Raw genomic sequence first — 72089 nt, forward strand, 5'->3', positions numbered from 1 at the left:
ACAAGGAAAAGAAAGAAACAAAAGAACACAACTTCGAAAAACATATTCGAAATACTAGAACGTAAGCCTCTTGTATTTGGTATTATTTCCATAAATAACTAGCATGATGCGGAAATAGAAATTACTAGTTATACCTTGTAGAAAAAACCTCTTGATCTTCTACCGTATTCCTCTTCTAACCTCGGACGTTGTGTGGGCAACGATCTTCCAAGATGAGAAACCACCAACCACCTTCTTCTCCTCCAAGCAAGGTTCGCCACAAAAGAAAAGCTTTACCAAGGAGAAAACCAAAATACTACCCAAGCTCCAAGAGATGCTAGCTTTCTAGCCTTCTTCTTCTTCTTCGTATCCGAGTAGTATCCGGCCACCACAAGAACTCCAAGGGAGAGGGAGAGGTTCGGCCACCACAAGAGGAAGAGAAGGAGATGATGGCCGGCCACACCAAGGAACAAAAGAGGGAGAGGAATAATAGATGTTGTGTCTTGTGAAGGCACCCTCACCCCTTCTTTTATATTCCTTGGCCTAGGTAAATTAGGAAATTTAATTACAATAAATTTTCCTTAATTTCCTTGACATGATTTAATTGAGAAAAATAAAATAATATTTCCCCAATTAAACAATGATGGTCGGCCAAATCAATAGGAAGCAAATTGGACAAGTTTCAATCAACAATTAAAACTTTCCTTATTTGTTTCCGGAAATTTTAAAAAATAAAATTTCTCTTTAAAATCTCTTCATGGTTAATAAAAGGAAATATCTATAATTTTAATTTTATTAACATGTGAATAATTTTAAAGAGAAAATAAAACATCTCTCCAATCTACAAATAAGGAAAGAGATCTAATCTCTTTCTTTAATCTTTGTAAATCTTTTACAAGAGATATTTTAATTTTAATTCTCTTTTAAATTAATTCTTCCACATAATAATAAACATTAAAATTAAATTTTCTTTTTAATTAATTATGGCGGCCCTACTAGCTTGGGTTCAAGCTAGGGCCAACCATGCTTAGGTTGGCCCTAGCTTGGTTCCCAAGCTAGCTTGGCCGGCCCCTTTAGGTGGGTATAGAAGGTGGGTATATGTGGGTATAGTACTCTATAAATAAGAGGCTACGATAGGGACCGAGAGGAGGAATTGGTTTTGGTCTCCGATAAAATTAAGCATCCCATGTCCCCCAACACACAACTTAATTTTATCAATGATAATTCATTCCACTAGAGAACTATCATTGAACTACCGCACCAATCCCAAATTACATTTTGGGCTCCTTCTTATTATGAGTGTGTTAGTCTCCTTGTGTTTAAGATATCAAATGTCCACTAATTAAGTGAGTTACGACAACTCATTTAATTAATATCTAAGTCCAAGAGTAGTACCACTCAACCTTATTATCATGTCGGACTAAGTCCACTGCGAGGTTTAACATGACAATCTTTATGAGCTCCTCTTGAGGACATTATCAACCTAGTATCACTAGGACACGGTTTCCTTCTATAATCAACCACACACACTATGAGTGATACCATTTCCCAATTTATCGGGTTTATTGATTCATCGAACTAAATCTCACCCATTGATAAATTAAAGAAATAAATATCAAACATATGTGCTTGTTATTATATTAGGATTAAGAGCACACACTTCCATAATAACCGAGGTCTTTGTTCCTTTATAAAGTCAAGACAAAAGGAACGACCTCAAATGGTCCTACTCAATACACTCTGAGTGTACTAGTGTAATTATATAGTCAAGATAAACTAATACCTAATTACACTACGACCTTCTAATGGTTTGTTCCTTTCCATTCCGGTCGTGAGCTACTGTTTATAATTTATAAGGTACGATAACATTATCTTCCGTATGTGACACCACATACTATGTTATCTACAATATAAATTAAATGAACAACTACAAACAAATGTAGATAATTAGACCAAATGTGATTCTTTATTCATAATGAATGTTTACAAAGCTTAGGCTTTCAGTATACACTCAACAATCTCACTTATACTAATGACTAAGTCGCCATATCTTATACCATACATCCGATTCCCATTCCCTCCACATGCCGATCGAAAGCTTTAGCTGGAAGGGCCTTAGTGAAAGGATCTGCCAGGTTATCCGCTGATGCAATCTTGGCGATGACAACTTCTCCTCGCTTCACGATATCTCGGATCAGGTGGTACTTGCGCTCTATATGTTTACTCGCCTTATGAGCTCGTGGTTCCTTCGAGTTTGCAATCATCGCTATTATCACAATAAATTGTGATGATCTTGGGCAAACCAGAATCACATCTAAGTCCATTAGAAAGTTCCTGAGCCATACGCTTCTTTAGCTGCCGCACATACTCAGCTTCCATGGTTGAGTCCGAAACGTTTTGCCTAACACTCCTCCATGAAATGGCTCCACCTCCTAAAGTAAACACATAGCCGATGTAGACTTACTATTGTCCCTATCTGATTGAAAATCGAATTGTAACAGGAGCAAATCATGCTTGGTAAACTAGCATATAATCCCTAGTCCTTCTCGTGTACTTTAATATATGCTTTACCGGAGTCCAATGTCCTTGTCCAGGTTACTCGATATCTGCTGTGCCCATGGCAAAGCAGATATCCGGTCTCGTATAAGCATTGCATACATTAGGCTTCCTACCAAGCATAAGGAACCGCTTTCATGTCCTCTATCTCTTTTGTTGTCTTTGGAGACATCTCTTTAGATAGAGCTACTCCATGTCTAAAAGGTAAGAAACCTTTCTTGGAGTCTTGCATGCTAAACGAGCAAGGATTGTATCTATATATGAAGCTTGGGATAGACACAACATTCTTTTCTTGCGATCCCTTATAACTTTGATCCCAAGAATGTGTGCACATTCTCCTAAGTCCTTCATATCAAATTGTTTGGACAACCATACCCTTACGTCCGATAATACCTTGACATTGTTGCCAATTAACAAAATATCATCTACGATAGTACAAGAAATACCACCACGCTTCCGTTACACTTTTATATACACAAGACTCATCCGGACTTTGAATAAATCCATATGACCGATTACTTCATTAAACCGGATGTTCCAAGACCTTGAAGCTTGCTTTCCATAAATGGACCGATTGAGCTTGCATACTAGATACTCTTTGCCTTTTTCAATAAATCTCCGTTGCTTCATATGGATGTTCTCTTCAAGACTTCCATTAAGGAAAGCATCTTGACATCCATTTGCCAAATCTCATAATCCATATGAGCGAATGGATAAGAGTATCCGGATAGACTTAAGCATGGCTACCGGTGAAAAGGTTTCCTCGTAATCGATTCCCTCTTTGAGTGTACCCTTTCGCAACAAGCCTAGCTTTGAAGGTTTCTACCTTCCCGTCTGCCTCTTTTCCTTTTGTAGATCCACTTGCATCCAACGGCTTTTACACCATCGGTGGTTCTACAAGCTCCCGACCTTATTAGAGTACATGGACTCTATTTTAATTCATTGCCTTTTGCCAAGATGCGATCTATATCTTGGAGTGCTTCATAGTACAGGGATCGGGTTCATGTTTACCCGGATCAAGTCCAAGACTCTCCCAAAACATGAATCTTTCAGTGCCTCACAACCCTCCCACTACGACGAGGCACTATCTCGTGGTTGTGTATCGTGTGTGACACGTGTTGCAGTCTCTTGTGGTACTTCATCTTGCATTGTATGAAGTAGACATGTCCTCTCTAAGTTCTTCTAAAACAACTTTACTATCGGGCTTGTGATCCATTATATAGTCTTCTTCTAAAAGCGGGCATTGGTGCTAACAATGACCTTCGGTCTTTAGGACTATAAAATAAACCACCTTTCGTTCCTTTGGGATATCCTACAAACACGCGAACTTCAGTACAAGATTCTAACTTATCAAGATCTGGTTTCAGACATGTGCTGGACTACCCCAAATCCGAATATGTCTTAGACTGGGTTTTCGCCCATTCCACAATTCTATGGGAGTAGAAGAACTGATTTAGAAGGTACACTGCTGTTTCCAGAGCATATCCCCAAAACGAATTTGGTAATTCTCAATAACTCATCATCGATCTAACCATTTCCATAAGAGTCCTATTCCTTCGTTCTGCCACACCATTCCCAGGTGCTGACAATTGGGATTGAATCCCGACCTTCGATAAGTAATTCCTAAACTCTCCTAAGAGGTATTCGCCACCACGATCGATCGTAGTGTCTTGATACTTTTACCTAATCGTTTCTCCACATCACCTTGTATTCTTTGAACTTGTCAAAGCACTCGGACTTCGGCACATTAGGTAAATGTATCCATATCTTGAATAATCGTCTATGAAAGAGACAAAATATTCAAACCTCCTCTTGCCCGGACAGACATAGGACCACACAAATCCGAGTGAACCAACTCTAACACTTCTTTGGCTCTATACCCTTGGCCTTGAAACGGCCTCTTGGTCATTTTACCTTCTAAGCAAGATTCACAAGTTGGAAAATTTTCCAACTCTAATGAACTCAAAGTCCATCGGCTATAAGCCTCTGAATCCTACTTAAATTAATATGACCAAGTCTTAGATGCCAAAGATATGCTTGGTTTATTTCAAGGTTCTTTTCTCTTATTAGAATTAGAAGATGAGTTATAAATTTCCATGTTTTGCTTTGTGGAAGAAATTGGATTTAAAATATACAAATTGCCAACTAATGTACCGAACGGATAATCACTTTATTTCTTTTAATAACTACATCGCATCGAAAGAAACCGAATATCCATCTCAAAGCAGAAACTGAAATTAAATTCTTTCTAAAACGGGTACATAAAGACAATTTCTTAAAACCAATTCTATTTCTACTAAAAGATAAGTAGACGTCTCCCACTGCATAGTTGCCACCTTAGTAGCATTGCCCATGTAGCGGTAATTTCTTCTTCAGATAGTCGTCGGGTTTCCTGGAACCCCTGCAAGGAATTGCAGACATGATCATGGCTCCCGTATCTACACACCAGTGCTGGTAGATAACACCGCTAAACATGTTTCAACAACTAGAGTATGAGATATACCTTTGTTTTGGTTCCTACGAGGACGATCCGCCTTCCAATGTCCTGCCTGCTTACAGATGAAGCACTTGCCCTTGACTTCTTCATTCCAGCTTTAAATCCCTTCACTTTCTTTGCTGAACCAACTTGTTTCTTCTTCTTCTTTCCTTTCGGTTTAGAAGTAGAACCATTTTCGACATAGTGAATTTGAGCATTGTGACGAAATAATCCTTCTTGAAGTTCATCAGTAGTTCCGCTAATGAATAAACCCTCTTATTCATATTATAGTTCAAAGAACCGCTCAAAACTTCTAGGTAGCATTTGGAGGATCATATCGATCCGGGTTTCCCATCAATTTCTCCTCCAAGGATCAGTATCTCATTCGGATAAGCCATCATCTTTAGGATATGATCCCTTACGGGTCTCTTGCATGGTGGCTGTCATTATCTTTCTCATGGCTTCTTGCCTAGAAGCCCTATCTTGATGACCAAAGAGTTCCTTGAGATTGTTCATAATATCATAGTCGTTGGTATTGATGTTGATGTTGCAATACATTTGACATTGAAGCCAAAATGTAACACCGCCATCTCATCTGCTTACCCATTTCCTATGATATTCAATCTCCTCTTGGGTAGATTCACCAAGAGGTGCATCAGATCGCCAATCGACATATTTATATCTTCAGATAAGAACAATGTCCGTGTTTCTTTTCCAATCTATGTAGTTTGGTCCAATAAGTCTATTCTGTTGAAGATGGATAGTGGGTTGAAAGACATCCTAAGAATCACAAATAACTTTTGGTCAGAACTCTAAATTTAGAATAATATTGATTCCTCAAACAATACTATTTTAAATTAACCAACACCTCATAACACCGTGAATTTTGTATGCCACGTTAGTGTGGACGTATACAAATTCAACATTTGTAAAAGGAGGGTTTTAACCCATTAATTTTATTATCTTGTCAACCTAACTTTTTGACAAATAAAAATAATAGTTGGTATCATTTGGTCACACAAATAATAGCAGTGACTCCGTTGGGGAGGATACTATTAGATGTGTCTAAGTGTATACCATTACTTGACACTAAGTCCATTAATAAGATTATGCCCCTTCCGTTGGGGAAGATCACACGCTCTTAATTAACTTCCTATAGTCATCCAAAAATAGAAGTCTGTTCTAGTGATCCGCAAACAAGCTCATCCGTTATGGAGGAAGGCACTCAGAGCCAACGCGCAAGCTTGTTTGCATCACTTACAAACCAGTAATGGAGACCATGGGATTTAAAAATCCCTCTCCCACTTAGTTATTTATAAATGAGGAATTTTAACTATGCTAGCCTACTTAAACTTGTAAACTAACATGCACACAGTACAATATAAAAGCAATAAATAGAAAATTTAATTTTCAACTATTATGGCTTTTATCTCTAATTGTCCTCCGTGTGTTGTCATCCCAAGCTGCTGCCATATTTGGCCACCGCCTCCGGGTCTAGCTGTCGCATCCATCTTGCTCCTAGTTCCGCTGCGCCTCTGGTCCTTAGAAGGTTCCACGCTTTGCAAGATTCGATCCGCGACATAAATAGAATTTTACATTTTGATCCTATATTTCATAAAAGGAATGTACATGTATCTAGATCAAAAATAAAATCCTAATAAAACTAAATACAGCTCCTGATGTATTTTAATACAATCATGCACACACAGATAAATGCCCTTGACATGTCCAAGGGTCCAATCACACATAATAACTAAAAGCCATAATAGTTGGATCCTGCATCCACAAAGTTAGCACATCCTACTATTATCCTGCCTAAATTATGTATGACATGTGCATAATTAAACTAATACCAAATACACAGAGGCAAAACCCTAGCTCTGATACCAATTGTTGGTTGCTACTCGGAAAACCTATAGGTTCCACTGTATAAAAATTTTGTACAAAGGTCTGAACCTTTTCCTAGCTACCATGTGTTCTTTTAAATTAAATTTTGGATCGCCTGCGGAACTTAACACGTTTGATCCAAAACTTAATCTATTTGTTCTTTTAGGTTTTGACTTGGATCTCCTGAGAACTTAACACGCTCGACCCAAGTCTCCTTAAGTTATTAATTCCATTAAATATTAATTTCCATAAAAGGTTCGACGTGGCGAGGCACATGACCTTCTTGGATATGGGAGCAACCACCACCGACTAGACAAAACCTTTAATAGAAAGCTAATATTTAATTTCCTAAAATAACTTTAGGTTAACCAAAGAGAACAATCAAATCACAAGGAAAAGAAAGAAACAAAAGAACACAACTTCGAAAAAACATATTCGAAATACTAGAACGTAAGCCTCTTGTATTTGATATTATTTCCATAAATAACTAGCATGATGCGGAAATAGAAATTACTAGTTATACCTTGTAGAAAAAAAACCTCTTGATCTTCTACCGTATTCCTCTTCTAACCTCGGACGTTGTGTGGGCAACGATCTTCCAAGATGAGAAACCACCAACCACCTTCTTCTCCTCCAAGCAAGGTTCGGCCACAAAAGAAAAGCTTTACCAAGGAGAAAAACCAAAATACTAACCAAGCTCCAAGAGATGCTAGCTTTCTCTCCTTCTTCTTCTTCTTCTCCGAGTAGTATCCGGCCACCACAAGAACTCCAAAGGAGAGGGAGAGGTTCGGCCACCACAAGAGGAAGAGAATGAGATGATGGCCGGCCACACCAAGGAACAAAAGAGGGAGAGGAATAATAGATGTTGTGTCTTGTGAAGGCACCCTCACCCCTTCTTTTATATTCCTTGGCCTAGGTAAATTAGGAAATTTAATTACAATAAATTTTCCTTAATTTCCTTGACATGATTTAATTGAGAAAAATAAAATAATATTTCCCCAATTAAACAATGATGGCCGGCCAAATCAATAGGAAGCAAATTGGACAAGTTTCAATTAACAATTAAAACTTTCCTTATTTGTTTCTAGAAATTTTAAAAAATAAAATTTCTCTTTAAAATCTCTTCATGGTTAATAAAAGGAAATATCTATAATTTTAATTTTATTAACATGTGAATAATTTTAAAGAGAAAATAAAACATCTCTCCAATCTACAAATAAGGAAAGAGATCTAATCTCTTTCTTTAATCTTTTGTAAATCTTTTACAAGAGAGATATTTTAATTTTAATTCTCTTTTAAATTAATTCTTCCACATAATAATAAACATTAAAATTAAATTTTCTTTTTAATTAATTATGGCCGGCCCTACTAGCTTGGGTTCAAGCTAGGGCCGTTTAAACCTAGGCGGCCCTAGCTTGGTTCCCAAGCTAGCTTGGCCCCTTTAGGTGGGTATAGAAGGTGGGTATATGTGGATATAGTACTCTATAAATAAGAGGCTACGATAGGGACCGAGAGGAGGAATTGGTTTTGGTCTCCCGATAAAATTAAGCATCCCATGTTCGCCAACACACAACTTAATTTTATCAATGATAATTCATTCCACTAGAGAACTATCATTGAACTACCGCACCAATCCCAAATTACATTTTGGGCTCCTTCTTATTATGAGTGTGTTAGTCTCCTTGTGTTTAAGATATCAAATGTCCACTAATTAAGTGAGTTACTGACAACTCATTTAATTAATATCTAAGTCCAAGAGTAGTACCACTCAACCTTATTATCATGTCGGACTAAGTCCACTGCGGGGTTTAACATGACAATCTTTATGAGCTCCTCTTGAGGACATTATCAACCTAGTATCACTAGGACACGCTTTTCTTCTATAATCAACAACACACACTATGAGTGATATCATTTCCCAATTTATCGGGCTTATTGATTCATCGAACTAAATCTCACCCATTGATAAATTAAAGAAATAAATATCAAATATATGTGCTTGTTATTATATTAGGATTAAGAGCACACACTTCCATAATAACCGAGGTCTATGTTCCTTTATAAAGTCAGTATAAAAGAAACGACCTCAAATGGTCCTACTCAATACACTCTGAGTGTACTAGTGTAATTATATAGTCAAGATAAACTAATACCTAATTACACTACGACCTTCTAATGGTTTGTTCCTTTCCATTCTGGTCGTGAGCTACTATTTATAATTTATAAGGTACTGATAACATTATCTTCTGTATGTGACACCACATACTATGTTATCTACAATATAAATTAAATGAACAACTACAAACAAATGTAGATAATTAGACCAAATGTGATTCTTTATTCATAATGAATGTTTACAAAGCTTAGGCTTTCAGTATACACTCCAACAAAGACTACCCTTCGATTCTCGTCGGAGGAATATTTATTGTCTGCCGATCGGCCATCAAGCCCCGTTCATGAAATAACCTTGACGGGTCCGCTCGCCAAACTTTTCGAGGACGCCTAGATTCGGGTGGCCCTCATGACGCCCAAGCAGCTCGGCGATAACCACATGCAGCAGGCCACTCAGGTAGGTTCATTTTTCTTCCTGTGTCATGCTACTGTTCGGTTCCTGATTTTATTATTTCCCTTACAGCATTGGGTTGAGCAAATCGCCACTAGCCATCGGCTGGCTGAGCTGGAGGATCTTATGGAAAAGTTCCAAGTCTCGCGGGGTCCATCGGCCGAGGGGGAGAAACACGCCCGCGAGGCCGAACAGAAGAAGGCCGCCGACCTGGCTACAGAGGTGGTTCAACTTGAAGGCTTGGTGAAGAAACGCGACGAAGACGTGAAGCGCGCTAGTAGCCGGAAGAAGCGGGCGATCGCTGATCTGGACAAGATGAAAGTTGAAGTCCGAGCCATAGATCAGCGATCTAAGGAGCTGGAAGCCCAACTAACTACCGAACGGGATGGGCGCTCAGCTGAACGCACTAAAGCGGAGGTGGACCAGAAAGTTCTTCAAGATTCACTAATTGCCTCCCGGGCGGCGCTCAGAAAGTACAAGGAAGGGGAGCCGAGTCGTCTGGCTGCTGCACGTCAAGATTACCTCCGCTCGGAGAGGTTCGGCACGAAATTTGGCGGCAGCGTCTCTTCAACCTTTGCCGAGGCCGTTAAGGTCACTATGGCCTACTTGAAGAAGGGTGGCCACCTGCGGGAATGCACATTCCCGCGGGAATGCACATTCCCGCCTCCGATCTAGCGGCCATGACAGACGACATTCCGGACGATTTCTTCAACTTCAAAGACCCCGAGTGAAGAGTGTTCCTCGTCTCTATCTTGTTTTTGCATTTCTAACGCCCAGCGCAACTTTTTGTACTTGCCGTCCAGCATGCTTTCCCTTTAATGTAATTATGTCTTTGCTTGCGTCTTCCTGATCATCATCCATAATATTCTTCTGTTTGCTTAACGTTTATGCTTAGAGTCAGTCATGCTCTAAGTGTTCTCCGTCACGCGGCCGATCAGCTTAACCCATTAAACAAAGTCCGAGCGGGAGGGCCTACTCGCTCTGCACGTATCTAGCTTGTGTGAAGTCAACAAACGCCAAGTATCGAAGGACCAACGCCCGAGCGGGCCTAAATGTTTTAACACTTGTGGTTTCCGCGGTTTCTTATTCTCTGATATTCGTTCGTCCGCCCGGGGTATTTATAGTCGCCGGACCGACTCTCGATTTTTAACGATGGTGCTCGCCGATTTTTCGCGCGGATATTTATAGCCGGTCGGCGGGGCTCTCGATTTTTAACGACGGAGCTCGTCGGCGCGGATATTTATAGCCGGTCGGCGCGACTCTCGATCTTTAACGACAGAGCTCGTCGGCGCGGATATTTATAGCCGGTCGGCGCGGCTCTCGATCTTTAACGACGGAGCTCGTCGGCGCGGATATTTATAGCCGGTCGGTGCGGCTCTCGATCTTTAACGACGGAGCTCGTCGGCGCGGATATTTATAGCCGGTCGGCGCGGCTCTCGATCTTTAACGACGGAGCTCGTCGGCGCGGATATAAACGAGCTCCGTCGTTAAAGATCGAGAGCCGCGCCGACCGGCTATAAATATCCGCGTCGACGAGCAAGCCGCTACCGACCGGCTATAAATATCCGCGCCGACGAGCTCCGTCGTTAAAGATCGAGCCGCCGACCGGCTATAATATCCGGCTCCGTCGTTAAAATCGAGCCGCCGACCTATAAATATCCGCGTCGACGAGCTCCGTCGTTAAAGATCGAGAGCCGCGCCGGCTGACTATAAATATCCGCGCCGACGAGCTCCGTCGTTAAAGATCGAGAGCCGCGCTGACCGGCTATAAATATCCGCGCCGACGAGCTCCGTCGTTAAAGATCGAGAGCCGCGCCGACCGGCTATAAATATCCGCGCCGACGAGCTCCGTCGTTAAAGATCGAGAGCCGCGCCCGGAGAGATTCTCTTGGTTCTTGTTTGATGGTGAACAGGCTGACGCTTGTCCTTTGATAACGTCGGCTGCTCGCAAAGTGATGCAGAAATGCCTTTCGGAACTCGTGGAAACTAGTGATAGAGCCGTCCGGCAGCGTCTGAAACCACCTATGTGCAGATTCCGATAGAGTGGTGAGAAATACCCGGCACTTTACGCCATCGGAGTACTGATGCAAGGTGGCGATTCTGTCGAACTTCCCCAAGTGGTCGCCGGGGTCGGTCGTCCCATTGTAAGCTCCGATCGGCGGTGGTGTATAGTATTTTGGTAACGGATCCCGATGTATGGCTTCAGAGAACTGTCGGTGAACCTGCTCGGGTGGTGCGTTCGCTCGGGGAGCTTTGCCCTTCCTATGATCCCGAACGGGAGGCTCATCGGATGAAGATCCATGCTCCGTGGGGGAGTGCGGAAGAGTGCCTGAGGGAACCCTCCTGTTGAAACATATTCCGGGCGGTCTGCTTGCGCCGCCCGGCCTGCTGAAGCCGAGGTTGTTTGCTGTTGCGCTCGCTCAGCCTGTGCTTTCTCCTTTTGCTGCGCCACTGTCTTGGCTGCCCTCGCCTCGACTATAGCGTCAAACTCTTCTTGTGAGAGTGCCACGGTATGTAGTCTTCCAGCCTCGTCCATTGCCTCTGCTCGGATGCAGGTGCGTTCCCACAGACGGCGCCAAATTGATCCTGTCCGAACCGGGATCAATGGACGCTGGGGATGTGGCGCTCCCTGCTGTATCCTCGAGTGCTCCGGCGAACCTGCAACAAAACCGAGCCGGGGGGAGTGTCCCGGCGACGGCCCTCCGACGCTCAAGTTAGGCAAAGGAATAAGAAAGTGGCTTCGAAAATGTAGACTTGTGTACTTCCGGTTGAAGAAATGGAGGCCTTATATAGACCTCTCGAAGGAGCCTGGGCACACCAATCGAAGCGATCACCTGCTTTCGACCATGCCTAGGTGTGGGCCTGTCAGAAGGGCATCCATAAGACCATACTGCTACTGTATCAACCTGTCCGTGACGTGATGGTGGGACCTTTAATAGTGCCATCTTGCGTACAGTCTAATCATCATGCCTTTGCTGACATATCATATCCCGAGCCGATCGAATAGGCCGCTCGGCTAACCACTGTTCCCTCGCCACGATTCCGGCCGAGCGGACACCTCCGCTCGGCCATTCGGCTCCGGTTCTTTTGCTTTGGCGTCGGAAACCCAAACCTTTGGCTGGGTAATCTCTGGTTCCGCTCGGACGGGACCCCATCTGTGGGTCCCCCATTCTTACCGCCGGATCAATTGCATTTCCTCTTACTGCAGATAAAGGAAGGCGACAAGGAGGTGCGGATGATGTGTGATGCCAGGACTATGGAAGTCTTGGGACTAGAAAGGAGTTCCTTTAGTCTTCTTTCCTTATTCTTTTTTTAGTTTCCGCATTTTAGTTATTGTAAACATTTAAGACTGTACTTTACACTCCGTGTCATTCGAGTTTATTCTTGTTCTAGGTTGCATGTAGGATGAGTTCAGTTTAGTAAGTAAATATTTATGTGTTTGATACTTATTTAACTGCGTGGGTGATTGATAAATGTTCCAGCCGCCTGTGGCTGATGTATACTATGTTTGTATCTCGGTTTATGGTCACCGGTACAGGGGAGATTTTGCCGAAATTTTTCGGTAGAGACTCTTCATGGTTTCGATCATACCGGTTAAGTAGAGTTAGTAGTTAAGTAACGGTCACCTTAGAGAGTAGTATAGTATAGCAAGAATGATGGTCGTTACAAAGAAGGTTGGCAAGAGACAAGTTCAACTGGACCCAAGGTTGACTAGGCACTTAGTGATCGAAAGTCTAACAGGAAGGTTGGTATGAGGAAAGTCTAAGTGGGTTAAAAGTTGATTTTAGGTAAAATTAATTGATGTACCAAACGAACTCGAATTGACATGAAATTAGTTCCTATGTGTTCGGCTATCTCTCTTGATTATATCCATGCCCTTAAACGTCAATTTGATGTTTAGGTAAGATTAGTTGATGGCTCAATCAGACCATAGCTCTTGTGCACAATCGGTGATTAAACCTTATGGCAGTCCGGACTCTTATACCAATTGTAGGACCCCGGTTGGTCGGCTAGAAGGGGGTTGAATAACCCTACACAAGATAAAAGAGATACCCTTTTCGGATTTTAAAATAACACTTGCATAAATAATTAAAGAAATAAACTAAAGGACGAGGCTCACAGTTTTTACTTGGTTACAACCGGGGAAGTTGTTAATTCAAGGAAGTTAATGCACTAACGATCTCCTTTAGGTAGAGAAGCCTCTTACTCAGTGACAGTGCAGAAAATGAGAAGTTAAACTAACAATGAAGAGCGCACAAGTGTTATATTATAAAAATGCATGTTGTTGTAAAGCTTCTGGACCAAGAATGTATTTATAGCCTTGGTCGAGGCACCTAAAAGAGTTCCATGCACCTGAAGTGAGATAAAATCTTATCCCCGACGCAACGGCCAACATCCACGTCGAGTGGATAAAAACTCGATTTTGGGCCCCCGGACTCTGGGTGCCCGGAATGGGTCCAGGCGCCCGGACCCTTAAAGTCAACCTCGTTGACTTTTTCGATCTAAGTCCTCTGCTCTAGTTCAGCTCGCCTCGGTCCGGGTCTTCCGCTTTGGCTCCGCTTGCTTGGATGATTTCGGCCAACCTAAATAAGGCTCACCCGAACCCAATTTCATCCTTCTCCTCGAGCAGGCTTCCGCTCCGGCTTCTCGTCCCTCAAACGTCGTGCACGTTCTTCTCGTCCACCAGTGTACTCTTCTGCAACTCTTCTGCCCCTAAGATGCACCGAGCCCGTCAGCTCTCTTCCCGTGTCATCCTTCTCGCTAGCCGCGTCTTCCGCTCGATTTCTTGTGTTTCTAAGCTCCTGCACACTTAGACACAGGAATCAAAAATACCACAAGATTTAACTTAACTTAATTGATCACATCAAAATGACCTGGGGTTCCAACAATCTCTCCCTTTTTTATGTGAGCAACCCAAGTTAAACTAGGGTAAACCAACAAAAATCAAGAGTAATAAAATTTCCATGAAAGTGAAAAAATTTGATCTACCTCTCCCTAGACTTAATATTTTCCTTCTCTCCTTTTGATCACATAAAAATTGGGGTATCACAACAAGTCTAAGAGTAATAACTTTGAAAATTTTGAACATTATTTTTGATATCACCAAAAAGAATTTGTAATAATTTTAGAAACTTTAAACTTTGAAAATTTCTATGTAAAATTCAAGTAGAAAGAAAATTTCTAAGTTTAAAACTTTGCAAAAGAAATTTCTAAGTTTAGAGAACTTTGCAAAAAAAAAATTGAGTAATTTCCAAAAAAAAATATTTAAAAAGACTTTTTTTAAGCGTTATCTAATTTCAATTTAATGCTTTATCAGTTAGTCAATTAAATATTTTATTTCAATATTTGGCTTCTAGGCTGTGGTGAGACACTAGGCCTTCTTGCTTATTGGATCATCAACCACTTCTAGACAAAGTTGTTGGAATCCCAAGATTGTTTTGGTGTGATCAACAAGTTAAGTGAGGTCCTGTGTTATTTTAACTTTGTGTCTAAGTGTGTAGGAGCTTAGGAGCACAGGTTGTCGAGCGAAAGACGCAGCTAACGAGAAGGACGGCACGCGGTGCGTCTGAGGGATGAGGCGCTGCGGAAGAGTACGCCGGCGGACGAGAAGGAAGCGTGCGGTGGTTCCGAGAGACGAGAAGCCAGAGTAGAAGACTGCTCGAGGAGCAAGAGACGCAGCTAGTGAGAAGGTCGGCACGGGGTGCGACCGAGGGACGAAGACTGCGGATGAGTACGCTGGCGGACGAGAAGGAAGCACACAACGATTCTGAGGGACGAGAAGCCGGAGTGGAAGCATGCTCGAGAAGATCGGAAGTTGGGTTTGGGTGAGCCCTATTCCGGATGGCAGAGATCACCCAAGTGAGCGGAAGACTCGGTCTGAGGTGAACGAAGTCGGAGCAGAAAACCGGGGCTGGAAAAAGTCAACGGGGTTGACTTTTCTAGCTGGGGCGCCCGGAGCTGTTCGAGGAGCCCGAAACAGTCTGAGGCCCCCTGAACCCTCCGGGGCGCCTAGAACCCTCCGGGGCGCCAAGAACCCTTCCGAGCGTCCAGAGTTGACTTTTTGACTGGATCGAGTTTTGACTCGATTTGAACGTTGGGGGATAAAGTCCCCCCCCCTAGGGTGCCCGGAACCCTCAGGGCGCCCCGATCAAGACTATAAATATAGCTTTAGTCCAGAAGCTTTTTCAACAACTCAAGAATTGTAATTACAATGCTTGTGTGCTTTAAGTTTAGAGTTGAGCTTCTGTTTCTGTGCTTAAATGTTATAAGAGGCTTCTCCGCTTGACGGAGATATTATAGTGCACTTCATCTTCCTTGGATTAACAACATCCCCGGTTGTAACCAAGTAAATCTCTTTTGTCTCTTACTTTTAGTTTATTTGTTTAATTTATTTATACAAGTGTTCTGTTGAGAGTTCAAGAAGGGTTGGTTTTTGTTTTTGTATTTTCAGGCTATTCAACCCCCCTTCAAGCCGGCCCGCAACGGTCCAACAAGTAGTATCAGAGCCGAGGCGCCTCAGAAGGACTAACCGCCGACTGAAGCAACAAAATGATGGCCGAAGCTAGCATCTACCCACCAACATTCGAGGGGGAGTTTGCTTTATGTAAGCAACGCATGAAGATATATCTAAACACATATTTTGGTATTTCATTAATTATGAAATTTGGTTATGAAGCACCAAACACAATGAATGGAGAAGAAATCAAGAAATATCTTTGAAACGAGAAGCAACGTAACGAATCGATGGAAAACGCTCGAGCTGAATTTCATCTTTTAAGCGTAATACCAGATGAAGATATCGACAGAGTCGAAGAATACAAAAGCGCAAAAGAACTTTGGGAAAAGTTCTTAAAGATCTACGAAGAACTAGCTGAAGTCGAATCCAACTCTTCAATGGACACCAAGTCACCATCAGAGCAGTCCGAGAATGAGGAAACTGCCAAGACAGCCGAACTCTATCCCGAGGACACAGAAAGCTCATCCTAGATGAGCATCGATGAAAGGGAAGAGACTTCGGAAGAAAGCAACACAACAGGGGGAGAATCAACAACTAACAAGGTAAGTCAGGTATGGTCTCTACCTTCTGAACAATTGGTTAAATCAATTGAAAAGTTGCCTGAAGATTTTTGCAAATTCGAAATTGAATCGACGAAAGAGTTTTTCGGATTAGAAAATCTTTTGTTGAAAGAATTTAGCAAATTAGAAGCATTGCCAAAAGATTCTTGTGAGTTACAAAATACTTTGCCGAACGAATCTTGCAAATTAGAAACATTGCCGAAAGATTTTTTACCAATTATGTTGTCGAAAGAATTTTTTTCATGCTTAATATTGTTTGTTTTAAATCTAGAAAATTATGATTTGAGAAATTATGATAGACTAAAATGGAAATTTATATATCATAATGATATTAAAGAAATGATAATAACTTGAGAACGAATTTTGTTTAAATAAACATAAATAAATAAATATTTTTACCTAAGTTAAAAGTTTTTCTAAAATTGGAAATTTCTACTTAAATTTTTTACTTAGAATTTTCAAAAATATTTTTACAAAATTACCTAAGTCAGAATTATTTTTACTTAAAGCGATACTTAGAATTTTTTTTTTGAGACTGCTTCTGTGAAAATTATTACAAAAATTTTCAAAGTTCTCTAAGTCTTAACCCTTAGATTTTTTTCTTGCAACCCCATTTTTTTATGTGATCAAAGGGGGAGAGGAAAAGTATAAGTTTAGGGGGAGGTAGACCAAAAATAATTTTTCTATCTGTTTACACTTAATTGCAAAAATTAGTTAGTTTATTTTAATGTCTATTTTTACTCTAGCTTAATTTCGGTTGATCACATCAAAAAGGGGGAGATTGTTGGAGCCCCAAGGTTGTTTTGGTGTGATCAACAAATTAAGTTAGGTCCTGTGTTGTTTTAATCTTGTGTTTAAGTGTGCTTGAGCTTAGGAGCATAGGTAGTCGAGTGGAAGACGCAGGTAGCGAGAAGGATGACACGCGGTGCGCCCGAGGGACGAGGCACTGCGGAAGAGTACACCGGCGAACGTGAAGGAAGCGTGCGGTGGTTCCGAGGGATGAGAAGCCGGAGCGGAAGACTGCTCGAGGAGCAAGAGACGCAGCTAGCGAGAAGGTCGGCACGAGGTGCGACCGAGGGACGAAGACTGCGGATGAGTAAGCTGGCGGACGAGAAGAAAGCACGCGGCAATTTCGAGGGATGACGAGAAGCCGAAGCGGAAGCCTGCTCGAGAAGACCGGAAGTTGGGTTCAGGTGAGTCATATTCCGGATGGCAGAGATCACCCAAGCCAGCGGAAGACTCGGTCTGAGGCGAACGGAGCCGGAGCAGAAGACCCGGCTGGAAAAAGTCAACAGGGTTGACTTTTCCAGCCGGGCCACTGGACCCCTCCGGGGCGCCCGGAGTTGACTTTTTGATCGGATCGAGTTTTGACTCAATCTAAACGTTGGGGGATAAAGTTTATCCCCCCCCCAGGGCGCCCGAAACCCTCAGGGCGCCCCAACCAAGGCTATAAATATAGCCTTGGTACAGAAGTTTTTTCAACAACTCAAGAATTATAATTCCAACGCTTGTGTGCTTTAAGTTTAGAGTTGAGCTTCTGTTTCTATGCTTAAACGCTGCAAGAGGCTTCTCCACCTGAAGGAGATATTCTAGTGTGCTTCATCTTCCTTGGATTAACAACCTCCCGAGTTGTAACCAAGTAAATCTCTTTTGTCTCTTACTTTTAGTTTTTTTGTTTAATTTATTTATGCAAGTGTTTTGTTGAGAGTTCGAGAAGGGTTGGTTTTTGTTTTTGTATTTTCAAGTTATTCAACCCCCCTTCAAGACGGCCCGCAACGGTCCAACAAATGCCTTATAAGGAAATTAAACGTTTAATTTTCTCGCTGAAAGCGCTAAGTATAAATTAAAGTTCAAGTAAAACAAGACTTTGGACCCAATATATGTTCCAGCCAACTGGATTAATTAGAAATTTCTTCGGGATATATTTCTTTGAAATGTTTCTAATTTGGCCCTTATGGTATCTAATGTAACGCCCGCCCTTCCCCTTACTGATGGCAAGGGCGGCGCTACGCGAACATACATACATGTGCGTTCATTGCAGCAGAAGAATTTAAATTTAAAACATACATAAAAGAAATATATAATCATGTAAACATATTAAACATGTGAGCATGCTTAGCATTCATGTGCGTAACTTAATTTAATATTTAATCACTGAACCTAACATAGAATTCAAGCATAGTTCCTAACATTCAAGCATGATAAAAAAAAGGTTCTTAGCAATTCTTTAACTAAACCAAGTGCCTATTAGTTCAAGATTCATGGAAATAATAAAAAGAGATAGTCAAGTAGCAAACATTAAAAGCATCAAGTAGCAAAACAAGTTAACATGCAAAACTTAGAACATGCATAAGTCTTGAAACACAAAACAGATCTCTTCCACCATGCCACTGCCACACACCATGAGGAATCATAAGCAAGCATAATTTATGTTTTAAACTTTCTCTAATCCTTTTATTTTTTCTTGACCGAAACTTAAAGGAGCATGGTTCTAAGTTTCTAAGCAACATAAAGCATGAAAACCTTAAACCAACATCATATAAGGGATTACACACAATGAGGAATCATAAGCAAGCATAATTTAGGTTTTAAAATTTTCTCTAATCCTTTTATTTCTTCTTGGCCGAAACCTAAAGGAGCATGGTTCTAAGTTTTTAAGCAACATAAAGCATGAAAACCTTAACCCAACATCATATAAGGATTACACACCATGAGGAATCATAAGCAAGCATAATTTAGGTTTTAAAACTTTCTCTAATCCTTTTATTCCTTCTTGACCGAAACCTAAAGGAGCATAGTTCTAAGTTTTTAAGCAACATAAAGAAAAATAACGAGGAAAACTACTTGTACTGCAGGTGAGGAGAATACTTACATCCTCTTGCTTGGTTTACTAAGAAAATACCCTTGGTGGAGAAGAAGAAGACTTTTCGCTTCTAGAACTCCCTTTTTCCTTATTTTTGCTTGTAAGAAGTAGTATGTTTTAAGGACTTCCCTTTGTGAAGCTTTCCTAGGAAGAAACCTTTAGCTTGAATTCGACAATGGGGGAGAAGAGGTTTAGGGTTTCGATGGAGGGAGGAAGAAGGAGGAAGGAGAAAAAAACTAACTTTTCTTTCTCTTACTTCTATTTATTCTAAATGAAGGAAGAAAGGGAAAACCACCTTTTCATTCCCTTACTTTATTTTCCCTAAATGAAGGGAGAAAAGGAAAATGAACTTTTCATTCTAAGTGAAAGGAGAAAGGAAAGATAAACTTTTCCTTCTAAGTGAAGGGAGAAAGGTGTCCCTTCACTCTCCCTACCCTTAACTACAATTTCCCTTTCCTTCCTAACAACATTCCCCCTGGAGCTAATGGTTCTCTCATACCACATAAAGCTTGGTCACCTACTAAAAGGTTCAAGGTTCGAACTTTGGCCATGCTTCTTTTTGGTTTTATTTTCTCTTATTAATTTTTTTTGAAAGAGTCCACATAAAGCTCATTCTAATCATGCAAAAATTTATATAAAATTACTTGAGTCTATATGGGTGTTACATCTAAGGTACTAATTTAATCCATAAAATTTTCTAATATGTTGATTATTTGAGCATGCATGATTTTTTAAAATATCTACTTGTATTTTCAAATTATCATTTTCTAATTTTTATTTATCATTTTCTAATTCTAATCTTTTAAAACCATCTAACAGACAAGATTTATCTAGAATTAATTTCAACTCTTTATTTTCTTTTTCTAGCATGCAACAGTCGTTAGTTAATAACTTTACAAATTTGAACATTTGGTCAGGTGGTAGAGACCGTACCTGACATACCTTGTCACCTTCTGATGCTCCTCCTGTTGAGCTGCTTTCTTCTGAAGACTCTCCCCCTTCATCGATGCTCATCTGGGATGAGCTTTCTATGTCCTTGGGAAGGAATTTGGCTATAAGGGGTGTCCCGACAATTTTTTCGATCTCGGATTCTTCTGACGATGACTCGGTGTCCATCGAGGAGTTGGATTCGGCTTCAATCAGTTCTTCGTGGAGCTTTAAGAACTTTTCCCAGAGTTCTTTTGCACTTTAGTAGTTGTCGATTCTATCAAGATCCTCCACCGGTAGTACACTTATGAGATGATATTCAACCTTACCATTTGACATGAAATTATCGCGCTGCTTTTTGGTCCAGAGGCGTTTTTCAATTTCTTCTCCATTCGCATTCTTTGGTGCTTCATAACCACATTTCATTGTTAGTAAAATACTGAAATCTATTTTAAGAAATACCTCCATTCGTCGCTTCCAAAATATGAACTCCCCCTCTAACGTTGGTGGATAGATGTTAGCTTCGGCCATCTCGTTGCTTCAGTCAGCGGTTAAACCTTCTGGCAGTCCGGGCTATGATACCAATTGTAGGATCGAAAAGAATTTAGATATCTCCATAATAGTATGATATTGCCCACTTTGTACCTAAGCCCTCATGATTTTGCTCTTGGGCTCTATTCAAAAGGCCTCATGCTAATGGAGATATCTTTCTCTCGTAAACCCATGATCTTTCCTATGTGTTTTCAATGTGGGACTATGTTTGCAACCTTGCAACCCCAACACTTGGAGGCACCCTCAATGGACTATTTGAAGTTGGTTTGAGCAGCAGTAGAAATAGAACAGCAACTTGCAATCTTTCTACTGCGCACTGCTCAAAAGATGATCCGACAAAGCCGTAACGCGACTCCGACAACCAGAAGTCTAAAATTCTCTATTCTTAGTTCCCGGTATAATTTTCATTACTGCATTTAATCATTGTACTTTAATTTGTAGTATTACGAATTGATAGTGATTGCCCAAAGTAAACACTCAACGAGTGTGGGCCTTGGAGTAGAAGTCGCCACAGGCTCCGAACCAAGTAAAAATCTTGGTGTTTGTATTTGATTCTTATTATTCGGCTGCGTATCTTTGATCGATTATTTCAAAACGAAAGTGAAAGTCACGAGTACTATTCACCCCTCCTCTAGTGCTTTTCGATCCTACAATTAGTATCAGAGCAGGGTCGTTCTAAATTGGTACAACTAAAGTTTGAGCAAGTTTTACTTTTTCGTCCGTTTTTTCAAAAAATAGATTCTTACGTCTTTCATTTTTTCCCTCCAAAATTATTTTTGAAAAAGTTATTTTCATCTTTTTACCATTGGTAATTATTAGCAAAATATCACATTTACTAACATTTGAAATAATAATTTTTATTAATATTTTATTAATATATTATTATTATTATTATTTTCATGAAATTAGCATTTTATTTTCTCCCGCACTATAAATCTAAGACCAAGTTTTGGAACATTCGTAATTTTTTTTGTGTGCGAGATTCTATTTTAATGGCCCATCAAGAAGGCTATAGCACAACACGCCCGCCTCTCTTCTTTGGCGAAGACTTTAGCTGCTGGAAGAGCCGAATGAAATACCATCTGAAGACTTAGGTGGAAATGTGGATAATAATCCAGACTGGATTCACATTTTCCACCGAAGATGGAGTCCTCGTCCCCTACGACAAATGGGACACACCAACCCGCAAGAAGATTGAAGCCAATGCAAAAGCAACCTGCACTCTCCAATGTGGCCTAAGCAAAGAAGAGCTGAACCGAGTTGGTCCCTTTAACAGTGTAAAGGAGTTGTGGGAAAAATTGATCGAGCTGCACGAGGGCACTTCCGACACAAAGGTAAGCAAATAAGACTTAATTTTGAATAAATTATATAATATAACAATGCAGGAAGGTGAGCCAGTGAGCCAACTTCATGCTCACATACAAGATCTACTGAACAGACTCCACGTAATCGGACAAAAGGTTGAAAATCATGATGTCATCAAGTATGCATTAAATGCATTTCCAAGGAACACCTTGTGGGCATCCATGGTAGATGCTTACAAAGTGTCTAGGGATTTATCGTTAATCAAATTAGAGGAATTATTTTCTAAATTTGAGCTTTATTTACAAACTAATACTACTTTAGCCAAGAAAAGTATTACCTTGATTGCAGGAACAAGCATAATGTGGGAATCAAAAGCAAAGCGCAGAACTGAACTTGAGTCCAAAGATGAATCAGACTCAGAAGATGATGAGATTACCGTCGAACTCTTAAAATTGGTACGAAAAATGTGCAAAAAGAATAAGGTGACTCAACCAAACACGAAGGTCAAGTTTGGGGTTACTTGCTACGGTTGCAACAAGAAGGGACACTATAAGCCTGACTATCCAAACTAGAAGCAAGGAAGAAGGAGGGCATTGAAGGCAATGTGGTCTGAGTCATCGGAAGAGTCCGACAAAGAAGAACACAAGCAAGCAAGCTACCTTTCTCTACCGAGTCTGAGTCTGATATCGAGAGTGAATCGGAAACCAAGTTTGAGAGAAGCCACATATCTGTATCCATTCCCGAAGGGCCTAATCACATTATAAGCTCTCTAATTTCTGGTACTAATGTAGATGATTTACAAAATTTAATTTCATATTTATTAAAGAAATTGGCCAAATCCAACATCTGGGTCAAGCCACTCTAAAAGGAGGTAACAATCTTTAAGGAGGGGACTAACCTAAGTTCTTTGACTGAGCAAGTTCAGGAAGAAAATTACAATTTAAAAACTCAAGTCAAAGAACTCAAGAACTCATTAGAATGGTTCACTTTGGGTTTCAAGAATCTTGATCTGATTCTTGAAAAACAAAGGGTCATATACAACCGAACTGGGCTTGGATACAAGGTCAAACAAAGATTTAGTTCCTACTTATTATTAGTAAATCGATCAAATAGAAAATTAGTTCAAGCATGGGTCCCTAGTCAAACTTGATTAATCAAGTTAGACTTGGTCAATATTGGGTCCCCAAGGATCAAATTTACTACCTTGATAAACCCTATCGAGACTATGATCCAAGGGAGCCGATAGAAAGACCATTTTCATCGATAGATAGATTTGTTTGATGCTTGCTTTACTACTTTCATTATGCATTCTTATACTAGAATAGATAAGGACCTAGGTTTGATTCACACTTGACTAGTTAGACCGAGGAGTTTCAGAAAGGAAATTAAATATCCAATTTCTTTGAAAGGCTTTGTCTAGAAATGGTGGATGATCTCATACCTAAGAAGGCTTAGTGCCTCACCACAATCTGGAAGTCAATCATTGAAATAAATATTTAATTGACTAACTGTAAAACCTTAGTCTAACTCAATTGTAAATCAACCTTTAGATTGTAATTTAAATTGAACATTAAATTAACTATCTCACATAACTATTAAGGCTCTCCGATTGAAAATATAGAAAAGTGTGAGATGGACCTAGGTTTAAAATAGTTAACCAAACTCAAATTAATTAAAATTAATTCAATTAAGTTAACTTAATTAATTTTGAAAAATTAATTTCAAAATCATAATTATTTACAAAATCATAATTATAATTATTACTAAAATCATAATTAATTTCAAAATCTTACTTAATTTCATAATTAATTTCAAAATTAATTTTAAAATCATAATAAATTTCAAAAATATTAATTATTTGATTATTAATTTTCAAATCATAATTAAATTTCAAATTATTAATTCTTAGATTTTTCAAAATCTTAATTATCTTTAAAAGATAGTTAATTTTCAAATCATAATTATATGTAAATTATAATTTCAATTAATTTTTAATATATTTTCAAAATCTTCAAAATTTTAGTTATTATCAAATATTTAAATCTAATTAAACTTATATTTAAAATTTGAAAATTTAAAATCATTGAAAATTTAAACTTATATTTTAAAATCTTAATATTTTTAAATATTAATAAAATTAAAATAAACTTAATTCCGTCTCACACAAACTCATAAGTTTTACATGTTTGATAACTTAGAAAACGATGAGATGGAAAATCAGGAAAATAGAAAACTACCTTGGAAAATTAGAAAAATAGGTAATTTATTTTATCTTATACATGCTTACTCTAGGATCCTTAAAATATTTTTAAGATATTAATCTAGGGGGAGTGAAGAGAGTCAAGTTAAGTTAATTTTTTTTTTTTGTTTTGAAAAGTTAAAGTATTCTTTTTCAAAATTTCAAAGTTAAACATTTCTCTTTGCTCTTTGAAAAGCTAACAATTTTTTTAAAAAAAATAAAATTCAGTTTTCCTATTTAACTATTTTTTTAATAATCCTTAAATATTTTATTTGTAAAAGTAAATTTAAATATTTTTGTATCTAGAAAAATAAGTTTTTTTTTTTTTTTAAAAAAAGGGGTACTTAACTAAGCTTCTTATCAATTTTTTTTTAAACTAAGAACTTAACTAAGCTTTTTATGAAAATTCTTTTTAATCTAAATACTTAACTGAGCTTTTATCAACATCCTTTTTAAGCTAAGTACTTAACTAAGTTTTGATCAAATTTTTTGAAACTAAGCTTTTATCAAAAAAATTTTTACAAGAAATTCGTTTTAAATTTAAATGTTTTATCAAAATATTTTTAAAGCCAAGTTTTTATCAAAAGTTTTTAAAAAACCTAAGTACTTGACAAAGTTTTTTTTTAAAAAAAAGCTAAGGATTTTCAAAGAATTTCTAATTTACCTAAGTGTTTTTCAAAGTAATTATTTTCAAAAGCTAAGTTTAGCTAAGTTTTTTTTTCAAAGCTAAGTCATTTTTAATTCTTAAAAATTAGCTAAGTTTCTTTTCGCTACCTTTCAGGGGGAGCTTAAAGTTAAACAAAGTAAATTTTTTTTTATTATCTTTATATGTTAAACAACCTTCTCTCTACTTATTTTCTTTTTGCTATATGTCAAAGGGGGAGAGAGAGGTTTAAGTTAAGTGAAACATAATTTTTGTGAAAGGGGGTGCATAAGGAAGTTTTTTTTTACAAACTATTGTATTTGTGCTTATGCTAAAATTCCTTTAAGTATCATTATGTTTTACTTAACTTTGAACGAAGTTATCATAATCAAAAAGGGGAAGATTGTTGTTGCGGGAAGCACCAGACAATCGAACCTGTGTTTTGATTATGTTAAAGGATTCAAAATTAAGATTATTTGTTGCCTGACAAGTTTGAATGAGATTGTAGGAAAATCCTAAGTGTTCTTAGGTAAAAGTCCTAGCTGCGGTTAGGCAAGTGGAAAATCCTAGGGTGTGGTAACCTTAGGTCCTAGGGGATGGTAACCCTAGGTGAAGAAAAGTCCTGACTGCGGTTAGAAAAATGAAAAACCCTAGGTCCTAGGAGGTGGTAACCCTAGGCGGAAAGTCTTGGCGGGTCAAGCGCTTCGGGCAAAATCCTAGAGTCGGGGACTCTAGGTTGAAATCCTGGTGTCATGAACTGGGTGGAAGTCTGGACGGGTCGTGGAGCAAACGTCCATCATGAAGACCGGGAGCCTCGGGCGCTGAGAAAAAGTCCAGTCGGTCTGGAGGACCAGTCTGGCAATAGGTAAACTATCCTGAGTTGAGCATGTGAGGACGCATTCCCGGTGAGGGAACAGTAGGCGTCGGTTCGACCTAGGGTTTCTGGAGGGAAATCCAAAGTCAGAACCGGACAGTCCAGTGATTGTCAAATACTTGTATTTGTTGTATTTTATTGTGCTAACTTAGTTTTACAGGGTATACTTTGTTTGTGGACTAATATGTCTTGCAGGAATGAAGTTGCACAAGGATATGCTCGGATAAACAGTGTCTGAGGTGCCTCCGGGGCTGTTGGAGGCGCCTCGGGCACCTTGGCTGGAGCTGCGTAGGAAGCAGGCATAGGGCGCCCTCCAAGGCTACTGAAGGAGCCTTCGGTGTTGGATGGGAGGCGCCCTCCATAGAGCTTGGAGGCGCCTTCGAGTGGATAAGCAGTGTAGGAAGCAGAGCTTATCGGCATCGACGCGGAGGGGATAGAAATCCCTGCTGGAGGCACCTCCTATGGATGCTGGAGGCACCCTCAACAGGCTAGTTGAAGCTGGTTCAAGCAACAGTAGAAATAAAACAGCAACTTGCAATCTTTCTACTGCGCTCTGCTCAAAAGACGATCCGACAAAGCCATAACGTGACTCCGACAACCAGAAGTCTAAAATTCTCTATTCTTAGTTATCACTATAATTTCCATTACTTCATGTAATCATTGTACTTTAATTTGTAATATTATAAATTGATAGTGATTGCCCAAAGTAAACACTCAATGAGTGTGGGCCTTGGAGTAGGAGTCGTCACAGGCTCCGAACAAAATAAAAATCTTGGTGTTTGTGTTTGATTCTTATTATTCCACTGCGTATCTTTGATCGATTATTTCAAAACGAAAGTGAAAGCCACGAGCGCTATTCCCCCCCCCCCCCCCCCCCAGCGCTTTTCGATCCTATAAACTTTATGTTAACTGTTTGGTCTGATTTCTTGCTCTGGCTCCGTACTCTTGGGTCCAAGTCTTCCGCTCCGGGTCCTTTCGCTTGGATGATCTCGACCATCCGGAATAGGGCTCACCCAAACTCAACTTCTGGCTTTCTAGCAATCTTCCGCTCTGGCTTCTCGTCCCTCAGAAATGTTGCGCGCCTCCTTCTCGTTTGCCCGCATACTCTTCCGCAGCACCTCGTCCCTCGGACGCATCGAGCCCGTCGACTCTCTCCAGTGCCGTTCTTCTCACTAGCTGTGTCTTCTGCTCGACTTCCTATGTTCCTAAGTTCCTGCACACTTAGACATAGAGGTTAAAAACTAACAGGACCTAATCTGACTTGGTTGATCACATCAAAACTACCTTAGGGAACAAACAAGGATCTAGTTTCATATCAATTCGAAGTTGTTTAATCCATCAGCTAGATTTTTTGAACCCTCAAACGTTAATATTACCTAATATATTGAGAGGAATGATTTTTTTTTTTTAACACGAATTAAAATTTTCAAATATATTCATGTTCAAAAAATTATTAATTTCAATATATTGAGTCAAATTGACGTTAGGGCATGAATATAATCAAAAGAGATAGACAAACACATAGGACCTAGTTTCATATCAATCAAGACGTTTGATCCATCAACCTATCAATATATTAGGTCAAATTGACGTTTGAGGGTATTAATATAATCAGGTGAGGTAAATGAACATATAGGAATTAGTTTCATGTGAATCCATGGTCATTTGGTCTATCAGCCAATTTTGTTTCATGTCAATTCAAGGTCATTTGGTCTATCAGCCAATTTTGTCCAAAATCGATTGATGGACCAAATGACCTTGAATTGGTATGAAATCAATTTATATGTATTTATCTACCTCTTCTGATTATATTCATGCACTTAAACGTCAATTTGACTCAATATATTGAGAGCAATAATTTTTTGAATTTAAAAATATTTAAAAATTTTAATTCGTGTTCAAAAAATTATTGCTCTAAATATATTGAGTCAAATTGATATTTGAGAGCATAAATATAATTAAGAAAACTAGTCAAACACATAGGATTTAGTTTCATATCAATGCGAAGTCATTTGATCCATCAGCTAAATTTTTTTAACACAAATTAAAATTTTCAAACATATTCTTATTTAAAGAATTATTTCTTTAAATATATTGAGTCAAATTAATATTTGAGAGTATGGATATAATCAGAAGGGATAAATGAACAAATAAAAAATAATTTCATATCAATCCAAAGTCATTTGGTCTATCAACCGATTTTGGATAAAATCAGTTGATATACCAAATGTCAAATTAATCTTTGATGATATGAATATAATCACAAGAAATAGTCGAATACATAAAAATTAATTTTATATCAATTCGAGATTATTTGTCGATCAATTAATTTTACTTAAAATCGATTTTGATTAAAAAATAAAAAAAATAAATCAGTTCACTAATAAAAAAATCAGTCAACTTATTTATCTAAAATTTTGATATTTTGATAAAAGTAAACTTAATTTGACTGATCTAAATAATCAAAGGATAAAATGAAAAATGAATATGTAGTATAATAATTTGAAAATTATCTTATACAGATAATTTTAAAAATTTATCTACACCAACCATTCGATAAAACAGTCGTTTAAGATATTCTAGATTGTAACGAGTAAAATAAAAAAAAAACATATTGACTATGGCGTAAAGTCAAAATTTTTGAGATATTTATATGAACATTCTTTCCATTAAGTATTCATTAACCACCAAAAGCGGTTGATCCGAACGCTACATTTATAATGTTTAAATAAAAACAATAATTCATTTAATGGTCTGCATTCATTGCTACATCAATTGATATGTCTTCGTACAACCCTAGGAAATAAATAAAATTCTCAAGAGATACCAGTTAGATAGAGCTTTCTTCGTATAATCCGGAGACATACAGGCGTTTATTGCTATAATAAAAAATAAATAGAAAACAATAAATATATGAATTAATTACTAAACGGGATTACATTCTTTTAATTGTGTTTTTTAACAGTACGGGATTCATTTGTTTTCTTAAAAAATGCATAATAACATTATTAAAAATTATAAAATATAAATAAACTACGTGATTAACTACATGACGGATGGAATGCGTAGAAAAAGTTCCAATAGCTCTCCGCCGTTCGTTACGATGACAGCACCCGTCCTCTTCGTCGTCTTCTTCCCGTTGACACTGCTCCTTCTGCCCTACCCAACTGCTCTCTCCCAAAGTTCCTCCGCCGCCTGCCAGCTCGATTTCTCCGTCATAAACCGCTTCGTCACCGCCTCCTCCTTCTCGTCCCTCTCCGGCGCTGACGCCCAAACCCGCTGCAATTTCATCCTCCAGTCCCTTCACCTAGTCTTCGCCCAATACCTCCTAACGAATTCCCTCTTCCATGCCTCCCTCGCCACCGCTCCAGCTTGTTGGGATGACTTCGAGGCCGCTCTCTCTCCACTCTTCCCCGCCGCTCCGTTCGACGTCCGCGCCGGCTGCGGCTTCCGCACCGACTGGATCGCCCAGGGCTGCATGAATCTCACCTCGCGAGGGGACTTCGAGGACCGCGTCCCGCGCTCCGCCATTGCCGAAATCGGTTCCTACTGCAATCAATCCCTCCACTCCTCTCTAGTCTGCGTCGCTTGCACTGCCAGCCTCAACCGCTTCAAGGCCGCGTACCTTCCCGGGCCCGATTACGGAAACGTCTCCGACTGTAACTCCTACCCCTTCATATACTCTGCCGCCGCCATCAGCGGCGGTCCCTCCAGCGTCGATAATGCTTATTGTTACTTCAACCTCTCCGCTAACTCCACTTCATCCCCGCCCCACTCTGGAGGCGGACGCGGCGCCGGATCGTCCATCTGGATCTACGTCGTTTGCATCCTTCTCCTTCTCCTGCTCGTTTTTGCCTCGTTGATCTGGATCCGAAGGCGCCGTTCCCTGCGGAGGACGCCGCCAACACCAGCGGAGACTAGGCCCTCTCGGGCGCTAGAGTCGATCAGCGCGAGCACGACATTAATCAAGTTCACCTACGAGGAAATCCAATTGGCGACCAGAAATTTCTCGAGGGATAACGTCATCGGCCGCGGCGGCTACGGAAACGTCTTCAAGGGCGTCCTGGCGGACGGGACCAAGGTCGCGCTGAAACGCTTCAAAAACTGCTCCGCCTCAGGGGACACGAGCTTCGCCCATGAGGTGGAGGTGATCGCCAGCGTCCGCCACGTGAACCTCCTCGCGCTGAGAGGCTACTGCATCGCCACCACCCAGATGGAGGGGCATCAGAGGATCATTGTCTGCGATTTGATGCAGAACGGAAGCCTGCATGACCATTTGTTTGCTACAGAGGATCACCGCCGCCGGTTGAGTTGGCCGCTGCGGCAAAAGATCGCGGTTGGAACGGCACGTGGATTGGCCTACCTCCACACCGGAGCTCAACCATTGATCATCCACAGGGACATAAAGGCGAGTAACATACTTCTGGATGAGAACTTCGAGCCCAAAGTAGCAGACTTTGGGCTGGCAAAGTTTACGCCGGAGGGGATGTCCCATGTCAGCACTAAGGTAGCCGGAACCCTAGGATACGTTGCTCCTGAATACGCCTTGTACGGGCAATTGTCTGAGAAAAGTGATGTTTTTAGCTTCGGAGTGCTGCTGCTCGAGCTCCTCAGTGGAAAGAAGGCATTCGGATCGAGGAGCGATGGACAGGCTTTTGTTGTGAGCGATTGGGCGTGGTCTTTGGCGAGAAGAGGCAGGGCATTGGATGTTATCGAAGAAGGGATGGATGAATTGGGGCCGAGAGAAGTGCTGGAGAAGTACGTTCATGTAGCTGTTCTCTGTACGCATCATCAGTTTCATGCGAGGCCTGCGATGGATCAAGTTCTGAAGATACTGGAGACGGATTTGGCTATGCCTGCGACGGACCGAACCTTTCCCATTCTATCGCACACTGAGAATACTGAAACTAGCAGTGAGTCGGGCCTGCTCTCTAGCTCTCCTGGGTACCGGTCATTTACCTTTGGGAAGGATGATACTTCAAATGATTCGGGAATCGTGTCAGAATCGTTGCCGGGTGTTTCCAAGATGGACAAATCACTTTGAAGGGAGCTTGCCTGTTCTACGGTTTCCATGGTATGAAGTTTTGCATTTCTTGATCTATTTTGTCTATGCTCAGGAAACATATGGGCAGGACTAAAAGGAGTGGTATTTGACTACTAGAATTTGAAGTCCAAATAAGAAAGAACTAATAAACATATGTACAATTTGTCTTTCTGTTACTGTCAATTACTAAGTATAAAACTAGTTGCTAAGGCTATGTTCCCTTGGAGGGATAGAGAATGGAGGTAGGGTAGAATGCGAAGGGAAACACCTCTATGCACCTGTTTTAGGACTCAACCATGGATCATATGCCTTATTGTGTATTGTCACACTTGCTAGATTTCTATTCTTCTCACTGTTTCTATGTTTGAAGTTCTTACCTTGGCACAAATCTTGCCTTCATCCCTGTAAAAATATAGGATGTTTTTTGGCAGTCTATTATATTCTTCCATCTACTACAAAGTTAATTATTCCACTTGCATGGTAACAAGAAAATTTAAAAAAAAAAATTGACAATGTCTTTTTGTTACAGTGATTTCTCAGGGCCGAGTTAGTGCTCGCAAGTCTTTCAAGGTTACTTTGGGGATCAACAAGACACCGGAAAATACTGGTGAGCCTAGTCCATATCGAAATTGTGGATTGATCCAGGCATTGAAGAGAAGACACAAGGATGTAAAGCAAAGAAACAATGATTCTGCAAGATGGTCAATAACTCTGCAATGGAATCACACACTACCTTTACTGAACACATTTCTTCAAGTTTTCTTGTCCATCAACTACCACCGCACAATTAAGCCTGAGACCATCAAGGAATTTGGGTGATTCAAGGGGCAATTGGACGACCAGATGTTGGAATATGTTGAGCTTATTTTTAAAACACTGATATGTTGGTTCAGCAAGTAGGTCTATTGAGTTTTTTGAATGTATTGCAAGCGATGCCTTGTTCTATATCTTCATGTCTTCTACAATTCAGATGTTGGGCTCACTGGCACTACTCAATATGACATTTTCTTTCAATAAATTTACAAAATTGCAGGTCCGAAGTATCTTTGCAGGTTTATATTGGTTGGCAGGTGCTCCACTCTTGATGGCCATTCTTGCTAACCCTTCAAAGCTACCTGGTTTCACTATCGACAACTCAAGAAGACCAAGATTTCCCTTTGCCCTCTTCACCTTATAAACACTCCCTAAACAAGCTTCAAGTGACTGACAACACCTGCTCAGTTGTCCAATGGATTTGTCCACATTCTCCCTTTGCAGAAACAAGCAATCCTTGTCCAACTCCACAAAGATGATAACATGTCCCTGGTCTAAGTTGGGGTCCAAATACCCAGCAAACTCCACTATTTCTCCTCCCTTTCCATCCCCGATCATAAGCCCCAAAGTACTCATTGCAGAGATCAAATCTCTCTCCGTGAAGACCTCTGAATCTTCTTTTGGTGCTCTTGTGATGAATTCCACTCTTGGTGAGGAGTTATAAAAGCCAACAACCTTGACGACATCGTTCAAGCGGTAGCGGTAAAGTCCTCTGTAAGTAGTCACCACCACCTCATACATTTTTTGTACCTCTACACCAGATATGTCTACTGTTTCTTGAACATTAGGTGAAGCTCCAAGCTCGAAAGGGAGGAACTCAAAGTAAGCCGCTGAGGGAATGATCACAAAACTTGTGGTAGCAGGTGGGCAACTTCTATCCATGTTGATGCCAATAGGGCACTCTGAAGCAAAGTAATCTCCACCCAACAATGGCAAATTATCACCAGCATAATGCTTTATCAGTGAAAAATATTGTTCCATGCTTCCTGTGCTGACGCACGCAATGTAACAAAGTTTTGGCCACAAGCGGCAAAGAATACCCCGCCAATTATTTCTCATGCAAATTTCTCGTATCCTTGTAGCCAACTCTGGCTGTGGAGCTCCAAGCAATTCTTGAACTGCAACTCTCATGGAAGGCTCTGTGATCTCTGAGCTCAGTGATCCATATTCAATGTCATCACAAAGCTGCATCCATTTGGATTCCAGCATTCGAATTGCCCTGATGAGGCCAGCTGCATAAGGTGCACGAATGCAGTCTACGGAAGCAGAGAGGCTGAGGCCACAAAGAAGATGACAATACATCTGTTGAAGGGTGTCTGCTCCTACGATGACCTCGCGGGGGCTGACGCACATTGAGAGCAGTGGTGAAGGCGTTGGGGTGTTGTTGTGAAAAGGGAATGCAGAAGCAGCCATCACCTTGTACCCTGCTTCGGTTGCAGTTACATTTCCTGCATAGAGGAACCATAGAACTTTGTTGGCAGATCTTCTTGGGGGAAATAACCTGTTGTAGCAAAAAAAGCTGAATTGATGAGAAAGAAGGGTACACAAAGTTGAATGAAGTGCAAATTGTTTGATCGAAAGACGACCTTTGGAGAAGGGCCGAGCTGGTTTGATGTGCTACACTAGAAGCAGATTTTGCTAGGCTTGAATCAAAGTAAGGAATCAGCTTTGGATTCGATGTGCTTGTTCCTGAACTGAAAAAGAAGTAGACATTTTGAGAGCTACACTTCTTGTCGTGCCATTTCATTTGTCTGATCAATTTAATTGCTCCAGTCCGAAAAGTACAAGATGAGGGAGAGAAAAAAAACAAGCAAATTACTTCAGAAGCAGAAAACTTCAAAATGTCCATTTGAAGTTTGTTATGTATTTTTTTAAAATTAGCCATCAGGATTTTGCTAAAATGCTGTGATAAGGGATGCTATACAAAATCATACAAATTTCTGTCAGAGACTATTCGATAATTTTATAGTACGCAGGTGATACTTGAATATTCATGAGGGTAGATGAACTAGAAATAAAAAAATCTCAGCACAGTATTGGCTTGCTTCAGTTTGGTCAGTGGCTTAAATATCAATTCCAACAAGTCATTTATGAGTTATATTGGTGAAAGACTGGCAGCAAGTTTTGGTTGCAAAGCTGAAAAGCTGAAGAGCTACCAATCATTTACCTGGGGTATCAGTTGGGATTAAAAAGCCCAGCAGAAGTTACAGACAATGAATAATTCAGAATGTGTAGCTGCAGATTTGCACCATTGGAAGAAAAAAAATTATGATCTAATTCACCTACTGCATAGTGCCTAAATGGGTATGAAGTCGATAGACAAGCTCAAAAGAAAATTTTATATGGTAAAAAGCCAATCTGTTGATAACAGGGCAACACATTTATTAGCCTGGGATACTTGTATTAAACAACTTAGGTGGTTTGGGCTTGATATGGGATTGGTGGTGGAACTTGATGTTGTTGGGACAAAATTGATGAAATAAAAGAAATGACTTAAAGAAAAAAATTGGAGAAATCACAAACAGAGAAATTAATAAGAAATTTATTCATTGAAAATCCATAATTATAATTAAATAAGGAAAGAAATGCCATTGGTGTGAAGCACAATAATCCAATAAACTCTTATCAAATTAAAAGATACCAATTAAATTATTACAAAATTAAAAATATCAACACCTTAAGATAATTACTGAAGATTAATTACAAATTTAAAATCTACATTTATTACTTTTCTTTCATTCCTCTTTTGTATCACCTGACAAACAGATGAAACTAAAAAAGAACTATTCTGGTAATATCAGTCAACATAGAATTGAAAATGCTGAATACCTATCAATTAGTAATAGATAGGAAATGGTCTTTTCTGAAAGACTATAGCAAGGTGCTGGATTTTTTCAATAGCAATATTAGAAAGAAACTTGGAGATGGTAGCAAAACAATATTTTGGCTAGACAGATGGAGTGGAGATTCTCTCATGAAGCATGATTTTGAACAATCTTTTACATGTCAGAATAAATTAGCATCTGTTTCTTAATCTATTCCTGGACTTGAGGATTTGGGCTCTCAAATGGGGGAAGTATCAGTAAGAGAAGTATTGAAGCTGAAAGAAAGAGTGCTGAGTTTCATATTTGCAATCAGGGTCAGTCTGATCAGATTGAATAGAGATGGGAAACAGAAGTTCAGTTCACTGTGAAGTCTATCTATATTGCTTATAAGAAGGCTACATCAATTCTCAGCATATATCCACCTTTTGGTAGTCTTTTGCATTCCTGAATCATGAGATAAAAATGATCATTTTAGATGTAAATACACTCAAATAAAAATTATGCTGCAAATCCATTTTGCACTGAGTACGCTCATATATGAGCATTTACCTATATTTGTGAACTATGAGAACCTCCAAATAACCATTTTAGGCAAATGGATTTTGAGGAAATATTGTACCAAACAAATCAACTCTTGAAAAATGTTGTGCCGATTAGACTGGATAAACGGTAATAGACATTCGCTTATAGTTATACTCCAAGAGATATGTGAAACTTCAAAATGAATACTTTTGTAAATTAAGTCGATTTAGAGAAAAATGATGCTGAACTCGAAGATTGAAATAAAACTTAAAGAAGAAAAAAAATGCTGAGGGGTGGTGGTATGATCTGGGAAAAACCAAGATCATTCTCGTGTTTCATCTGTTGACATTCGATCGATTCAAGACGTTAATACAGATTGCTTTATCCTCTCTCTTTTCCAGTAAAAAAGGTAGAATTGTATCCATCGAAACAATCGAATACGATTACCATTTTTGAAATCAACTCTGTTCACAAAGCCTCAAAATTTGAACGATGGCCCATCAAAAGAGGGAAATTTAAAGGGAGCAAGATAGCAAGAGAGACCTGTTGAAGAAGCAGAGAAGGGGATCGACCGATAGAGCGGTGGGCGGCTCGGCGCCGTCAGCAATCCGATCGATCAGATCGGCGTAGTCGTCGTAGGAGGAGAGCGGGACTAGGCGGCGGAAAGCTGCGGCGGTGTGAGCCGGATCAGCCTGGGCGGGATCAGGGAAGCCGGCGTCTCCGCAGAGGAAACGGCGGAGATAGCCAACGGCGGCGTTCCGCTCAAGGATCGAGCGGAGAGTCTGCATCTGAATCCGGTGGGCGTCGCGGGTGGACCCCTCAAACACCTCCACCGCCCCTGACGACGCTGCCATCGCCGCCCGCTTCTAGAGTTGCGTATTGAGATTCGCCTTCTTAATTCCGTGTTTTACCAACACTTTTGCGCCGCAATTTGGTAACTAACATCGCAAACGACACGGGGGGTTTGCCGCGAAACCTTCACTACCAAGCAAAGATCCACTGACTGCTACCTACCGTTGTTCTGTCTTTAGTTTCTTTCAGCTGTTGTTTTGCTTACTGGATTTATGCATTCGAAAGGTTTAATTATAAAAAAATAAGATTTAAAATTTTTGTATATTAATTCTCCTCCCCCCTCCCCCCTCTCTCTATTCATAAGAATTTCATAATCCTTATAAAATATCTTAACTTTGTCGCAAAATTATTTTTTTCCATTTGATATTTTTTAATATCTTGTCATTGTCTAATATTTATTTCATTGTGTCGCACTCTTTGACTTTGAATTTATTTTTTGCCTTATCGAACGAATATGGATTTCAAAATCATCCACATCAACACTAGTATCTGGATTTGGATTTGATACTAAAGTGCTCTCCCCTTATTCGAATATCCTTACCTTCTTATTAGAGAAATGAGCAACTGATTATGGAGTATATTTCTGATACTCTTTGAGAACCCTCCACGCATTCATATACTTGAAATCTTTGTTTTTATTGTTGGTTTTCCACATATTTAGTGCATTCTCTCATCACTCCATCCGTTTTGACGATGAGTATACAAATTATCATAGGTTACAGAAAATTCATTGATTATCGGCGTAAACTTACAATAATGTGATTTTAACACCTGATAGCTTCTCTTCATAGTTCCAATGGCTCAATGCTTGTTGTAGTAATCAGCTATACATTTCTAAAAAGTTTGATCCTTTTAGTCATTACCAATGACTGCGTCAGTGATGATAGTCGCTCATGACTTTGCAAGCATCATGTCTTCATCAAGAGACCAAAATCTTCGTTTCGAATCATATTTTTCCTATTCAACTTCACACTCTTCTTGTGATGAGTGTGGTGGTCACTGAGATGTTGGAATAGACGATGACGTTAGAGGCTCTTTGTCGCTAATAGATGAGTTGATAGTAGCCATTCTTGCTTCAATAAAAAATATGGCTAGTGGTTGAGGAGGTGAAAATACGAAAGACAGAGAAGGCATTCCAAATTGGTTGCTTATAGCTGACCAATCTTGACGTGAATACATACCAAATGGAGCTGGGATGGCGTTACTCTAAAGGGGAAGGGAAAAATTTTGAGAACTTTAGAAAATTTGGAAGACCTCGTGGAGCATATTAAATATTTTGAAAATTTTGACAGTATTGCGTGTGAGAGAAAAATTGAGGATATTGGGCATCATGATTTGAAGGAATGCGGGTATTTTGAGAAGATGTATTTTTTTTTTCTATATTTGAAGAATTCAAAAAATTTGTAAAAGAAGTATTGAAATTTTCATCCATCTTGAATACAAATAGAGAATGAAAGGATGAAAGAAATATAGAATGAAAAAATGAATGGAAAAAAATGAGAGGTCATGATATATTTATAGATGTTTTTTTAATTAAAAAATTGATAGTTGAACAACGATTATCAAATTAGCTGTTCAACATTCAATTTCACCTTTAATCTACACAACCTATACATAATGCGTTTTTTAATAAAAAAAAATTAAAAAAATAATTAAAAAAATACTGACAACGGAGCGTCTCCGCGTTTGTGGAGCCACTCCATTGTTTGAGGGACGAACCTCCCTCCTACTATGGGAGGGAGGTTCGTCCCGCAAGCCATGTCATCAGTGGGAGCTCCACCTCCCATCGGAGATGCTCTAAGCATTGAGTTTATAACATCATCAAACTTAACAAAATACTAAGTTTAGTTGGTTAGGTTGGTCACTTATATAGTAGGTTGGAGGATCCTGAAGAACTAAACTAGTCAAATAAGTCAATCGGATTAGATGGCCTTGTCATACCGAGTGGGTCAGTTGGGTAGATGAGGTTATCTAGCCAAATGGGCTTGATGGGGAATGGTCGAACCTAAAGTTCAAGATGAACTAGCTAATGGGATTTGATACTGTGATGAAGAGGGGCTTCATTAATGATAGGTCAAAGTCAAGGAAGGAAAAGAGATGCTAGCACATATCGCCCGAACGGGCCAGTTATGATTGGACTGACGGCATGTCCGAACGAGCAAGCAAGGCCAAGTGGACAACATAAAGTTAAGAGACGGACGTACACTACATCCTCGACTATTGTCTCGGCCGAGCAGATGACATATCCGTTTGTGAGAGATGCAGCCCTCCGACTACAGAAAAGATAAGTGAATTAAGGAAGATTGTGTTGTTCAGCACGACCGAGCGGAAGTGTCCCGGCAAAGCGGACACCGGTCAGCTTACAGCGGGACTCACCTATGTATCTCCTCGTACTCTTTTAGAGAGGTTTTTGCCACTGACAACATAGCATGTTCCGCAAGCAAATCGTACTTTGAAAGCTTTCATCCTGTCGCATCAGAGATATGCATGTTCGCTAAGGAAAAGTGTCAGGAATACTTTTTGACATATCTTTTCAGAGGACGTTTGGGAAAATGTGTGCACGCTTTGATATGAGTGCGTAGATGCTACAGTGACACTATAAAAGGAGGTTCCCAACTACGGGAAGCTAAGAGATATGCCAACTTTGTTATTCTACATACTCTGTGCTATAGCATTTTTGCTATTTTCCACATCCCCGGAAGTTGACTTAAACGTCAGAGGGTTAACGTCGAGAATCCTTTCTCAGCCCGGCACTAACGCTTTTATGTTGCAAGATCACATGGAACCTTGTCTTGTTAAATTTTCAACCACATCTTCAATTTATCACCTTCTCCGTTTTCAAATAACAACAGGATCAAACGAACTTTAGGAGACCAACCATTTGGATTGGACATGTCAATCGAGATGGATGGGTTGGTATGACTAGATAATTAGGAGTTCACCTAGCTAGAGGTAAGAAAAAAAAAGTGAGTTGTAAGGGAGAAGATTTGAACAAAGTCGATCTACATGAAAGCAAAAATTCTCGATATGATCACTCTTTTGACATCTTAGTAAAACTCTACGCACCGCCTCATATTTAATTTATCTATTGGAAAAAAGAGTTATTTTATAAATCTATAAAACATCTTATTTAATATTAAAAGTGCTTTGATTTGGGGTAAAACAAAACAAAAAAAAAATACTGAAAAGGCATTTCCCAACCAGCCTAAAACTCTTGGCAATTAAAAGCGACGACTGTTCTGAAACCTCCATTGACTGACTGCAGGTAAATGAAGAAACATGAGAGGGAGCAAGTAGGGATACAAAAAGCTCTCCACCCAACCCAACACATCAAAATACAATTAGAAAGCAGAATAAATAAAGATGATATATATAAAGGTTAGACAGAACAAGCTATCGTTGAGTCTCTCGAGGAAGCTTCTCTTCGTTGCAGCAGCCACTTTAATTCGAACACTAGCTAGTGGACCGGAGGATGTGCCGGAGAACAAAAGCAACGAGCATAAATGCACCTCGGATACTGCAACCGCGCGCAGTAGACCCAGAGAAGAAACGCAAGGAAGCTTCGCTTCTTTTTGTGGCACTCAAGAACACTCATGCATGCTTTTCAATTCTAATGAAAGCAAAGAAGATTCATACATTAATTAACTAATTAAGCTCTTAATTACTCGCTCCCAAACAAACACCAAGTAGTTAATGTCCTTGTACCGTCGTACGATACTCAAGATCAGAAATTTTCTGAAACTGAATTAATTAGCTAGCTAGTTTGTGGTTTAAAAGAATACCCCGGAAATCACTATATGTCCTTATTAATGTCGAAGCATGCATAATTATATTAGACGAGCTTCTTTCACTGGGCAAAGCTGCCTCCTATTAACATGGCGTTGATACCTTCCATGGAAAGAGGGTGATCTCGCAATGGAGATGGTCTATCCATTTTTGTGGATCCCTCCGAGCCGCCCGCATTCGAGATCATTGGTTTTGCCTCATAGACATCGACGACCATGCGCCGGCCGTTGGCGGCGGCAGCATCGATCAACCCCGGTGCAATATTGCCAATGTTCTGATGAAGCTCTTCTTGTTTCCCGACGTGAAGGTTATCATCGTCGTCGTCCTCGTCATCCCAATTAAACGGGCTCTTCTCGTTAGGGTTAGTAATGTAGGGATCATGAGACGTAGCCATAATTTTCTTACCGATCAGGGCTGAGCTAGGGTGGTCGTTGGGAGTCAAGTAGAGGCCGTGATCAAGAGGTTGATTCAAGTGCACTTGGTGCAGGTTATCAAGATGCAGGTCTCCGCCACCGAAAAGTTGCAGATCGTGGAAGCCCATGGTGTCTTGAACAAACCCTACTTGATCCCCTCCTACCTGATCTTTGTTGTAGCCCAAGCCCTGATCTGCTGCGAGTGTTTGATATGCTTTCTCCAATATGCTTTGCATGTACTTCCCTTGGGCTTCGATCCTTATTTGCAGATGTTTCTGAACCTACAAACTCATCAAAATTAAATTAATAATCTCCCTCTCCTTAATTTTCTCTAGCTGTACAAAAAGGGAAAATATATACCTCTAATTGCTCATGCAATCTTCTATGGACTTCCATCTGCATTCTGAGGGCTTCTGTGCCATGCAAACTCCTGATATACATGAAAAATATCCGATTATATTAACAATCTCCCTCAACTTCTATATATAATAAACTAAATTTACAACTCACTCATTCATGCTTCGACCCATTATTCGGGATGAAGAGGCTGTGTTTCTATGTAGATCCATTGCTGCTTCAATATTGCATATATTTATAGTGAATTTATAAGAAAAAAAAAAGATTTTAAGTATGTGTGTAGTAATTTTATTTACCTTCCTTAAGTGACGGATCGTTGAATTCTCTATGCGGCTGCTTCCCGAGTCTGAATTTCTACATCATAATAAAAATTAATTAAATTCCTGTTTAAATAGTTAATGATTTATGATGATATTTAGCTACCTGAAGGTGGCTCTTAAGGTGATAGAGAGTAAGACCTTTGACCCCCATTACCCTCATGATCGTCTTGGGCGTGGCCTCTGTAAACAATTAAAGATAATTAATTAATCATAACGCTTCCAGGTTAGAAGAAATTAGGGACGAGTCGGAGAAGATGAGTATACTGTCTGGGCCACCGAGTTGGTTGACGGCATCGACGAAGCGGTCATGGAGCTCGGCCGTCCAGCGGAGGCGTGGCTTGGGGTCGGTGGTGAGGACGAGGCCGGAGTCGCCTTGAACACACATGGGAGACCTCTCATGCGAAGCAGAATTCATAGAAGTAGATGGCGGCTTCCTGGAAGCTGCAGGGAACATTCTTTAGTACCTCTCTTTAGTTCTTTAGATCTCTCAGCTGGCTCTCCTCCCTCAACTGCCGCTGAGGAATTCTTGGAAGAGATTCAAGAACAAATCAAAAGTAGGAATAGGGTTCGATTTCTAAGGAGATCAAAGAGCTCTCTCATGGAAAGCCATGTATGGTTGCCTCATGATTAAAAGCCATGGATCAGCTCTCTATCTCTATATATCTTTCTCTCTCCCTTCTCTTTTTCCTATAACCCTTGTGTGTCTCTGAGAGAATGATGAAGTTCTTATTCTTCTTAGCTACTCTCAAACAACTTTTGGTAAATAACTATGCTTTATTTAATAAGTACTATATTGTGTTCTATATGCATATGCATGTTATTTTGAATAACTGAAATTTGATTTTCCTTATGCCAGGAAAATAAAAGTTTAGTGAGAGTCCGAGTGTTACATGCAAACCCTAATCTTTTTATTGTGAAAACGACTTTTAATTTATCATTTTTCCCAGACAGTCAATGCAAATATATATATAAATCAAAATTTTCTTGAAAGACAAACACTGTATCTATGTACCGACAATTTAAAGTTTTAATCTTAAACAATACTATAATATAAGAGAAAAGACTGAACTTTAAAAAGAAAATTTTATTAGCTTAAATTTATTATAATCTAAATCTTAAATTTTAAAATCTTAAACTCCAAAAATATATATATATATATATATATATATATATATATATATAAAAGGGAATAAAACATGCATATATTAAAACATTCCTCTGTGAACCATTCAAATTCGAGATGAAATTTAATAAGTCAAAGTGATTACTTTGACAGCAAGAGGGGCCCAGATAAAGGGGAGGAAAGAAGACAAGATGAGCAAGAACAATATAAAGCTCTCTTCGTGGAGGGAAATCTATACGATTTGTTCTAATATTCCATCAGGGGAATTAGATGCTTTCTTGTTTGTCAGTTCATCAAAGATTCTTCTCAAGTCTTCTGAAACATGCACGCATGATATTTTGATTAAATTAATCTTTTTCTTGAGAAATATCAGTGCGTAATTATCTTCTAGAGATCATACATACGTGATACGGATAGTATCCGACCTACTCCAGGTTAATAGGACACGCCTATATGGTCCCATAAGGCGCTAGCCCAATCACCTTACTGAATCACTATTACCTGATTTACGCTCAATTGAGCAAATCGAGCTAAGTCGAGCGAGTTGCCGACCTGCTGATATGCCGAACTGCTTAAGCTCCAGAGTATCTGATGACCCAAAAGCACCCAAATAACCCAACTCTAAGTGCCCCGTTTCCCGACCACCTGGAAGCTAAAGACTAGGGAGCTCGAGCTCGAGTACGTGTGGATCTTTAGTCCGAGTGCCCCATCTCTAGGCCACCCAGAAACTGTGGACTCAGGACCTCGAACCCGAGTACAGGTGGATCTTTTTGCATATTGAGCCTTGTGGTAACAAACATTTACAAAGGGGTGTGCCGTTTTGTGAGGTGCGTCCCTTAGATGGTTAGACGCATCTTGGGAAAACATCATCCCTTGCGATGAGATAGTAATTTTCTGAGAGGGGAGATTATTGGTGAAACTCAAAAGAAGAGAATATTAAAAAATAAGAAAAACTAGTAAGACTTATTAGAAAAAGAAATTTTATTAATAAAAGAAAGATTAATCCTCATGCAATTAGACAAGTGTTTATACACTCTAAACTTTAAAAATAAAGAAAAAAAAATCTCAATATATGGACATCAATTATAATCTTGCAGAAAAAGAAAAAAGGTCTTTCAAAAAAAATCTCTTGGTAAAAATTAAAATTTATAAAATAAGACGTTATTTTAGACTAACTATGACACAGTTTTATAAGGAATATCAAAAATACCTTAAATATAATAAAAATAAAAATTATTAAAAATAGTAATAAAATCTTTGGAGGCTCCGATAAAGGCCTAAACGGTGAAATTTGGGCTAAAAAATTGACGGTTATGAGTACCCCTTAACAAATGTAGATTTTCAAATTCTGCATATGTGATCGCTGATAGAACCTGATTCTGAGCCTCGAATTAAAAGTTATGACTATTTGAAGTTCAAGGGGTTATGTTGGATTGATCTGACATCAGTCTATCCAGGTTGAAAAGAATTCTCCCTCAAGTTCATAACAGTCTCATCAACATTGACCGAATAAGGAGTCAAGTACTTCACATTGAAGACATCAAACGTCTTCAGATGACTAGGAAGGCGCAACCTATAGACATTGCCGTTGATCTTTTGTAGTATCCCACATGGTCCAATTTTTTGATTCTTTAGCTTATTGTACTCACCAATAGGGAAACGTGTTAGTTAGAGCCTTAGAGCCAATCATTTGATGATTATATGGACTCATTGTATCATATTCTTGTATATTAATAAAGGCATTTGTTTTGTTATTATACTTATTTGTATTAGTGCCAAATAGACTAAGTATAATAGCGTCCTTGAGTAGAAGGTTCATACCTATATCAATCGATTAGTCGAATCGATAGTGAGATGATATAGGGAACACTACTCTAAATCATTCCTAGTCGAGTATTAACATTCAGGGACAATGTTAATACAATAAGACTAGCATGTAGGTCAGCTCGATGACTTGATCTCACAAGGCATGGATATAGAGATATCAAGCTGACACATGGGTATGCATTAGAGAATGTATACTGAATGACCCGCCATGAGAAAGTATCATGGATCGTTATATGAGTGTCATATACTTTCTCATGTGGCTATTAGTATGACTATTAGTCCTTAGACCTGAAGTCACCATGGATCCCTACATAAGGAGTTATGTACTTTGGTTTCGTCAAACGTCACCCATAACTGGGTGGACTATAAAGGCGATTACTGGGTATGTAACGAATTATGCAGAGGGATGTGAGTGATGTAGATGAGATCTATCCCTCCTATATGACGGGAGTGACATCGATATTCTTGATAGAGTAAGACCACGAAGTGTATGGCCATACCCAAATGAGTCAATATGAGATATTGAGCTCATTTGATTGAGTGAGTCTACTTGGAGTTCAAGATTTAGATTGGTCAGAGGATGACACGGTCTATGCCTCACATTGATCAATATAGATGTCTAGGATAGAAGGACACTTGTCATATATTGTGAGGAGTCACAATTAGTAGTCATAAGGTGATGTTGGATCTGGACATTTCTTGTAACTTGGGTAGCAATGATGTATTGCTAGATGCCGCTCATTGCTTATGTTTCTAAAGGAGTTTAGAAACATTGCCAACGTTATAAGAACCTATTGGGTCACACACAAAGAACAAGTGGATGGAGATTAGGTTTATATGATGAACCAATTGGATTAGGTTCATATGATGCACCAAAGATTGGATTCAAATTAGACTTATTGAGTTAGATTCAATGTTGAATGAGTTTAATTTAAATTTGATTCATTGAGTCAATTTATATTAATGAATTGAGATTCATTAAATTGAAATTGACTTGAATCAAAGGTTGGATTTAACTCAACAAGGAAGACAATTGGTCAAGTTTGACTTGACCAAGTAGAAGTTGAAACATCAAGTTTGACTTGATGTGTTGCCACATCATAAGGATGACTCATCCTTGTCACATCACATGCCACCTCATGGAGGTTACAACACTTCCCATTCCATTTAATGTGGCCAGCCACATTAAATGAGGGAGTTATGTGTGTGGCCGGCCACACTAAAGAGTGAATGATTTTCATTTAGTGGGTATTGATGTGTGGTAATTGTCTCATCTTCTTCCTTGATTCTTCCTCCTCTTCTCTTGTGGTTGCCGTGGGTTCCAAGGGAAGGTGAAGGTGGTTGAGTGAGTTCCAAGAGCAAAGGAAGAGTGAAGATCACAAAGGAGGGATACTACTTCTTGAGTGTAAGACATTCCTTTTGCATCCTTTCTCTTCTTCTTTTTTAAATCCTACCCAAGAGCCCTAGAAAGTGCTAGCACACTTGGGGCTCTCTTCTCCATCCTTGAGTGCTAGAGAGCACTCCTTGTTCGTGTGGATATCACTAGAGAAGTATCTACCTTGATACTTTGGAGATCCGACACGTACCTTGGACGAGCGGGATTTGCGAGGGCACGCACCAAAGGTATAAAGTGTTTTCCTTTGTAGATCTACTGTAGATCGTTGTTTATAACTCGTACTTGTGTTTTCGAAATTTTTCCTTGCACGGATCCTACGGCTTTGGGTGATTCGGGGTTTCCGCGACGTGAAAAGCGATTTTCGCGGCTCGAAAAACCTAACAGTGGTATCAGAGCCACGTGCAAGGCTTGTACGAGTTTAATTTTTGGTTTTATGAAAACTAAAGTTTCTGTAATTTTCTGTAAAATTATGATTTTTATAGTTTTTATAGGTAATTTTTCCGTAGAAGCGAAGCACAAGTGTCTCGGCACTTGTAGGCTTCGGCTACCGGAAAGATTTTTCCAAAATGGCTTCGTTTTGCCCCAAATCCGTTTGGGACAGCGGGCTTGGGTGGCATTAGATCGCAAAGGAGCAACTCACGATGGTTAGATCGTGGGTAGGGGTACTGCCCCTAACCTCGCAAGGGGATTTGCTCCGCGATTGCACCCGAAATTGCTAAAAACGAACCTGTCGGGAAGATTTTTCCGAAACGGCAATGTCTCGACCCAAATCGTTTTGGGATAGCGAGTTTGGGCGCTGTTGGATTGCAAAGGAACCCTCGCGATGGTTAGATCGCGGGTAGGGGCGCTGCCCCTGGCCCCGCAAGGGGATCCGTTTCGCGATTGCGCCCGAAACCGCTAAACGGGACCGCCGGGAAATTTTACTCGTAAAATTGTAATAATTATTTTAAAATTATAGAAAATTATGAAAATATATAATTTTGAATTATATATTAATTTTGTGATAGTCATGGCCCAAAAATCCAATATGATTGGATTGTGTTGTAATTCATAATACGGCCTGCGTGCCGTTATGTGTTTATGCGTGTTGTATGTTTTATTTTTTCTGCGACCTGCGCGTCGTGCCTTTCTCTTATATTCTTGTTGTAAATTAGATTTAGACTCGAATGTAACTCGATTTTCAAATTGTAATGTACAAATTGGAGCGGTGGAGGGTCCACACGAGATGGAGGCGGGCACGAGCAACACAAGGTGGTCAAAGGGAGGAGCTTGGAGAAGCTGTTGACCCTAGGTTGACCATTCGATCTTCTCATTGGCTTGAGAAGATCGTAGTAGGGCCATGACTAAATCACAAATATATTAATTAGTTAATTGCTTATGTATATGATGCATGTTTAATAAGTAATTAATTAATTAGTGCCTTACGATTAGATTAGATCTAAGTCGTGTACATGATGCACCCTTGCGATTAGATTAGATCTAAGTCGTGCACAAGATGCATCCTTTTCGATTAGATTAGATCTTGATCGAACCAACGCTAAATGCCTAACCGTGCCGTGATACCTATCACTACCTCGATCACATGTATTGTTGAATCTGCCAAAGCAGAGCAATACATATTATCTTGGTAGGGTATGGAGGGACAATCTTGGTCCCGCCTATCAACGCATGGGTGAATACAAACTCAATTAGATTGAGTATTCCTAGTTACTCGGTTGGATCGAGTCAACTATAGGCATTCTTCCAATAGTTGGAATGATAGGTCAAAATCACATCTATATTAACTCTCAGGCGTATTAGCCAAAGCTAACTCGAGTTTTAATATAAATGCGGATATTGATTTTATAAACAAGAGTTGCATAGAGATGTAATTGGTAATCGTTACCTACCGATCATACTAAGCCTTGGGCGTATTAGCCAAAGCTAACTCAAGGGTTAGTATGATGTGGATCTTGTCCCACAAGAATTATAGAATTCAGTGGGAGCATCATTTAATTAAAGGCCTAATTAAATGATTTTAAAAGAATATGATATTTATTTCTGCAAATTTTCATTGTAGATAACCATGACGTCGAATACGAACTCTTTCCCTCGTTACGTCCTTAAGAAGGACAAGCTCAATGAAGCAAATTTCCGGATAAGTGGGAGATGTTAGAGTGTATACTGAAAGCCTAAGCTTTGTAAACATTTATTATGAATAAAGAATCACATTTGGTCTAATTGTCTACATTTGTTTGTAGTTGTTCATTTACTTTATATTGTAGATAACATAGTATGTGGTGTCACATGCAGAAGATGATGTTATCAGTACCTTATAAATTATAAACAGTAGCTCACGACCAAAATGGAAAGGAACAAACCATTAGAAGGTCGTAGTGTAATTAGGTATTAGTTTATCTTGACTATATAATTACACTAGTACACTCAGAGTGTATTGAGTAGGACCATTTGAGGTCGTTTCTTTTATACTGACTTTATAAAGGAACAAAGACCTCGATTATTATGGAAGTGTGTGCTCTTAATCCTAATATAATAACAAGCACATATATTTGATATTTATTTCTTTAATTTATCAATGGGTGAGATTTAGTTCGTTGAATCAATAAATCCGATAAGTTGGGAAATGGTATCACTTATAGTGTGTGTTGTTGATTATAGAAGGAAACTGTGTCCTAGAGATAATAGGTTGATAATGTCCTCAAGAGGAGCTCATAAAGATTGTCATGTTAAACCCTGCAGGTGGACTTAGTCCGACATGACAATAAGGTTGAGTGGTACTACTCTTGGACTTAGATATTAATTAAATGAGTTGTCAGTAACTCACTTAATTAGTGGACATTCGATATCTTAAACACAGGGAGATTAACACACTCATAATAAGAAGGAGCCCAAAAATGTAATTTGGGATTGGTGCGGTAGTTCAATGATAGTTCTCTAGTGGAATGAATTATCATTGATAAAATTAAGTTGTGTGTTCGGGGCGAACACGGGATGCTTAATTTTATCAGGAGACCAAAACCAACTCCTCCTCTCGGTCCCTATCGTAGCCTCTTATTTATAGAGTTCTATACCCACCTATACCCACCTTCTAAACCCACCCAATAGGGGCCGGCCAAGCTAGCTTGGGAACAAGCTAGGGCCGGCCTAGGTATAATATTGGGTGGCCGGCCCTAGCTTGAACCCAAGCTAGTGGGGGCCGGCCAAATTAGATTTAAAAGGGATTTTAATTTTAATTTTTATTATGTGGAAGAAATAATTTATTAAAGAGAATTAAAATTAAAATATCTCTCTTGTAAAAGATCTACAAAAGATTAAAGAAAGAGATTAGATCTCTTTCCTTATTTGTAGATTGGAGAGATGTTTTATTTTCTCTTTAAAAATTATTCACATGTTGATAAAATTAAAATTATAGAAATTTCCTTTTATCAACCATGAAGAGATTTTAAAGAGAAATTTTATTTTTTAAAATTTCCGGAAACAAATTAGGAAGTTTTAATTGTTGATTAAAACTTGTCCAATTTGTTCTCCAATGATGTGGCCGGCCATTGGTTTTAATTTGGGAAATTTTATTTTATTTTTCTCAATAAAATCATGTCAAGGAAATTGAGGAAATTTTATGGTAATTAAATTTCCTAATTTGCCTAGGCCAAGGAATATAAAGGAAGGGGTAGGGATGCCTTCATGAGACACAACATCTATTATTTCTCTCCCTCTTTTGTTCCTTGGTGTGGCCGGCCAACCTCTCCCTCTCTTCCTCTTGTGGTGGCCGAACCCTACTCTTCCATTGGAGCTCTTGTGGTGGCCGGATACTACTCGGAGAAGAAGAAGAAGAAGGAGAGAAAGCTAGCATCTCTTGGAGCTTGGTTAGTATTTTGATTTTCTTCCTTGGTGAAGCTTCCTCTTTGTTGGCCGAACCTAGCTAGGAGGAGAAGAAGGTGATTGGTGGTTTCTCATCTCGGAAGATCGTTGCCCACACAACGTCCGAGGTTAGAAGAGGAATACGGTAGAAGATCAAGAGGTTTTTCTACAAGGTATAACTAGTAATTTTTATTTCCGCATCATGCTAGTTATTTATGGAAATAATACCAAATACAAGAGGCTTACGTTCTAGTATTTCGAATATGTTTTTCGATGTTGTGTTCTTTTGTTTTCTTTCGTTTCCTTGTGATTTGATTGTTCTCTTTGGTTAACCTAAAGTTATTTTAGGAAATTAAATATTAGCTTTCTATTAAAGGTTTTGTCTAGTCGGTGGTGGTTGCTCCCATATCCAAGAAGGCCATGTGCCTCGCCACGTCAATACTGGGAATCTTTTATGGAAATTAATATTTAATGGAATTAATAACTTAAGGAGACTTGGGTCGAACGTGTTAAGTTCCGCAGGAGATCCAAGTCAAAACCTAAAAGAACAAATAGATTAAGTTTTGGATCAAACGTGTTAAGTTCCGCAGGCGATCCAAAATTTAATTTAAAAGAACACATGGTAGCTAGGAAAAGGTTCAGACCTTTGTACAAAATTTTTGTACAGTGGAACCTCTAGGTTTTCCGAGTAGCAACCAACACCTGAGAATAGTTCTCACTCAAGAACGTAGACTGTACGTTCTGGAGCAGCCCATTCCGGAGGCTCCTCCTGCCACTGCCACGCGAGCTGACCGGGATGCTTACAAGAAGCATCAAGATGACGCATTAGATGTGTCCTGTCTTATGCTCGCAACCATGAACTCTGAGCTTAAGAAGCAACATGAGTTGATGAGCACTTACGATATGGTTGAACATCTTTGTCACCTATATCAAGGACAAGCAAGGCACTGGAAGAGGAACTCCAAAGAATACCTGGAAGATCTTACGAAGAAGAGAAATAAGATTTCTACTTCAGGTATACATGTTATAGAAGTCAACCTCTCTATTTCTTCATCGTGGGTATTAGATACCGGATGTGCTTTGCACATTTGTACTAATTACAAGCGCTGAGAAATAGCAGGGCATTGATGAAGGGTGAGATAGACCTACGAGTAGGCAATGGAGCACGAGTTGCTGCTATTGCTGTAGGAACTTATCATCTATCTCTTCCCTCCGGGCTTGTACTAGAATTAGATGATTGTTGTTATGTGCCTGCCTTGACTAAGAACATAATTTCAGTTTCTTGTTTGGACAAGAAAGGATTCTCGTTTATAATAAAGAACAAATGTTGTTCTGTCTATTTAAACGATATGTTCTATTGTAGTGCACCTCTAATAAACGGACTCTATGTTCTAGACCTTGAGAGCCCTATCTATAACATAAATACCAAGAGGTTCAAGTCAAATGACATGAACCAAACCTACCTCTGGCACTGTCGCTTAGGTCATATAAATGACAAGCGCTTATCCCAGCTCCATAAGGATGGTTTGCTGGACTCATTTGATTTTGAATCATATGAGATATGCGAGTCATGCCTACGAGGCAAGATGGCCAAGACGCCCTTTAGTGGGCATAGCGAGAGAGCAACTGATTTGTTAGGACTCAAACATAGTGATGTATGTAGCCCTTTCAATGTTGCTGCTAGAGGCGGTTATACATTTATTGATGACTTCAGTAGATACGGTTATGTGTACTTAATGACACATAAGTCCGAATCCTTTGAAAAGTTCAAAGAATTCAAGAATGAAGTCAGAACCGACTTGGCAAGAGTATTAAGATACTTGATCCGATCGAGTTGGAGAATACCTTAGCCATGAGTTCCGTGACTATCTAGGTGAGTGTGGGATTCTATCCCAACTCACTCCTCTTGGAACACCACGGTGGAATGGTGTATCCGAACGGAGGAATCGTACCTTATTAGATATGGTACGATTTATGATGAGTCACAGATCTTCCGACATATCTATGGGGATATGCTCTAGACACGGCGACTTTCATACTCAACCGAGTTCCATTAAAGGCCGTGATAAAGACACCATATAGGATATGGACTGGGAGAGGTGTCTTTCATGAGGATTTGGGGTTGTGAGGCTTACGTTAGATGTCAAGTCTCGGACAAATTAGGACCCAATCCGACAAGTGCTTTTCATTGGATATCCCAAGGAAACTAAGGGATATTACTTCTACATTCCTAGTCAACATAGACTGGGGTCTTTCTAGAAAGGGACTTTGTTTCTAGAAAGACCAGTGGGAGCACGTTCGATCTTGAAGAAGTTCAAGATGCGAATACTAGCACTGAAGCCTCGATGGAAGTTGAACTGGAGCCACAAAGTGTTGTGGATGATGTTCCACAAAGAGTTGAGGAACAACAACCGGTTCAAGTAGACATACCTCTTCTCAGGTCTGATAGGGTACGTCGTCAGCCTGAGAGATACTCATTTCTCTTGTCTGACCATGATGACGTTATGCTCATAGAGGATGAGCCTACCACCTATCAGGAAGTTGTGATGAGACCAGATTCCGAGAAATGGCTAGAGGCCATGAGATCCGAAATGGAATCCATGTACACCAACCAAGTATGGACTTTGGTTGATCCACCTGAAGGGTAAAACCCATTGGGTGCAAGTGGGTCTTTAAGAGAAAAACTGACATGGATGGACTTATCTATAAGGGTCGCTTGGTAGCTAAAGGTTTCAAGCAGATTCATGGTATTGACTATGATGAAACTTTTTCTCCAGTAGCGATGTTTAAGTCCATTCGGATCATGCTTGCTATTGCAGCCTACCATGACTATGAGATATGACAGATGGATGTCAAAACCGCGTTTCTGAATGGAAACCTGCTCGAGGATGTGTACATGACACAACCTGAGGGTTTTGTAGATCTACAGCATACTAGCAGAGTATGCAAGCTGTATAGGTCTATTTATGGACTAAAGCAAGCTTCTCGGAGCTGGAATCTTCGTTTCGATGATGCAATCAAACAGTTTGGTTTCATCAAGAATGAAGATGAGCCTTGTGTCTATAAGAAGGTTGTAGGAGATATAGTTGTCTTCCTCATATTGTATGTGGATGACATACTACTCATTGGGAAGGACATCCCTATGCTTCAGTCTGTCAAGAACTGGCTAGGGAGTTGCTTCTCAATGAAGGACTTAGGTGAGACATCCCGCATTCTAGGGATACAGATCTATAGGGATAGATCTAAGAGATTGCTTGGCCTAAGTCAGAGTACATACATTGACAAGGTACTCCTTCGGTTTGCCATGCAGAACTCCAAGAAGGGATTTCTGCCGATGTCACATGGCGTGAGTCTTTCGAAGACTCAAGGTCCCTCTTCTAGAGAGGAGAGAGACCGTATGGATCAGATCCCTTATGCCTCAGCCATAGGATCGATCATGTACTCCATGCTATGTACTCGACCTGATGTCTCGTATGCTTTGAGCATGACGAGCAGATACTAGTCAGATCCAGGTGAAAGTCACTGGATAGCGGTCAAGAATATTCTTAAGTACTTAAGAAGGACTAAAGAATATTTCTTGATATATGGAGGCAATGATGAGCTAGCTGTAAAGGATTACAGTGATGCTAGCTTCCAGACCGACCAGGATGACTATAGATCGTAGTCGGGGTTCGTGTTTTGCTTAAATGGTGGTGCTGTGAGCTGGAAGAGTTCGAAGCAGGACACAGTAGCTGATTCTATAATAGAGGCTGAGTATATTGCTGCATCAGAGGCAGCAAAGGAGGCAGTTTGGATCCGCAAGTTCATCACTGAACTTGGGGTGGTTCCTAGCATCGCTGACCTAGTTGAGCTCTATTGTGACAACAATGGAGCTATAGCACAGGCGAAGGAACCTCGCTCACACCAGCGGACCAAGCACATACTACGGCGCTTCCATCTCATTCGAGAGATTATCGATAGAGGAGATGTGAAGATTTACAGAGTACCTACAGAGGCTAACATCGCAGATCCCTTGACCAAGGCTTTAGCACAGAGAAAGCATGATGGTCACACTAGGTCATTAGGCCTTAGAGTCTATACTGATCGGCACTAGTGCTAGTGGGAGATTATTAGTTAGAGCCTTAGAGCCAATCATTTGATGATTGTATGGACTCATTGTATCATATTCTTGTATATTAATAAAGGCATTTGTTTGGTTATTATACTTATTTGTATTAGTGCCAAATAGACTAAGTATAATAGCATCCTTGAGTAGAAGGTTCATACCTCTATCAATCGATTAGTTGAATCGATAGTGAGATGATATAGGGAACACTACTCTAAATCATTCCTAGTCGAGTATTAACATTCAGGGACAATGTTAATACAATAAGACTAGCATGTAGGTCAGCTCGATGACTTGATCTCACAAGTCATGGATATAGAGATATCAAGCTGACACATGGGTATGCATTAGAGAATGTATACTGAATGACCCGCCATGAGAAAGTATCATGGATCGTTATATGAGTGTCATATACTTTCTCATGTGGCTATTAGTATGACTATTAGTCCTTAGACCCAAGTCACCATGGATCCCTACATAAGGAGTTATGTACTTTGGTTTCGTCAAACGTCACCCGTAACTGGGTGGACTATAAAGGCGATTACTGGGTATGTAACGAATTATGCAGAGGGATGTGAGTGATGTAGATGAGATCTATCCCTCCTATATGACGGGAGTGACATCGATATTCTTGATAGAGTAAGACCACGAAGTGTATGGCCATACCCAAATGAGTCAATATGAGATATTGAGCTCATTTGATTGAGTGAGTCTATTTGGAGTTCAAGATTTAGATTGGTCAGAGGATGACACGGTCTATGCCTCACATTGATCAATCTAGATGTCTAGGATAGAAGGACACTTGTCATATATTGTGAGGAGTCACAATTAGTAGTCACAAGGTGATGTTGGATCTCGACATTTCTTGTAACTTGGGTAGCAATGATGTATTGCTAGATGCCGCTCATTGCTTATATTTCTAAAGGAGTTTAGAAACATTACCAACGTTACAAGAACCTATTGGGTCACACACAAAGAATAAGTGGATGGAGATTAGGTTCATATGATGAACCAATTGGATTATGTTCATATGATGCACCAAAGATTGGATTCAAATTCGACTTATTGAGTTAGACTCAATTAGATTCAATTGTTGAATGAGTCTAATTTAAATTTGATTCATTGAGTCAATTTATATTAATGAATTGAGATTCATTAAATTGAAATTGACTTGAATCAAAGGTTGGATTTAACTCAACAAGGAAGACAATTGGTCAAGTTTGACTTGACCAAGTAGAAGTTGAAACATCAAGTTTGACTTGATGTGTTGCCACATCATAAGGATGACTCATCCTTGCCACATCACATGCCGCCTCATGGAGGTTACAACACTTCCCATTCCATTTAATGTGGTCGGCCACATTAAATGAGGGAGTTATGTGTGTGGCCGGCCACACTAAAGAGTGAATGGTTTTCATTTAGTGGGTATTGATGTGTGGTAATTGTCTCATCTTCTTCCTTGATTCTTCCTCCTCTTCTCTTGTGGTTGCCGTGGGTTCCAAGGGAAGGTGAAGGTGGTTGAGTGAGTTCCAAGAGCAAAGGAAGAGTGAAGATCACAAAGGAGGGATACTACTTCTTGAGTGTAAGACATTCCTTTTGCATCCTTTCTCTTCTTCTTTTTTTAAATCCTACCCAAGAGCCTTAGAAAGTGCTAGCACACTTGGGGCTCTCTTCTCCATCCTTGAGTGCTAGAGAGCACTCCTTGTTCGTGTGGATATCACTAGAGAAGTATCTACCTTGATACTTTGGAGATCCGACACGTACCTTGGACGAGCGGGATTTGCGAGGGCACGCACCAAAGGTATAAAGTGTTTTCCTTTGTAGATCTACTGCAGATCGTTGTTTATAACTCGTACTTGTGTTTTCGAAATTTTTCCTTGCACGGATCCTACGGCTTTGGGTGATTCGGGGTTTCCGCGACGTGAAAAGCGGTTTTCGCGGCCCGAAAAACCTAACAAAACGATCATGAGTTAAAACAACCCAAACAAAATCTTTGACCTCAAAAAGTATCTGATGACAATGACTGTCAACCCGAGTTTTGTACTTAGTATTACTATCCAGAATTATCAATTTCACCTACTCTTAAATGTTTCGAAGATGTTCTGTCATCTCATCTGCTATAAGATTAAATCATCCCATACGTGGAACAGGGGCTAAGTCCAGAACCCTTGATGGGTTCCGCCCATAGACAATCTCAAAAGAACTCAAAACTATGGTTTTGTTTTTCAATTTGTTGTAGGTAGACTCTCTTTGAAGTAATGCCAAATCCCATTGCTTTGGCTTAATTCTTATCAGACGCCTCAGAAGATTGTCGAAACTCTGATTTACTACCTCAATTTGACCATCTGTCTGGGAGTGATTGGCACTGGTAAAGTTCAATTGTGTTTCTAATTTTCTCTATAAGCTTTTCTAGAAATTACTAATAAACTTGATATCACGGTTTCAAGTCATGGATCGAAGTATGCCATGTAAACACATGATCTCTTTGAAGTAAAGAAGGGCAATGCAGACAACATCCATAGTCTTTCTACAAGCTATAAAGTGTGCCATCTTTGAAAACCTATCAACCACAACAAGAACATAATATGAGGTTTATTGGGTGTGGGGTAATCCCAATATAAAATCCATATTGACATCGAACCATGGAGCTCTATGGATAGTTAAGAGAGTATATAAGCCTGCATTGGTGAGCACCCCATTAGATTGCTAGCACACATAACATCGGTCTACAAAGTGTGCCACATTGTCAGTTAACTTGGGCCAATAAAAATTGACAGAGATGAGGGCTAACGTGTCATGATATGCTACCTTAGAGAACAATCTGGAACACATAACTGCAACCAACAAAATTGATAACCATTATGTAAAATAAATCAATGTCGGTGTCCATCATGTACTTCTTGGAATATCCTTCCGAATGATGGGTCAACAATGTATATATCTAGAAAAATCTCAAAGGCTGCAACATTGGTACTCATGGTGGTGAGTAATGAAGAACGACGACTTAAGGCATCTACAACACGATTCAGACTTCCAGCTTGGTGTCTTAGTGTGAAGGTAAACTCCTGTATATAAGCCACCAACTTGGCACGCCACCTGCTCAGCTTGTATGACCATTGATGTACTTCAATACTTCGTGATAAGTAAACATGATGAATTCCTTCCATAGTAGGTAGTGACACCAATACTTTAAGGATTGAATAAAGGCATAGAACTTTGAGTCATAGGTAGAATAATTCTTCTTGGACCCGAATAACTTCTCACTAAAGAAAGAAACTGGACGCCCCGACTGACTCATAACACCTCCTATACCAATGCCAGATTCATCATAGTTAACCTCGAACACTTAGTCAAAATCAAGAAGTGCTAGAACTGTTGCTTGGATCATCTTTTGCATGACCAGTTAAAAACTATCCTCTGCTTCTATAAACAACTTGAAATCTCATATCTTGAGACACTAAGTGATGGGAGCAATTTGAGTGCTAAAATTTTTGATGAATCGATGATAGAAAGAAGTTAAGCCGTGGAAACTTCTAACGTTATGCAAGGTCCTCGAGTGCGGCCACTCCAAGACCACATCTATCTTTGCTTGATCTACGTGCACACCATCATAGACATAATAAAGCCAAGAAAATACCAATGTAGAAAGAAAGAACACTTCTTCATGTTGATAAATAAGCATTCTATTTTTAGTTTTTAAAAAATAGCATGGAAGTGATTAAAGTAGGATGTCCATGTTGGACTGTAGATGAGAATGTCATCAAAGTAGACAACCACAAACTCTCCCATGAAACATCACAGAATTTGATGCATAAACCTTATGAATGTGCTAGGTGCATTGGCCAATCTAAAAGGCATTACCATCCACTCATATAGCCCATGTTACATCTTGAATGCAGTTTTTTATTTATCTCTGGGCTTTATTATGATATTGTGATATTCACTTTTAAGGTCAATTTTTGAGAAGACCTTAGAACAGGATAGCTGATTCAACATGTCATCCAAGTAAAGAATTGAGAATTTGTACTTTATCGTAATCTTGTTGATGGCTCGACTATCATTATACATACGCCACAAACCATCTTTCTTTAATACTATTGGGGCTGGAATTGCACATGGGCTCATGCTCTCATGGATGTAGCCATTCTCTAGTAATTCCACCACTTGTCACTACAATTCTTCAGCCTCCTTGGGTGTAACGCCCCGGCCTTGGCGGGCCCCACCCGGACCGAACCAGGAACGACACCAGAATTACCTATCGATTTGATGACTAGCTCCACAGACCACCGGAGGTCCTTTCTACGTGTTTTGTCCTCACTCGCACGCACCCTGAAAAACTTCCCAGGAGGTCACCCATCCTCAGATTTCTCCAAGCCAAGCACGCTTAACTTTGGAGTTCTTAAGTTTGGGCTTCCGAAAAGGAAAGTGCACCTTGGTGATATGGATAGTGCCATCTAACCTTTTAAGTCATACTTAACCAGATCTCAGAACCGGGGTATTACAATTATCTGTAACGCCCCAGCCCGGGCGGACCCCATCCGGACCGAACCAGGAACGACACCAGAATTGCCTATCGGTTTGATGACTAGCTCCACAGACCACCGGAGGTCCTTTCAGCATGTTTTGTCCTCACTCGCATGCACCCTGGAAAACTTCCCAGGAGGTCACCCATCCTCAGATTTTCCAAGCCAAGCACGCTTAACTTTGGAGTTCTTAAGTTTGGGCTTCCGAAAAGGAAGGTGCACCTTGGTGATATGGATAGTACCATCTAACCTTTTAAGTCATATTTAACTAGAATCTCAAAACCGGGGTATTACAATCACCCCCACTTAAAGACACAACGTCCTCATTGTGTAACCATAAATCACACCACAAACAAATCCCAGAATCTCCCTCGCTATGTGGTGCCCTGGGTGCTCCTGCCACAGGCGCACTCGCGGTCGCAAGGTCGCTCTGATACCATCTGTAACGCCCCGGCCCGGGCGGACCCCACCCGGACCGAACCAGGAACGACACCAGAATTGCCTATCGGTTTGATGACTAGCTCCACAGACCACCGGAGGTCCTTTCAGCGTGTTTTGTCCTCACTCGCACGCACCCTGGAAAACTTCCCAGGAGGTCACCCATCCTCAGATTTTCTAAGCCAAGCACGCTTAACTTTGGAGTTCTTAAGTTTGGGCTTCCGAAAAGGAAGGTGCACCTTGGTGATATGGATAGTACCATCTAACCTTTTAAGTCATATTTAACCAGAATCTCAGAACCGGGGTATTACATTGGGATAGAGGTAATATGCTGGCTGGCTAGGCAGGCTCGACCCTAGAACAAGGTCAATCTAATGCTGGATATCTCGTATGGGTGGTATTCCAAAAGGAAGATCTTCTGGTATCAGCTCATTATAATATGCTAGTAGCTATTGTACTTCGGTTGGTAACTCAACGTCCGTGGCTATGGCATCACTATGGCACAATAGAAAAGAATAAACAATGCCTCCATGCTCCATCTCATCTAAACACCTATATATAAGCAAATTAGTATTCTTGGCTATCAGAATTGGAGTGGTTCATTCTCGCCGTGGTGCCAATACAATCTTTTTTCCCTTGACCTGAAGGGTATATATATATTCTTCCATCCATGATGAATAGCATTGAGATCATACTCCCAACATCGCCCTAATAATACACGATATGTGTCCATGTCTATCACATCACATCAAACACTAATAAAATATTTACTAATTGAAAAGATACGAGACATCATCAGGCTATAGTTACCTCACTGTCTTTATTTAGCCAGGATAACTTGTATGATTTAGGATGACGATCAATTCTCAACTATAATTTCTAGATAGCCTTAGCGGAGACTATGTTCTCACAATTATTGCTGTCAATGATCATCTTGCATACTTTATCGGTGATGGTGCATGCAATATGAAAAATATTAGTTTTTAACCAATTTTCCTTTGAATCATCCTTGGGAGTTAGCAGACTCTTACAAACGACTAATATCTCTTAGCCATCATCATAAATCACTTTGTTAGACGCATCATACTCTGAGTCATCAATTGCTTCGGTATCATTTTCTATATCTGTCTTCATCAACATATTTTTGCCTTTAGGATTAGTAGGAGCAGATTTTCTACATTGGTTAGCCTTCTCCCTAGTAATTACAATGATAACATGTGACAAGACCATTAGGATTAACTTGGGAAGGCTGCTGTGGTATAAAACGTGAGCCTTAAGGGTGAATTGATTGATTGTTTTGGTCGCCCCTCACCATTAGTTTCCAGTAATGTTGTTTTTCAACAACTAGTGCACATTGGTAGGTTTCAGACACCGTTAAAAATGAATGAAGGCTGAGGGAATCTTGTAGGGGTTGACGCAATCCCCCTATGTATCATGTGATTATCTGTTCCTCCGTCTCGAGTATGTCATTTCAAGTGATCAGCTAGTGAAATAATTCGTATAATCATTGACCGATCTTGCACCCTGTCTCAACAAGTGAATTTGCTGAAACATAGTTTGGGTGTAGCTAAAAAGTACAAAGTGACCCTTCAACTTCTTCTTCATCTTCTCCCAGTCATCTATTTTTGACTTTCCCTGTCTGTCTCGTGAATTCCACATCTATTCCAACCATGCTGATGTTTGTCCCTTGAGTCTAATAGTAATCAACTTTAACTTCATTAGATCTAGAGCCTGCTTATATTCAAAGATTCGCTCCACTTCGTTCAGCTAATTAACAAAACTCTCTGCTTGTAACATACCAGAAAATTTGGACAGTTTAACTCGAAAACTAAGGTCTTCATAAGGATCCTCCTAAACACAATGTTCCTGGCTTATAGTCTAATGATAGTAAGGATTCTCAAAGGTAGACCCAGATCCTCGATCTAAAATCTCCCAACCTTCAATATTTTGTGCCACCACCATTTCTTCCATTTGCAGGGTTAACTCTACAACTTACCTCCATAAATCCTCAATCATCATTGTATCCTAAACAATGCACCCATGGTGCTTGACTTCCTCAATTGGAATCTGTTAGAATTTGAGGGATGTCCTATGACAATCACCTTGCGATTTTTTTTATATTTATTTGATAAGTATATATTCACTATTTGAGTGTATATTATATGTTTGATTGTCTTAAACTCATTTACTGAATGTCCGTAATATAATTCATAGCATGAGAGAATTTGTGATTAGATCACAACTAGTGATTATCTCTACATATGCAATTATGAATATATTAAAATTTTTCTAGTCGTCGAATAGATGTATTCGGACACCATTAATTCTATAAGACTAGCACGTATTATACTCCTTGGCTTAGCCAAGCGGCCGTTTTCTCACTGGCTGGAGACATTAGTGTAGGTGATCGGTTACCTAGCCTATTCAACCCCCCTTCTGTTGGAACCCCAAGGTGTTTTGATGTGATCAAACAAGCTAAGTTAGGTTCTGCGTTTGTTTAACCCTTGTGTCTAAGTGTGCAGGAGCTTAGGAACACAGGAAGTCGAGCGAAAGACGCGGCTAGTGAGAAGGACGACACGGGGATAGAGCCGACGGGCTCGGTGCGTCCGAGGGACGAGGTGACCGCGGAAGAGTACACCGGTGGACGAGAAGAACGTACGCGGCGTTCGAGGGACGAGAAACCGGGAAGGAAGGTTGCTCGAGGAGAAGGCCGGAACTTGGGTTCGGGTGTGCCCTATTCCGGATGGCCAAGATCACCCAAGCGAGCGGATCCGGAGGAGAAGAACCGGACCAAGGCGAGACTGAACCAGAGAAGAGGTTCCGGACGAAAAAGTCAACTTTTGTTGACTTTGGGCTCGGGGCGCCCGGAACCCTTCCGGGCTCCCAGACCTGGATTTTGACCAGGATCGCGTCAAACACGATCTGATCGTTAGGGGATAAAATTTTATCCCCCCAGGGCGTTCGGAACCCCTTCGGGGCGCCCCGACCAGTGCTATAAATATAACACTGATCTGCACAGTCAAAGTATCTCACTTGTAATTAGTTTTCTCTGTGCTTTCAATTCTGTTTCTTTTATTTGTGTTGTCAACGCTATAAAGAGGCTACTCCGCCCGAAGGAGATAAATAGATAGTGCGCTTACTTTCCTTGGATTAGCAATCCCCTGATTACAAACCAAGTAAATCTCTTGTGTCTGCTCTTTTCCTTTAGTCTCTTAGTTTTATTATTACAAGTATCTTTTAAATTAGTTGAATATCCGAGAAGGATTTTTGGTTTAATTTTTGTAGGCCAATTCACCCCTCCCCTCTTGCCGGCCTCCAAGGGGACCTACAAGTGGTATCAGAGCAAGGTGCTTCAGGAGGACTAACCGCCGATCGAAGCAACAAGATGGCCGGACCAAGCATCGTCCCACCAAAATTCGAGGGGAACTTTGTAGACTGGAAGCGTCGTATGGAGGTATTCCTAAGAACTGATTTCGAAATTTGGTTTATAATGAAGTATGGTTTTTTAGCTTCGACGAATCAAGATGGAGAAGAAAAAGAAGAGAGCAATTAGACAAAGAAGGAGCAGAATGAATCTGTAGCAAATTGCCGTGCGGAATATCACCTGCTGAGCGTGTTACCGCCTCAAGAGGTCAACCGCATCGGAAGCTATTCATCTGCTAAAGAACTCTGGGAGAAGTTACTGGAACTCCATGAAGGCATATCTGAAGCGAAGCTCGCTAGAAGAGACATCCTCCGAAACAAGTTGATGAACATTCGTCTGGAAAAAGGTGAGAAGGTATCCAATCTACACGCAAAGGTAAAAGAACTGATTACAGATCTCGAGAACCTCGGAGAAACGGTAACAAATCAGGACAGCATACGCTACGCACTTAACGCGTTTCCCAGAACTCGGGAGTGGACATCAATCGTCGACGCCTACTATATTTCAAAAGACCTGGAGGTAAGTACTTTAGAAGAGTTGTTTTCTACTCTTGAGTTACATGAAACCAGGTGTGCAGCTACAATAAAAGACTCAAGTCAGATAATGGCGCTGAACGCAACCAAGAAGGATGAACCCGAGTCAGACTCCGAAGAAGACTAAGAAGCATATATGGTAAGAAACTTTAAAAAGTTTTTTAGATCTAATAAATTTAAATAAATACAGAATAAAAAGAATCCAAGAAATAGAAGAAAAGTGCGTTGCTACCAGTGTCAAAAGGAAGGACACTTAAGAGAGGATTGCCCAGAACTAAAGAAGGACAAAATGAAGACACCCAAGAAACACAAGAACCTAAAAGCCACTTGGGATGACACTTCATCATCTGAGTCCGAGATTCAAGAATATGCAGGGATAACACTGATGGCAGGCTACAAAGGACAAAGTACATCAGAACCCAGCATCGATGAAGGGGGAGCGACCTCAGATGGAAGTAGCGAAGCAGGGGGAGATTCAGGCTTCAAGTCTTATATGGTAAATGAGGTATGCCTCTTACCCCCTGATGAATTTACTTTGGTATTAAGGCAATGACAAAATCCATGTATAAATTAGAAAATAAAAATACCAAATTAGAAAATGAAATTTTAGAAACAAAAAGAATTTTGGCAAAATCATGTCTTATAGAGGATTTTGAAAAATTGAAAATTGAAAATGAAAAACTAAAAGAAGAAATAGAAAGATTGAAAAAATATAATGGTCCAAATATTTCTACTTTTAGAAATTATAGAGGTTTAAATTGGTATTATAGATTTCATCAAAGTCAAATTATAAATATATCAAAAATCTATGTACCTAGGAAATACTTGGTTAATCCTGTAGGTAGGAACCTCTATTGGGTTCCAAAAACCTGTTTAATTTAAAAATTAAAATTAGACTTAGCATTTTCAGCAAGGAAATTAAACAACTAATTTCATTATGAGGCTTTGTCTAAGAAAGTGGTTGTTGCTTCAATAACCAAGAAGGCCTCGTGCCTCGCCACGACCTAGAAGCCAAGTATCAAAATGAAAAGTTTAATTGACTAACTAAAAAAGCATTAATTTAAATTACTTAATGCTTTAAAAGAGTTATTCAATTTGTGTTAGAAAATATTTAATTTTTTTTAACTTGACTAAGAATTTTTTATGATAATATTGCCTTAGGATTTTTTTTTAAAAATTAGAATTGTTTCTTATGAATATTAATTTAGAAAAATTATTTTATGAAAATTTTAAAAAAACTTTTTTTAGGAAATGTTGAAATAAGTTTCAAACTTAAAATTTTAGAAAATTTTTGTTACACTTATAACTGTTTTACTTAAATTTTTCTTCAAAAGAAAAATTCTGAAGAGTGTCTTTACTTAGACATTTTTTTAAAATTTACCTTAGACTTGTTTATAACCCCAATTTTTATGTGATCAAAGGGGGAGAAGTATGTTAAGTCTAGGGGGAGGTAATATAATTTTTTAATTGAAAAATATTTGGATTTATTTGAATATAAACTGTTTTTATTGCATATGTTTACCCTAACTTAACTTTGGTTGCTCACATTAAAAAAGGGGAGATTGTTGGAACCCCAAGGTGTTTTGATGTGATCAAACAAGCTAAGTTAGGTCTTACGTTTGTTTAACCCTTGTGTCTAAGTGTGCAGGAGCTTAGGAACACAGAAAGTCGAGCGGAAGACGCGGCTAGCGAGAAGGACGGCACGGGGAGAGAGCCGACGGGCTCGGTGCGTCCGAGGGACGAGATGACCGCGGAAGAGTGCACCGGTGGACGAGAAGAACGTGCACGGCGTTCGAGGGACGAGAAACTGGGAAGGAAGGCTGCTCGAGGAGAAGGCCGGAACTTGGGTTCGGGTGAGCCCTATTCCGGATGACCAAGATCACCCAAGCGAGCGGATCCAGAGGAGAAGAACCGGACCGAGGCGGGGCTGAACCAGAGAAGAGGTCCCGGACGAAAAAGTCAACTTTTGTTGACTTTGGGCTCCGGGGCGCCCGGAGCCCTCCGGGGCGCCCGGAACCCTTCCGGGCGCCCGGACCTGGATTTTGACCAGGATCACGTCAAACGCGATCTGATCGTTAGGGGATAAAATTTTATCCCCCCAGGGCGCTCAGAACCCCTTCGGGGCGCCCCGACCAGTGCTATAAATATAGCACTGATCTGCACAGTCAAAGTATCTCACTTGTAATCAGTTTTCTCTATGCTTTCAATTCTGTTTCTTTTATTTGTACTGTCAACGCTGTAAAGAGGCTACTCCGCCCGAAGTAGATAAATAGATAGTGCACTTACTTTTCTTGGATTAGTAATCCCCTAATTGCAAACCAAGTAAATCTCTTATGTCTGCTCTTTTCCTTTAGTCTCTTAGTTTTATTATTACAAGTGTCTTTTAAATTAGTTGAATATCCGAGAAGGGTTTTTGGTTTAATTTTTGTAGGGCAATTCACCCCTCCCCTCTTGCCGGCCTCTAAAGGGACCTACACCTTCTAGCCGATCACTGATCACCTACAAGTGGTATTAGAGGAAGGATGTGTTAGGACCAAAAGTAGCTAGAGGGGGGGGGGGGGTGAATAGCTCGTCGTGTTCGCTCGGTGCTTGGCGTTGCTCGGCGTTGCTTGTTTCTTCAAGAATATGCAGCGGAAAATACAGAAACAAATACACCCACGCTAACACTAGGATTTTACTTGGTATCCACCTCCAAAGGAGGTGACTAATCCAAGGATCCACACCACGCACACACCCTCCACTATGAAACACTCCTTTTCGGTAACTACCGAGGGCGGAGAAGCCCTACAAGACTCTCGGTACAAGAAGAAGGAAAGGGAAACAAAATACAAGCACAAAGCTTACAATGAATGCAGAAAACCCTAACCCTAGCTTCTCTTCTTGCCTTTGATCCGCCTCTTGACTCGGAGAGCTTCCAAGAACCTTCAAGAACTGGCGATCACGAGCTTTGAGACTGCTGTGGAGGAGCTGGCGAAGATCTGGAGTGAATCGGAGAAGAGATGCCGAAGGAAATGAACGCCTGCGGCCTTTATCGACGCCAACGGTCGGATCCCGATCGATTCGAATATTCCCAATCGATCGGGGAGGCTTTGGATCGATCCACGGATCGATCCAGAGCGCCTCTGTGCTCTGGAAAAATGCCTGGATCGATCCACGGATCGATCCACGGATCGATCCAGAGGCTCTCTGTTAGCTTAGGAGAAGCCTGGATCGATCCACTGATCGATCCAGCTCCTGGATCGATCCACTGATCGATCCAACACTTGGTTTTTGCCCAAAACCAAGTTCCAAGCCTCTCAAACCAACATCCGGTCAACCTTGACCTGTTGGTACATCATGCCTAGCATCTGGTCACTCCTTTGACCTGCTAGGACTTCCCACCAAGTGTCTGGTCAATCCCTTTGACCCACTTAGACTTTTCTATTTATGCCAAGTATCTGGTCACTCCCTTGACCTACTTGGACTTCCATCAGATGTCTGGTCAATCCCTTTGACCTATCTGTATTTCCTCGTGCCAAGTATCCAGTCAATCCTTTGACCTACTTGGACTTCCCAACACCAGATGTCCGATCATCCTTGATCCATCTGGATTTTCCCTTGCCTGGCTTCACTCACCAGGACTTTCACCTAGCTTCACTCACTAGGGTTTTCCATCTGCCTAGCTTCATTCACTAGGGCTTTCACCTGGCTTCACTCACCAGGACTTTCACCTAGCTTCACTCACTAGGGTTTTCCTTCTGCCTGGCTTCACTCACCAGGACTTTCACCTAGCTTCACTCACTAGGGTTTTCACCTGGTTTCACTCACCAGGACTTTCACCTAGCTTCACTCACTAGGGTTTTCACCTGGTTTCACTCACCAGGACTTTCACCTAGCTTCACTCACCAGGACTTTCACCTAGCTTCACTCACTAGGGTTTTCCTTCTGCCTGGCTTCACTCACAAGGACTTCCCTGTCAAGTATCCGATCAACCTTGACCTACTTGACTCTTCTTCAATCAATTTCTTAATGTCAAACATCTAAACTCAAACCAAGACTCAGCTTGGTCACCCAGGTCAACCTTGACCTGAGGGATGTTGCACCAACAGGATGCCCTTCAACGGACTAACCACCAAGAAGAGCACTTCATCAAAATGACCGGCTCACACATTTAACCACCAAAATTCAAAGGAGATTTTTCTTGGTGGAAGAAGAGAATGGAGGTATTCTTCGAAACCGATTTTGATATTATACTAATCATAGAAAATAGTTTTGAGATGCCTAGGGATCAAAATAATGAGTTAATCAAGAAAATAAGATGGAGCAAGAAGCAAAGGGAAGAGTACGTAGCAAACTCAAGAGCAATGCATCATCTCTTAAGTGTTCTTCCCCAACAAGATGTAACTCAGATTGGGAACTACACAAGTGCCAAGGATTTGTGGGAAAAGCTCATAGAGCTTCATGAAGGCACATCGGACTCGAAGTTAGCAAGAAGAGACCTTCTTCGAACTCAACTCAATAACATCAAACTTGAAAAAGGAGAAAAGGTATTTTCACTTCATGCTAAAATTAAAGAAAATTTAAGTGGACTAACAAATGTAGGTGAGAAACTCTCCAACCGGGACATTATGATGAAAGCCATCAATGCTTTCCCAAGAACCTCGACATGGAGCTCAATTGTAGACTCGTTCTACATTTCAAAGGATCTAGAGAAATCTTCTCTAGATGAATTCTTCTCAACAATGGAGCTCCATGAAACTAGAGTTGAAGGGCTAGATAGAGAAGCCCATAGATCAAGAGGAGTAGTCCTTGAGGAAAACAAGGGAAAGGATAAGAAGAAGAAGTCTTCATCCCCATCATCCTCCGACTTTGAAGAATCAAGCACCTCAATGGATAGTAATCAAGAGGCGTAGATGGTAAGAAAAATGATAAAAGCATTTAAGAATTTTAATTCTAACAAATCATATACTAGGAGAAGTTCAAGGGCAAGAGTAAAAGAAGGAAGGTAAAGATTGCCAAGGAGGACACATAAGGGATGAATGCCCCCTCTTGAAGAAGAAGGAAGGAACGAAGAAGGAAGAAGACAAAATAAAAAGGGAAGAAGGTCAAAAGTTTATTTGCAACATGGAATGATCCATTATCATCATTGGAGGAAGAAGAACACCTTGTCTCCCATTTTGCTCTATGGGAATTGATGATGTTGCCTCCACTTTATCCGAAAGAGAAGAAGAAAGGAGTTCAAGTGAAGAAAAAGGGAGCTCAAGTGAAGGGGGAGGTCAAACATCGGATTCGGACGTCTCGATAAGTGAGGTATACAATTTTCCTCCTCATGTTTTAATTAAAATTATTTCAAGTACAAATAAAGATTTGTTTAAGGCTAAAAGGAAAAACAAATCATTAAGGCATGATATTTGTTTGCTTGAAGAAAAATTAGAATTCATGTCCTCTAAGGATAATGATATGCATGCTTCTTCTACTATTTCAAATACATCATGTTTAGAAGAAGAAAATAAGGCTTTCAGGGAAAAGGTAGAATACCTTAGCAAAGCCCTTAAAAAAATTTGAAATTGGCTCTAAAATCCTAAACATGATTATTGGGAGCCAAAGGGCAAGTTTCAACAAAAAAGATTTAGGGTATAAGGAATCCAACAATGAAAAATCCTATCATTGCTTAATTGCTAAGGGGCAATCAAAAATAAAGACCATAAATATGAAATGGATCCTCAAGGAGTATTTGGTCAATCTAATTAGAATGAACTTCTATTAGGTACCAAAATCAATCCTCAAGGGTTAAAGGATTTTGGGATAAGTCAACCATGGAAGTTATAATTCTAATTTTTTTTCTATATGGTTGACTTGAGACCTTATGGGGGAGAACTTAGCCTTGAATATAACCTCATGATAGGTTACCTTCATTTCATCTCACAATGGCTTACTTTATCATTTTAGACATAGATGTGAGATGCTAGGATGATACTAATAATTCACTTATCCTTATGGCATTTTGATGAGTTATGAAATGTATCAATGTTTAGTGATCATAGGCCAACTATGTGGAAAGCAAATGTTTAATTAATGGACATCAATTGCATGTTTTCAAGGTTTTTGAGTTTTGGTCAAAACTTCAAAATACTTTGAATTTTTCATGAATACATATTTTTCCTAATTAGAGGACATTGCAAGAAATATGTTTCCAAAATTTAATGATTTTTTAATTTTTTGAAATTTTTTATGCATTTCTGAAGATGACTTCAGAAGGTTGAAATTCAGATTGACTTTGTGCCAGTCGACTGCAACATCTATTAGTCGACTGGTAGCTGTTTTCCAACACTTTCAGAAGCTGGTCTTTGATAACTAATTAGGCCAAAATTTGATGTCATGGTTGTGTAATTGTTTGGTACAATCTTTTTGATGGTGTCAAAAGAGAGAAATGGAAAAGTTTAAGTTAGAAACTTAATTCTCCATATTAGAGTGCACAACTTGAAATTAAGTGTTAAAGCATATGTTAAGGGGGAGCTTGGGTTTTATGCTTCATGTTTATACTATGCTTGTAATTTTCAAGTTGTTATCTGTGCGTAACTTAAACATATTGCCACACATCAAAAAGAGGGGAGATTGTTAGTGTAATCGACCTAGATTTGATCGATATGATCATGGTTTTAATGTGTGTGTCAAAATATTTAAGTTAGGCTTTCATATTAGTTTGATATGTGTTTGAGTCTTGCAGGACTTGGTGAAACACATAAGGAACTTAGTGCGGCCAAGTTTGGAAAGCTCATCCAAGGGCTCGGATCCTTGAGTTGGTGATGGATAGTGTGGAAGACATCCGAGGGACTGCCGGATAAGGAGCAATGGAGTGGAGCCTAGGGAAGCGAATTTCAAGGCAACGTGAAGGATGATACGAAGAGGAGCCGCAGGCTTGGGTGCATCTGAGGGACGAAGGCCAAGAAAGAGGGCTTCAAAGGGAGACTCGGGAAAGGATGAGTGTAAGTGTGTAACCAGGACCAGTCGATTGATGGAAGTGGTATTCGACTAGTCCAGTCGAACGCATTCTATTCGGTCAACCAGCAGTGACCAGTCGACTGGTACTTTTACCAGTCGATTGATAAGTGGCCATTGGCAAAAACCGTGTCCAATGGTTGCACCAGTCGATTGATGGAAGTGTCAGTCGACTGGTCACCTGCAGTTGACTAATAAGTGATCGGTGGCCGACTAGAAGGGGGGTTGAATAGGCTAGGTCACTCCCAACTCGATTACTTCTCTACAAGATTAGTGCGCAAGCGGAAATACAAACTAAATCAATGAAAGTAATAAGTAAAGAACACAAAACCGCTAACATGTTCCATGTAATGTGGTTCAGAGATTGCTTGCTCTTATTCCACGGCTTGTCCTTGAGGTGGACGATCCCTTAATTCTTCGGTGGATTAGTCCCTGGCACTCTTCGGCCAAAGCTTTCTCCTTCTCGATGGAGCAAACCTCTCACAATGGTTAGTTCCTCTTTACAAGATAAAACTTAGGTTTAGAGAGGAAGAGAAGACTTGGAAGCTTGGAGGCAAAGAGTAGGAGAATACAATAAGATTAGTAACCCCCTTCAATGCTCCAAGATTCCAATATATAGAGAGGAAAGAGTTGATCACTAGACAACTCATTTCCTGCGCACCAGTCGACTGACACTTCCATCAGTTGACTAGTGGAACCGTTTGACATGACCAATGACTACTTGGTAGAATCAGGATTTCTGCCAATGGTCGCTAATGGTCACTTATCAGTCGACTGGTCACTGTTGGTTTGGAGAGGAAGAGAAGACTTGGAAGCTTGGAGGTAAAGAGTAGGAGTATACAATAAGATCAATAACCTCCTTTAATGCCCCAAGATTCCAATATATAGAAAGGAAAGAGTCGATCGCTAGATAACTCATTTCCTATGCACCAGTCGACTGACACTTCCATCAGGGTTTCTACTTACAGAGGACTTTATCGCTACCGTTTGAACGATGTCGTCAAGGTTGTTGGCTTTTATAACTCCTCACCAAGAGTGGAATTCATCACAAGAGCACCAAAGGAGATTCAGAGGTGTTCATGGAGAGAGATTTGATCTATGCAATGAGTACTTTGGGGCTTATGATCGGGGATGGAAAGGGAGGAGAAATAGTGGGGTTTGCTGGGTATTTGGACCCCAACTCAGACCAGGAACATGTTATCATCTTTGTGGAGTTGGACAAGGATTGCTTGTTTCTGCAAAGGGAGAATGTGGACAAGTCCATTGGACAACTGAGCAGGTGTTGTCAGTCGCTTGAAGCTTGTTTGGGGAGTGTTTATAAGGTGAAGAGGGCAACGGGAAATCTTGGTCTTCTTGAGTTGTCGATAGTGAAACCAGGTAGCTTTGAAGGGTTAGCAAGTGATCCTGTCCGAAAGCCTAGTCGGACGAAGGCTGGTCGCGACGGCCTGGTTGCTGACGGAAAGTCGTGGGTGATCCGGCTCCCACAGGCGGCTGACGATGCTGCAGGCCCCTGCACACACTCAGACGATCTCCCCCCCTCACGTTAGAGACCAGAACCAGGGAAAAAGTCCCTGGGTCAGGCCCTCCGACGCTCAAGTCAGGTCCTTTTTGTAACACCCACAAAATTATAAGATAAGTATATGGGTGTTATTTGCTTTAGAACATAAAAGAAGAAGAATCAAAGAAAAAGAAATAAAAAGAAGAGGTGAAGGTTTGAACCTTGAACCTCCCACCAAGGATAGAAATAAAATTATGTATGTTAACCACTAGGATAATGAATAATATGTGAAAGGGAAACTATAGAAATTGTAGTTAAAAGTAAAGATATAATTTAGTAAGGGAACAAGAGAAAAACCAATGAGCTTTCTTCCTCTTGTTTACCTCTTGGTTAAGAAAAAGAGTAGCAAAAGACAAGTTGTCTTCCTCCCTTTTCCTCTCTATTTTCGTGGAGTTTAAAGAGGATAGTGAAGAGAAGAGTTAAGGGGAAAGGAATGAGGACATCTTTTCATTAAAAAAAAAAAATACATGTATGCATTAAGGAGGAAGGGAAGCAAAGTTCATCTTTGTAACTTCCACTCACTTAGCATAAAAAGGAAAGGAACTAAAGGATTTCATTTTTTTTCCTTCTCCCTCACCCTTTGCCGAGACTAGCATCCTCCTCCCTCATCTCCACAAGCCAAGTTTAGGTTTCTCCCTAAGAGAAAACTAAACTACAAGAAGGAGCCTTCAAGGTGTACCTTTCCAAGCAAGAGAAATCGAAAGGAGTGCTAGAAGAAGAAGCTCCCTACTTCCTCTTCACCAAGGGTACCATTTCTTAAGGATTAACAAGTGAACATTAGGTAAGCTTCCCCTCACCCGTGGTACAATAGTTTGTATGGTTTTTCCATGGAGATAGATCGCTTAAAAACTTAGGTTTTTGTTTAAGAAAAATTCGGTCAAAAAGAAAACAAGAAGAAGAGTTTAAGAAAGTGGTAATTAGATATGCTTTCTATTTTTTTCTTGTGACATGTATTTTATGTAAGAAGTTAATCTATGGTTTCCATGCTAGAATAATTAATGAAAAATTAGTTTCATGATTTACATGTTTCGGCCAAGCATGAACAAGAAGACTAGGTAAGTTCAAGACTCAAACTAAGCATGTTTTCTTATTCTTTTTGTTATGTACCCTATGATAATGAGGTTGTTAACTTTTCTCTTACTTGTATGTTGTTTGAAACTCCATTTACATGCTCATGAATATTCGGCCAAGAAAGGAGTAAAGGCCTAGGAGAGTTTTAAACCTAAGACCAAGCATGCTAAGATTTTTCCTAAGACAAGAGATGAAGCTAAAATGTTATGCCATGATTGTATGTTAGTTATGAATTTTATTTCATGCTTATGAGGGTTCGGCTATGATGAGAGTTGAAGTCTAGGAAAGTTGAAACCAAGGCTAAGAGGCTCATGACCTTCTTGATAATATAATATGAAACTAGTTGATGTTTTATGGTTGCTTGTTATATAGAATTTTGAAT

The 72089-nt window shown here is 39.9% G+C and overlaps 3 protein-coding genes across 4 annotated transcripts; 1 reads left to right on the forward strand and 2 right to left on the reverse strand.

The window, feature by feature from the left end:
* Nucleotides 1-28994: 28994 nt before the first annotated feature.
* On the forward strand, nt 28995-32752 carry LOC121980263 (probable LRR receptor-like serine/threonine-protein kinase RKF3). 2 transcript variants are annotated; one of them, XR_006111473.1, is made up of 3 exons: nt 28995-31015; nt 31515-31881; nt 32019-32752. XR_006111473.1 is itself a non-coding variant. In XM_042532238.1 (2 exons), the coding sequence occupies exon 1, from the start codon at nt 29003-29005 to the stop codon at nt 30983-30985; it is 1983 nt and encodes a 660-aa protein (XP_042388172.1). In that variant the 5' UTR covers nt 28995-29002; the 3' UTR covers nt 30986-31015; nt 31515-31932. The 2 variants fall into 2 exon arrangements, 1 of the variants encoding a protein (XP_042388172.1); XM_042532238.1 differs by lacking the exon at nt 32019-32752 and having other exon boundaries at nt 31515-31932.
* Nucleotides 31421-36119, reverse strand: LOC121980264 (probable indole-3-acetic acid-amido synthetase GH3.6). Its single transcript, XM_042532240.1, has 3 exons — nt 35689-36119; nt 33385-33492; nt 31421-33299 (listed from the first exon to the last, which is right to left on the reverse strand). Exons 1-3 carry the CDS (start codon nt 35997-35999, stop codon nt 31952-31954), a joined length of 1767 nt encoding a protein of 588 aa, XP_042388174.1. The 5' UTR covers nt 36000-36119; the 3' UTR covers nt 31421-31951.
* Nucleotides 36120-39218: 3099 nt separating this feature from the next.
* Nucleotides 39219-41603, reverse strand: LOC121980266 (myb family transcription factor IPN2-like). The gene is made up of 6 exons (XM_042532241.1): nt 41138-41603; nt 40977-41053; nt 40850-40907; nt 40707-40767; nt 40557-40626; nt 39219-40477 (listed from the first exon to the last, which is right to left on the reverse strand). Exons 1-6 carry the CDS (start codon nt 41325-41327, stop codon nt 39845-39847), a joined length of 1089 nt encoding a protein of 362 aa, XP_042388175.1. The 5' UTR covers nt 41328-41603; the 3' UTR covers nt 39219-39844.
* Nucleotides 41604-72089: the final 30486 nt, after the last annotated feature.

The sequence above is a fragment of the Zingiber officinale genome, chromosome 5A, assembly GCF_018446385.1.
Source record: "Zingiber officinale cultivar Zhangliang chromosome 5A, Zo_v1.1, whole genome shotgun sequence".
Taxonomy (NCBI): Eukaryota; Viridiplantae; Streptophyta; class Magnoliopsida; order Zingiberales; family Zingiberaceae; genus Zingiber; species Zingiber officinale.

What these genes read in the sequence shown, in the direction of transcription:
- LOC121980264 (XM_042532240.1), bottom strand. Translation starts at nt 35,999, where the DNA reads ATGGCAGCGTCGTCAGGGGCGGTGGAGGTGTTTGAGGGGTCCACCCGC. An exon ending in CTTCTCTGCTTCTTCAACAG is followed by an intron (nt 33,493 to 35,688) that starts GTCTCTCTTGCT and finishes CTTCTTTTTCAG; the next exon opens with TTCAGGAACAAGCACATCGA. An exon ending in AGCTCGGCCCTTCTCCAAAG is followed by an intron (nt 33,300 to 33,384) that starts GTCGTCTTTCGA and finishes TTGCTACAACAG; the next exon opens with GTTATTTCCCCCAAGAAGAT.
- LOC121980266 (XM_042532241.1), bottom strand. Translation starts at nt 41,327, where the DNA reads ATGTTCCCTGCAGCTTCCAGGAAGCCGCCATCTACTTCTATGAATTCT. An exon ending in CGATCCGTCACTTAAGGAAG is followed by an intron (nt 40,768 to 40,849) that starts GTAAATAAAATT and finishes ATATTGAAGCAG; the next exon opens with CAATGGATCTACATAGAAAC. An exon ending in GATTGCATGAGCAATTAGAG is followed by an intron (nt 40,478 to 40,556) that starts GTATATATTTTC and finishes ATGAGTTTGTAG; the next exon opens with GTTCAGAAACATCTGCAAAT.
- LOC121980263 (XM_042532238.1), top strand. Translation starts at nt 29,003, where the DNA reads ATGCGTAGAAAAAGTTCCAATAGCTCTCCGCCGTTCGTTACGATGACA.